The 60,948-nt window shown below is 49.5% G+C and overlaps 1 protein-coding gene across 1 annotated transcript; it reads left to right on the forward strand.

Annotated features, from left to right (window-relative positions):
- The first annotated feature begins 30,985 nt into the window (after positions 1-30,985).
- Positions 30,986-60,408, forward strand: CAMK1G (calcium/calmodulin dependent protein kinase IG). Its single transcript, XM_059673767.1, has 13 exons — positions 30,986-31,081; positions 42,580-42,700; positions 46,413-46,541; positions 49,691-49,765; positions 52,138-52,276; positions 52,950-53,073; positions 54,332-54,407; positions 55,730-55,842; positions 56,591-56,669; positions 58,316-58,403; positions 58,636-59,057; positions 59,923-60,037; positions 60,189-60,408. The coding sequence occupies exons 2-12, from the start codon at positions 42,609-42,611 to the stop codon at positions 60,011-60,013; spliced, it is 1,428 nt and encodes a 475-aa protein (XP_059529750.1). The 5' UTR covers positions 30,986-31,081; positions 42,580-42,608; the 3' UTR covers positions 60,014-60,037; positions 60,189-60,408.
- Positions 60,409-60,948: the final 540 nt, after the last annotated feature.

Consider the following 60,948-nt stretch of genomic DNA (forward strand, 5'->3'; position numbering starts at 1 on the left):
GAGAGACATAAGTAAAATCAGAGTGTCTAGGAAAAATTAAAGGGAAGATATCCTAAAACTTCCAGGAAATCTCCACTAATGAAGCAAAGGAAAAAAAAGCCTCTATTATTCTGTGAGCAACAAACCAAACTGGGTTGGGGGTCTCAGACAATTCGCTCATATGATCGCAAAGACAGACAGACACTCCCAGATTGGACAGGGCTCCCCTAAAGGCTCCCAGATTGGAGATGGTGCAGGTTGGGCTGAGGGACCCACCCCCAGTGCACAAATCTTTGTGAGTCGGGCCCCTACTTATAAGATAAAGTAGTTTTTGTGGTATCTCATGCCCACACTCCATGATGAAAATGTCTCATCCTTCAAAATTCTGATTCTTGAGGGGGCCAACACTCCTGGGAGCTCAGCCTTGAGGCCAAAGTGTCTCAGCTGCTCTGAGTATGTCTCCCATCTACTGCAGTCCCGTAAAGTTACTCCAAAGCAATGGGGAGGTTTCTGGAAGCATTAATCTACGCTCACTAAACTGGCTTTCATTCCTTGCTCTCTGATGGTGGATCCTTCAGTGATGCTTCAAAGAAGGAAGAGGGGCCCTAGCTGGTTTTGCTCAGTGGATAGAGCATTGGCCTGCAGACTGAAGGGTCCCAGGTTGGGTTCGATTCTGGTCAAGGGCATGTACCTCAGTTGCAGGTTCCTGGCCCTGGTCTGGGGCATGCCGGAGGCAACCAATCGATATGTCTCTCTCACATCGGTGTTTCTCTCTATCTCTCCCTCGCCCCTCCACTCTCTCTATAAATCAATGGAAAAAATGTCCTCAGTGAGAATTAAAATAAAAAAGAAGAAGAAGGAAGAAGGAACTGGGATTGGAGCCTCCAGTTAGGAGTCATTTTCTTGCCCTTAGGATGACAGTCAAGAAAAGTGATTAGAACCGATCAGGGACGTGGGGATTCAAGGCAGATTTTGGATGGCAGGGTAAGTCCTAGTAGTTCCATCCAGTCATCATTGCTCCTGTCCAAGACTGCAGGTGCACTTTGAAACACCTGTGCAGCTATTGTCTCAAGACATAGCACAGTCTCCTCTGTCCACCCTTGCTTTAACCTTCACCACTGGCTTCCCTAGATGTTGTCACCTGCTCTTCCCTCCTGGACTCCTCCTTTCTGACTAGCCCCATCAAACTGATAACCTGTTTCAATAGTCTGCATGGACTTGGGGTTCAGCTGCTTCCCAAGATGACCCTCTCAGTCCCATGTTCCTCACCTGTAGGCTGGAAATGCCCTCATCTTCATACTCTTCCCAAATCTCCCAGGACCCGCAGATTCCCATTTGCCTGGAACAGAGATTAGGTCCACCATAACTCCACAGGAGGCCACTCAGGCCTGCTCTCCCAGAGCTGAGCTGAACCATAGCTCTCCTCCTCCACTTTCCATAGCAAAGTCACCCTGGCCGTGTCCTACAAGGCCTGCTAGGTCCATGATATACTGACATCAGACCACATGAGAATAAAAGTAACTTTTCTTTTTTTAAAAAAATAGCCCTAGCTGGTTTGGGTCAGTGGATAGAGCGTCAGTCTGCGGATTGAAGGGTCCCAGGTTCGATTCCGGTCAAGGGCACATGCCAGGGGGTGAGAGCTCGATCCCTAGTAGGGGGCATGCAGGAGGCAGATTCTCTCTCATCACTGATGTTTCTATCTCTCTCTCTCCCTTCTTCTCAGAAATTATATATATATAATTTTTTTTAAGTAGTGCAGCTATGAACCAAGCAATACCAAGGATTTCTGGGAACCCAAGAGCTAAGAAGAGGGAAGGAAGAATTCTTTCTTAGAGCCTTCAGAGGGAGCACAGCCCTGCTGCCACTTTAATTTCTGACTTCTAGCTTCCAAAACAATGAAAGAATAAATGCCTGTTGTTTTAAGCCACCTAGATTGTAGTAATTTTTTATGGCCACCCTAGGAAACTAAGACACACACGGTGGAGGTAAAAAGGCAACATGCTACCAAAAAGCAAATCACGAAAGAAGAAATGCAAATACAATAAAATATGTAAACAGTGTTCAACCTCAGGGGTAATGAAAGAAGTGTCACTTAAAACAATGGTGTGCCCTTTTACTCTTCAGATGGCAAAGATTAAAAAGAATTATAACGCCTGCTGTGGGCAAGGAGGTGGGAAACGGACATCTATATGCTGCTACTGGGAATAGGGGGGGGACAAATCTTCTGGAGCGTAATATGGTAATGCACATCAGACGCTGTAAATCTCATCATATTCAAGGAAATAATTAGGTGAGGGTGCAGAGATCTATGCATAACACCATTTTCATTCAAGCATTCTTTATTTAGCAAAACAAAAAAGGAAATTTAAAGTTCAAACAATAGGGGATTGTTAAATAATTTATGTTATGTTCCCACAATAAAATTATGAAGCCATTAAAAATGATGTTGCTATATATGTCTATATATATTTTTTAATATACCCTTATTTATATCTTTTTTTATATACAGGGTTTGGCAAAAGTAGGTCTACAGTTGTAAGTACATGAAACACACTTGTATTATTATTTACTAATCTTTGTATTATTTTCCATCCAAACAACTGTAAACCTATTTTTGGCCATATATGTATATATGTATGTGCGTGTGTATATAGATAGATAGATAGATAGATAGATAGATAGATAGATAGATAGATAGATTTTTTTTTAACCAGTCATCTTTTCCTGGATGTTAATTCTCAGTTGATATATAAAAGGAGACAGGAGTGCCAGGCAAAGAAGATTCATGGTTAGGGATGCAGAGTATGCCCTCCATGCTGGGGCCTCTTTGGTGGTATTTGTGGGGTCACTTGTATTTGAGTTCCTTGTAAGAAAGGCAGTAGCTGAAAACACAAAACTGCCAGCCCACAGAAACCCACAATGCTCCTTTCTTCACATTGACAAATGTTTTGTAATACTGGTAGCAACCTCCTTGAAATGCTCTGACATGCCCTTAGGGACGAAAGCCTGCTCAGTATCCCGTGTGGCATCGCCCTTATTTTTACATGTGTGAGTTTCTTCTCCGTCACTGGTATGACTGATGCCATCTTGGAGCCCCGAGTGTGTGTTGATTGAGAAAGGGAGAAGGAGTGAGAGAGATAGAGAGAGAGAGAGAGAGAGAGAGAGAGAGAGAGAAAGAGAGAGAGAGATCTAGGATATATACTATGTTAATTGGATGCTAACCTTATACATCATTTGGTTTTTTAATTTTCTAATTTTTCTAAATAAAAGCAAATAATTTTTAAAATAAATATATATTTTAAAGGAATGAAGTGGATTTGAGCGCTTCTCTTCCACATCTGGGAGGAGAGGCCCTGGGCGCTGCCGCCCCAGGACCTTCTGTTCAGCATGGGCCCGGGTCACCAGGGAGGCCAGCGGTGCAGCGCGAGCCAAGCCTACAGGGCGTGCCTCCCCTTGCTTCTTAACTCTGCTTGGAAGACCAGAGCACACCCTCCTGTTTTGTTTGGTTTTTTACCTCCAATTCAATCAGTTCTTCCTTCAGCTCCCATTTTTGGGGTTTTCTGCTCCTCTTTACGGCTCCACCCTAACTTTTAACCAGGTCTAGTAACAGAATCGGTGCTTTCTTCCCCCTTCACATCGTAGCCCAGCTGCCTGTGCAAATGCCCATTTCCCCGAGACAGCGCGAGCCCTTCACTGACCGGCATCTGGTCCACCTGCCTCTCAGCGCCGGCGCTGTGCCTGACCCACAAATGCAGATGGAAGCACATCACACACTTCCTAGCACTGAAAAGGGCTTGGCAATCACTCAACACTCCTAGGCTATACAGAAGGAAAGGAAAGGCGCAGGAAACTGAAATGACCTGCTGGTGGCAAAATCAGAGCTCCTAGACCACAGTCTTCCTACACGTGAACTTTCTATAGATATAACCGTCCTTCAGGCCTGAGCCTCAGGACCCCCAGTAGTTTCCACAGAACCTTCAGGAAGTCTGGCACCCTCACTAGAGTCCTCCCGAGTGTTCCTTCCCAGGTGTCTATCCTCCAGTCCCTTCCCATGGGAACAGGCTTTCATCAGCTGCCCTGTGCAGCCTCCTTCCCCCGCCGTCCCTTCAGCCCCGGCCGGTCCTATCCGGTCCCTCTCCAACCTTTTCATCCGGTCCCTCTCCAATCTTCCGCCCTCTGACCACATTTCTCAGCTCCTGTCCACATTTCCTCACCTCAGTCTCCACCCCAAGTCAACTCCTGGGCCAGCCTCCCTTGTCCAGCAGCCCAGAGTAAGTGGGTTGTGCCAAGCTGTCCCTTCGGGCCTCACATTTTTCTTCCAAACCCAGGTTCACCCCCAAATACCTTTCATCTAGATCTGCTGCAGGCTCGGCTTCCCCATGCATCACAGCTCAGAGGGTCTCTGCCCCACCCCTTTCCTGAGGGGGGCCACTGTCCACCTGGGAAGAACCTTCCTCGCCTGCCCTGCCCTCGCTGTGGCAAGGCCGTCCCACTGCCAGCCCCGGCCTGTCGCCCCCAGAGGGCCCGCTCCATTTCCTCATGTTCTTCTGCTGAGACGTGGGCCCTTCATTTCTCAGAAAGCTCACCGGGCTCTATGGGGGTAACAAGGCCTCTGTTAGCGCTCACTGTGGTCAGTCTCAGCCCCTGGTAGGAGAAAGGAGTGGTGGGGACAGGGCTTAGGAGCAGGGCCATGGCACGTGGGGACATGGGTGTAGAGGACACTGGTTTTTCCACTGAGCTCCACAGAAGCCAAGTTCCCCGGCATCCCCGCAAGTACCTTGTGGCCTCACCTCTCCAGGGACTGGCATCTTCAGCAGTTTCTCGGTTCTGCTAACACATACTGGGTGTGCAGGAGCCTGAAGCCTTGCCTCCTGCGGTGCCGCTAAACTCTGGCCCCTCTTTCCTAACAATTCAATCCCAAGTTGTTCAGAGGGAAGCCTGAGCACAGGCAGCCAACAGCCGGACCCAGAGGGTGGGATTTCGCATTCCCCACAGAAGGGAAGAATCGCAGTGCGCATGACAGTTTTCCTCTCTCAGGGCCCTTTAGCTAAAGATTCCTGTTCCTGTGGAAGTGGCACAGGCAGGGAGTGAGATATTACCTGTATCACTATAGTCACCAAGTCTAAACTACACAAGATGACCTTGAAATAATCTTGAGAGTCACCAATATCTGATGTCACTTCTCCACCCAAACCAGCCATCCTGCTTCCCCCCAAGTGAGAGCAGGCACATCCAAGAAAAGATTTGGCTCCTAAGCTGACAGGTAGTGGCACGGGGCTAGATTTATTTCGAAATCCCTAATTAAGCTCCAGAGTCAACTAGTCATCAAGGTGTTTAATTGGCAGCATGTGACCATTAGGAGCTAATTAAGTTGTTCTGTCGTACTTTAATTAATGTCTCTCATTCGGCCACTGTATGACTGGTGCAGGTTTAAAGAAAAGAGAAGACTTAGCCAATTTGGCTCAGTGGATAGAGCGTCAGCCTGCGGACTGAAAGGTCCTAGGTTCAATTCTGGTCAAGAGCACATGCCTGGGTTGTGGCCTTGATCCTCAGTGTGGGGTGTGCGGGAGGCAGCCAAGCAATGATTCTCTCTCATCACTGATGTTTCTTTCTCTCTCTCCCTCTCCCTTCCTCTCTGAAATCAATAAAAATGTTTAAAAAAAACTTTTATAGAAAAGAGAAGGGCCCGATGGCCAGCCCATAGACCAGGGGTGGGCAAACTTTTTGACTCGAGGGCCACAATGGGTTCTTAAACTGGACCGGAGGGCCGGAACAAAAGCATGGATGGAGTGTTTGTGTGAACTAATATAAATTCAAAGTAAACATCATTACATAAAAGGGTACGGTCTTTTTTTTTTTTTAGTTTTATTCATTTCAAACAGGCCGGATCCGGCCCGCGGGCCGTAGTTTGCCCACGGTTGCCATAGACTATGTCCAGAGCTGCTGCTGGTAAAAAGTGGCCTTAGCACGGCAGGAACCCCAAGCTCTTCTGAGAGCTTTTCAGATGGCAAGAGTCTCCTTGCCCGGACTGAGCACTCTCAGGTGGTCCTCATATATTCTGGGTACCCCTGGTCTGAATGTCCTGTACCCATAGCTACTATAGCTGCTTCTCCCCATGTTCTTATCCATAAGCCCTCAGTAGATGAGCTACCAGGTGCTTATCGACAAGCACAAATACCCATGATGACAACCTGACACAACTTCACGCTTACATCAAAATAACTTTACTTATAAAAACACCTTCAGCCCAGCTGGTGTGGCTCAGTGGTGGAGTGTGGACCCATGAACCAGGAGGTCACAGTTGGATTCCTGGTCAGGGTGCATGCCCGGATTGAGGTCTTGATCCCCAGTAGGGGGCATGCAAGAGGCAGCTGGTCAATGATTCTCTCTCATCATTGATGTTTCTATCTCTCCCTCTCCCTTCCTCTCTGGAATCAATAAAAATATATTTTTAGAAAAAACACTTCAGTTTTGTCAGAAACAAGTGGATTTGAAATCCTGTGAAACAATACATAGCAGAAGGCTTTGGGGATGAGGTGAGACGTAGGCCCAAGCACTGAGATATGGTTAGAGTGAGGTAGGCTAAGCAGAGGACCAAAAAGCTTCCCCAGCATGAAAAAATAGCAGTAACAATAGTAATAATAATAACAGCAACAACAGCCTAGTGAATATATAGGATGTAGCATACCCAGCTCTCCGCATTTTGTAAGCGTTATTTAATTTAATCCTCAGAGGAAGTAAATTTTCCCCTTTTTTTCAAATGAGGAGACGAAGGCAAAGAAGGTTAATAATTTCCCCCAAGATACACCATCAGAAGCAGAGTGGGACTATCAGCCTAGGTTGTCAGCCTCCAAGCCCACGCTCCCTCCCACTGGATTCCCCACTTTGATCTAGATTCCCTCCCACTTCCTGTGATCAGATGCTGCCATGTCCCTGGTGTGGCTATATTCATGTAAATAACCATTTCCTAAATATACTCAATGAAAAATCAATTACAGAGCAAAGAGGCTGAGGTTTGGATAAACATCCTAATTGTTCCCTCTGGGGCTGCTGGCTGAGCAATCCCTACAGAAAGAAGAATGAGTTAAGATTTCTTAAGAGCTCTGCCTCAGGCGCTGAATGTGCATCCTCTTCCCCCTTGACCCTAGTGGCCTGAGCCCCTGTGGCCAAGCCCCCACAACACCCCAGGGAAGTTCCTGGTCTCTTATACCACTCCCAGTGGGGCTAAGTGGGAACACCATGCTCAAAGTAGACCTCTAAAATTTGACTCCCAAGGGTGCTTCCCAGGAGCCTTACTCAAAGATGAGTATCTGGCTGCCTTCCTGATTTGATGACTCCTCCAGGAAGGCCACCCTGCTTACTCCCCTGGATGCTCCTCATTAGTTCTATGTTTCTATACTTAAAATCTGGCCATTAGACTTTCTTTTGAGTCAGGACACCAAAAAGATGTATTCCATCAAACCTTGTCAATCATTAGCACCTAACTGTGAGTTAGTTTTCAGAACTTTTCAACCAAACAAGTAATAAAAATTGAGCATTGGCTAGAGAAGATGGAAAGTCCAGGTTTGAGGCATAGTAAGGGAAGGCTGCCGCCAGAAAAGTGGCCTTTGATAAGAAAGACCCTGAAAGGATGGCATTCTAAACTGAATTTGCAGAGGTTCCCCCCCACCAGCCCCCACCCCCACCTATTATCAGTCATTTATGGTGAGCCAGGCAGGGTATGTGGTTGGTGATGCTTGAAGAAATAAGGTACGGTTCCTTCCCTGGGACTCACAAACAATTACCACAGCATGCAGTTAGCGCTGTAGGAACACGGGCGCACACCTTTCAGCACTGGAATAAAGCGGTCCAAGGTCTGGCCATCTGACTATCTGGAAGCAGTGGGATAACTGAAGGAGCCCTAGCAGGAAGTCAAGAGACCTGGCTTCGGTGCATACTTGCTGTGTGGCCTTGCATGAGTCCCTTCCCCTTCCCCTCTCCCTTCCCCTCCTCCTTCTCCTCCCCTTCCCCTCCCCCTTCTTAACTTTGTGCCAGCACTGTGCTAAGTTTTGGGGATGAATATGGTGATACTACTAGCCAGGGGTGGGCAAACCTTTTGACTCAAGGGCCACAATGGGTTCTTAAACTGGACCGGAGGGCCGGAACAAAAGCATGGATGGAGTGTTTGTGTGAACTAATATAAATTCAAAGTAAACATCATTACATAAAAGGGTACGGTCTTTTTTTTTTTAGTTTCATTCATTTCAAACAGGCCGGATCCGGCCCGCGGGCCATAGTTTGCCCATGGCTGTACTAGACCAAAGTCCCTGTGCCCAATGCTTCAAAAGGCCAAACCTTAAAACATCAGGGTTTGGAGTAAGGAAAGTTTTATTGGTCAAGATGGCACCAATCAAGAAGATAGGAGACCCAATGATGCTTCAAATCCATCTTGCTCGCTGGACTAGGTCAAGGGTTTTAAGGGGTTGAGGAAGAGGTATGCAGAAGTGCTGGTGGGGCAAGTTTTAGTTGTAGTGAGGCAGGAAAGGTAGAATAGGGAACAAAGGCCTCAAGCTCTACCCTCCCCTTTTCCGTCCTGAGCTGGTTCTGTAGTCACAGTGATAACATTATATAGGGTGTCCCAAAATTCATGCAAGATTTGGAATTCAATTCCATTGCAAATCTTGTGTGAATTTTGGGACACCCTATAGCTACTATCCCTGCTGTCATAGGTTTTACAGTCTAATGGAGGCAACAGACATGAAAGAAATAACTTCACAGACAATTTGCCTATAAAATGATGATGTTTGTCTAGACAGGAGGTTTTCCATCTTAGAATCAACTGGGAAGTTTTAGGGGAGCTATCTGGGCGTTATCTCCAAAAATTACAATTCACACTGGTGGGGCTCGGGCACAGATATTTTTACAAGTTCTCGCAAGTGATTCTAATGTGTAATCAGAGCTTAGAACCAGTGAATGTCTCTTTATGCTCAGACATTCTATTAGTCTTTTATATTCTACTAGAGGCCCAGTGCATGAAATTCATGTACTTGGGGGTCCCTCAGCCCAGCCTGTGCCCTCTTGTAGTCCAGAAGCCCTCGGGGATGTTCGACTGCCGAGGAGGCGGGGGAGGCTCCTGCCACCGCCACTGCGCTTGCCAGCCATGAGCCTGGCTTCTGCATTGAGTGTCTGCCCCCTAGTGGTTAGTGAGCATCATAGCAACAGGTCATTCCACCGTTCAGTCGATTTGCATATTAGCATTTTATTATATAGGATAATCTAGGACATTTATGTGTGCATATATGTATATTTCTGTTTATATATATATAAGAGAAAGACAAAGATACACAGGGAGACTGAGAAAGAGAGAGAGAAACCAAGTCCAAGTGGAATGTGAAAAAGCAAAACATTGGAGATCAGTGGGAAAATAATATAGATCAATACTTCCCAAACTTGGCGTGAGGAATGTTCAGTTGGAAGAGGCTACTGGCCTACTCAACATTCTTTCTTCCATTCCTCTTTAGTTATAAACCTTTGATTTAAGTCAGGACAGAAATGTGCCCAGCTCTTGGCCTGCATTTCCCAGCCTCCATGGCAGCTAAATGTGATCAATGAGATGCAAACAGCAGTCATGGATGGGACTTCCAGAAACTCTCCTTAAGAAAGATATTCACTAACGGGGAGCATACTTTATGCCCTTCACCCCTTCTTCCAATTTTCTGCTTGGAACAGAGTGCGATGGCCAGATTTCATTAGCCATCTGGAACTGTGTAGTGACCTTGACGATGCACGTAAGGAGCTACAGACATTAGGAGAAAGAGATAAAAAAGGAGCCTGGGCCTCAGATCATATCATGGCGTCACAATCGCCTGGACTGCTTATTTCTGATTTTCCTTCATCTGAAAAAAAGCTAAAACCCCACGTTGTTTAAACAACACACTGCAGACTCTTTGACTCTGATACGGACATTCTATGGACAAAAAAAAATCCCCCTTTCAAATAATACTGCATATCACAGGGTAATTCTCCACCTGGTCTGTCAGGACTCCCATTGCACACTTGCCCATAATGAAGGTTCATAAGAGAAAAACCTGCTCACTTTGTTTAACTTGGCATTCAGAACCTGGCTCTTCCCCGCCCACCCCCCCGCCCCCACCCCCGCCACACACACACACACACACACACACACACACACACCCTTCCCACAACAATATATAGTCAAGCACAGACACACAGAGGATCTTGCAATATTGCACAAAACTAATATTGTCCAGTGCCTTACTTGAAAACCTCTGACATTGAGGTCTGCGGGGTGGGGGTGGTCGGCCCGGGGTAGGTTTGGCGTGTGCTGGGGAAGGAAGGGGAAGATCCGATGGAAACGGCTCAGCACAGTACCTTTCTCATTGCGCCAGCCGGGGACTCAATGGGCGGTTGTCTCATGAGTGCGCTTGGGACCGACATGTTCGTGGCAGCGGCAATTCTCCCAAACCTTCACTGATTCCAAATAGTAAACAGCTAGCAACGTCAAAGAACAGAAAAATCCTCTCCAACTAGAGGCCCTGGACTTGCAACGTGACTGAAGGAAACGCCACTTAAGGGGGAGCTAGAAGAACCGGAAGTATGCGACCAAAGGACTGTGGGATGGTGGAGGACGCCTGGGTGCCCACCGCTACCGTGAGCCTGTTACTGCGCATGTGCATGGCCAGCCCTCTAGTCCTCAGTCTGGCAGTATTTGGAAGTGACTTCTGGCGGGAAATTATTTTGATTGAGGTTTGCTGTTCCCTTGCAGCGAGGAAGGTCAGAATGAAAGGTTTCGTTTGTTACTTGGTTTGAAGCGAGGAAAATGGGATAGTGACGAAGAAGAAACTTTGGAGATCGTGAAGGGCAGTTTGTCCAGACTGTTGAGAGAGCTCAGAATTAGAGTTTAATTGGGATCGAAATCCTGCTGATAGCACCTGATGCCTGAAATCTGAGCACTCTACTTTCAGGTTTTCCAGTGCACGTTTTTGGAGACGGCCTGTTAAAACATCCCTGGTTGGAAAGTGTTTGTATAGAAGCCCATAAGTATTAAGTATTTGCTGTGTTTACCATGGTTAGCTCTCTGTAAGGAATATGGAATACTGTTAAATGCCTCATGTTCTCAAGAAGCTTGAATTTAAAAATAAAAATAAAGAAGAAATATAAATATTAAAAAGTAAAAAAAAAAAAAAGCTTGAGTTTTAGGGGTGAAATCAGGCAAGCAGGCGAGTGGTTAGGGGCAATCAGGCAGGCAGGTATGCAGTTAGGAGCCAGTGGTCCCAGATTGTGAGAGGGTGCAGGCTGGGCTGAGGGACCCGCCCACCCATGCACAAATTTCATGTACCAGGCCTCTACTTTATTAATAAGAATAATGAAGCTTATTATATATGGTTATGATTAGTATACTGAGCACTTAATCACATAGCAGACACTGAGCTGTAAACTGTACATAGTGAGTGATCCTTATCAATTCTTACAATGATCCTATGAGGTAAGAATTATGATCATTCCCATTTTACAGATGAGGAAAATGAGGTCGAAACACATCTTTCAAAGTTGAACAGACAGTAGGTGGCAAAGCCTGATCATGACGCCAAAATCCACATTTTTAAAAAATATATATTTTATTGATTTTTTACAGAGAAGAAGGGAGAGGAATAGAGAGTTAAAAACATTGATGAGAGAGAAACATCGATCAGCTGCCTCCTGCACACCCCCTACTGGGGATGTGCCCGCAACCAAGGTACATACCCTTGACCAGAATCGAACCTGGGACCCTTCAGTACATAGGCCAACGCTCTATCCACTGAGCCAAACCAGTCAGGGCCAAAATCCACACTTTTGACCTCAAGTGTCATGCCCAGTTAAAATGAATCTCACAGAGTTCAAACAGCTTGGGAAGGTGTCAACTGCTAAGTCTCAGGTCCATCTGATTCATTCATTTCCTACTCTGTTGCAGGAAGGAATTAAGGCACTGCCTGACAACTACAATATTCATGTTTATCTAGAATTCTCCAAGTATGTATTCGCCTTGCTTCTTTGCCAGCTTTATAAAGTGGACAGAATTGATTTTATTATACCAATTATTTTATTTTAATTCTAGAATTACCACCCCCCTTTTTTTGCAAAGGCGGAAACTAAAACTGCCCATAATCCTTTCTGAGACTTGCCCCGCACCATCAGCATTCTCCAAACCCCTGAGGAGAGCGCATCTGACAGCTGTGAAAACTAAGCAGAGGTGGCTGACCCAACACCAGGGCCCCAACGCACACAGGGCTCGCACAGCTGAGCTGGGGGGAGGGAAGTGTTAATACATGCTCTCGAGCTTTTGGCTATCACCAAAAGTGAGGGCTCCTAGCTGATATGGCCCACCAGGATGGGACCTGTCTGTCCACAGTCTTCCTCGTGGCCCGGGAGCAGAGGAAGGGGCATGCCTGCAGGTCCTGCAGAAGGAGGGGTGTGTGGGGCTCACCCCTCACTGCCACTCCCTGACTACGGGTACTTACTTTGTTGCTCAGAAAGGAAGGTTCTTCATTGGACTGTGCCAAAGGCCTGTTTTTATTAATTATGCCCCCAGGCAATGGTGTGTGTGGCGGGATGGACCAGAGTCATTTAAACCCAATATAACCTGCAAAAAATACAAACAGAAATGTGATTCCGAGAGAGCCAGGGCTGTGGAGGAGCATGCTAACACTGATAAAGGGGACAAGTGGTGGACCAGCGGGAGGCGGGCCTCCACTCGGAGCCTCCTCTGGGTTTGCTGCTGGGACTCCCAGAATTCCCCTGTCTACCCAAGCCACTGCTCCCAGGATGGGTGCATCAGGGGGAGAAGCAAACAGTCCCATACGGGTGCTTTTCTTCTTCTAAGGGATTAGAGGAGAAGAAGCAGCTTTTGTTTTCCTTTTTCCCAGTTGGCTAAACATGACATCCGACCTACAGACTTGAAAAACAGCCACTAGCAGTTGAGCGATTAGACAGGACAACAGCCTGGGGCATTCTCTCCTGGAATGGGGGAAGCCCAAGCTGTCTTTTCTTCTAACATTTGTGACAATCATCAGAAAAGAGCAGCTGTCAACCTCGCCTCCTGCCCCAGCGGGGCTGCCAGGCCACCGCATCTCTATCTCGTGGGTTTATTACTCTTTCAACGCAATACCAGCCTCTGTTTCGTTGTGCCTTTCTAGCTAACCAGCTCCGGATTCTGCAAACATGTTTAATTAAGCTCCCAAAGCCACAAGCCTCTTGTTGATCCTCTCCCACCAGGCCAGACACCAGCCAGAACTCCAATAAATACAAGGCTCTGCCTAACTGTCCATCTGTCCCATTGGGGGTAGTGATGCGAGGGCAGGAAGAAATGTCCACTTCTTCAGAGGTTTGCTGCTCTCCATGCCCAGGGGCGGGGGGGGTGGGTGCGTGGGGGAGCAGCTGCTATCCTGTGGAGAAACATGAATTAGAGTGCTGGAGGGAAAGGTAAGAGAAAGATGTTATTCAGACTTTTACATGTAAGTCACTCCTGCTCCCAGCCATTCAAACTTATTGGGAAGGAAATCTCCCCGCCACAAAGGGGCTGCCCTTCTCCAGGATTCTGTGAACTCCTGGAGACAAGGTCCCACCCTGGGGAGTGTGTGTGTGTGTGTGTGTGTGTGTGTGTGTGTGTGTGTGTGAGAGAGAGAGAGAGAGAGGGGGGGGGGGGCGGCAGGGGGTAAAACCAGGAGAGGAAGGTGGGAATATCCAGAGATAGGCCTGGGGAAGAAATGCATGTGTGTGTGTGTTCTACAACTGTTTTAACAGCTGTGTGCACATCTGTCTCACCCAATAAACTGTGAGTCCTAGCAGGCAAGGGACTGCTATCTGGCACAGTGCTAGGCACGTAGTAGACATATACATTTTGAAGGAGGGACATAGGAAGGCAGGAAGGTGGGAAGGCAGTAAGAGGAAGGAAAGAAGGAAAGAAGGAAGGAAAGAAGGGAGGAAAGAAGGAAGGAAGGAAGGAAGGAAGGAAGGAAGGAAGGAAGGAAGGAAGGAAGGAAGGGCTGGTGGGTAGATGAGGATGGGTGGAAAGATGGATGAGTGGCTGGGTGGGTCGCTGGGTGGCTGGGTGACTGGGTGAGTGGGTGGATGGATGGGTGAGTGGGCAGGTAGATGAGTGAATGGATTATAAGGATTTGGATGATGGACTCTACTCACTATTACACGGACCCCATGGCTCCAGAAAACCAAACCATGGTGTCCCTTCCTCAGGCTGTTCTTTCATTGGCCGAGTCTCTTTCCTGGGAGGGTCCCCAGAGGGTGTGGTCAGAGACAGCTTACACAAAGTCTGCATAGCACAGCATCAAAGCAATGCCAGCAGGAAGAAAAAACCCCAATCTGTCTGGTTGTTTTGAAAACAAGATGCTCAACAACTCACTGCTTGGATTGTAGAGGCTATTTTATTTATTCGTCTATTTATTTTTACTGAATTGTGTCCACAGGGCACCAAGCACTCAGAATAAGCAAATCTGCAAAAATTAAATCTACCATCTGGACTTTTCTAAACATCTGGATAGTTTGCATCGTGTTGACCCCAACTGGATAGCTTATGGCCATGTAGTTATATTCCAGAGCAGCAGTAGGGCCAAGAAGGAGGTATAAGGAAGGATGTTCGCATGATCATGCGTTCGAGAATGCCCAGAAATGTTCTAATTTCAAATACTCCGGCCCATTGTCAGACTATGTCCCAATCTTTAATTTGAAAAATATGGTTATTCTAGACACATGAATAAAAGAGAGAGTACATGGGATACGGGAGAGAAAGAGAAAGAAGACAGGGAAGGAAAGACAGCAAGTGAGGAAGGACCTGCTTGGGCACCTCTCTGAGCAGTGAGTTGGGGGCAGCTGCAGACAGCACCCTGTGCCACGGGGTATTCCTCAGAGAGTACTTTGCCCAGAGCTACCACTGAAGGCTTGCTCTGGCTATTCTCAGCATCCCAAGCCCACGACCCAGGTGGAAACAGCCAGAGCACCAGCTCTCCGGGGTTTATCTTACACCGTTTTAATAATTCCCCCACTTTTCCTCACTCCAGCAATGTGGGCAGAGAAAAGAGAGTGAAGCTCCCATTCCACAGAGAAGAAAACTGAGGCTCAGAAGAGAACAGAAGCTTTCCGGTGATGAGCTAAAGGAAGAGCTCTGTGCGTCCAGGGTACCTTTTCCAGAGGGAGGAGTACAGAGAAGCCCTAGCTGAAGTTCTTTTCTGCTGCCCAAGTAGGCATCAGAAAGGAGGCAGGATGACAGGGGAAGCCTGGACAAGATTGGCATCACTTGATGCATGAAAAATGGTGACGGGATTAAGCGCTCGCGAGTGCGCGCGCACGCGCACGCGCACACACACGCATTCTTAGGCACAGAAAACAGCACAGTGATTACCAGAGGGAAAGCGGGGGTGGGGGGAGGTAGGAGAGGGTCAAGGGAGGGTTAAATGGTGATGGAAGGAGACTTGACTTTAGATAGTGAACACCCAATACAATATACAGATGATGTATTACAGAATTGTACACCTGAAAGCTTAAATTTTTTGTTAAACAATGTCACCCCAATAAATTCAATTAAAAAGAGGCAGCATGACAGGGGAAGCCTGGAAAAGACTGGCATCACTTTAGACATGAACCAGTCTCCTCTCTCTCTCTCTCTCTATCTCTCTCTCTCTCTCTCACACACACACACACAAACACACACACACATGCACACATACACATACATATGCCATATGTCTGTAGGTTTGTTTTATTTTAAACCCATTAAGGGAAAAATATTCTCTCTCCAGAACCCCCCTCCCGCCTGCCAGCCTTGCATCCCGTCCTAGCTGTTCCGGGCTCACTGTAGTGTGTTTTTGTTTTCTGACTGGGTGATTGATTACAGACGAGCAAATTAACTCCCACTGCTTTTAAGATTCATTTTCTCTCTTAAAGAGAAGGTGATGCGTGTGAGCATTGCTTCTCTCTCCCACCTGCCTTGGCCGGCAGCTGCAGTCAAGGTGGCTTTAGAAGGGAATTCTTGAAGGCAGGCACGCACAGGCGGCCCACAGCAGCCCACCCTGCTGTGACCCAGCCCTGCACCCACCCTCCATCGCCTCCTCCTAGCCCCAGGGAATCTCTCTGGTTACTCCAGGCTATTTTTAGCCATCTCTGTGTCAATACATTGAATCCAGCTGCCTAGCACAAGGTAGATAATGTTGAATGAATGGGTGAACACATAAATGATGAATGATTTATAAACACTGAGGTCTCAATGTAATGAAATCTCCCTCTCTCTCTCTTTCTCTCTCTCTCTCTCTCTCTCTCTCTCTCTCCCCCCCCCCCCGCCCTGTGGACCTTGCCATTCAAAGTGCAGTCCCCTGACCAGAAGCCTCGGCAATCACCTGGGGGGCGGGGTTCCCAGGTGACCTACATGACCTATACCCAGACCTAGAAACTTTGAGAAATGCTGCTATGTGGTCTAAGGAGGCAGGACGGTAGACAAGATGATCTCTTACATGTATCTCACTCAGTGATATCAGACTAATATGGTTATGGAAGGCTTAGCTCGGGGGCATTGCAGATAGAGTGCTGGCCTAGCGGAGGGGAGATGCAATTTCAACTCTTCCTTCCTTTGGTTCTAGCCCTTCCTGCTGTCAGCTCCTTTGGGGTTCCCAGCTGACAGATCCAGAGCACAGCATGGCTTTGCTCTAACTAATTGCCAACAGTTGGCTGTAGCTCCATTCGTTATTCAAAAAGGCTCATTAATCTCCTAATGCCAGTGTAGCCACGAGTGCTAATGGTGCTCTCACCTCCCTACACCCAGAGCCCCATGGACATCCTGGCTCCTCTGCCAGCAAAGCAATAGGAACAGCCTTCTTCTTGGTGACCAGGCACAGGGAGCCAGGCTGACTTGGAACCTGGTTAAGCCTTGTTTATGAATCCCAGGGGGACGGCTATCCGAGGCCCTTTGGGTGAGCTGAATTGCATTCGTTCAGCCAAATAATAGAATCCGTCCGTTTTTCTCTCAGGTACAGGGATGGGCTCTACCTTGGAAAACCTTGCAGGGTGTTTGGAAACATGGATGAGGCACCTTCTAGAAAGCTAGTGATGAAGCCTGAAGAACTTGAGAGCTTTGGCCAAGGTTTGAGTCAGAGGCTCAAACTAGTATTTATCCTTTGGCTCCAAGAATGTGACTTTAATGTTCTCCTGCCTTTCTCCTCTAAGTTCTGCTTCTGTGTCTTATCCTTCCAGAACTATACATTCTTTTAAGATAGATAGATAGATAGATAGATAGATAGATAGATAGATAGATAGATGAAAGATAGATAGATAGATTTTTAGAGAGGAAGGGAGAGAGACATAGAAACATCAATGATGAGAGAAAATCATTGATCAGCTGCCTCCTGCATGCCCCCTACTGGGGACTGAGTCCAAAACCTGGGCATGTGCCCTGACCTAGAATTAAACCGTGAGCTCCTGGTTTATAGGTTGACGCTCAACCACTGGGCCACACCAGCCAAGCAGACTATATATTCTTAAAGGAAAGGATCTGCTGTGCCTTTCACACTCTGGCCACCAGGGCCCGGCCCTGCCAGCCCATCAGCCATCGACCACCTAGACCAGTGATGGCAAACCTATGACACACGAACTCATTTTTTGGGTTGATTTTTCTTTGTTAAATGGCATTTAAATATATAAAATAAATATCAAAAATATAAGTCTTTGTTTTACTATGGTTGCAAATATCAAAAAATTTCTATATGTGACACGGCACCAGAGTTAAGTTAGGGTTTTTCAAAATGCTGACACGCCGAGCTCAAAAGGTTCGCCATCACTGACCTAGACTCACAACTAAGCACAGGATAAAGGAGAGAGCATGAGGGAAAGAGAAAGAGGAAGGAAAGACAGGGAAGGAAAGAGAGCAAGTGAGGAAGGGAGCTGGTTGGAGGTGCCTCTCTCAACAGTGAGAATATGGTGAATATTAAGAATAAGATGATTGTCCTGGCCTGTATGGCTCAGTTGTTGGGTTTGTCCCGTGTACCAAAAGGTGGCTGGTTTGATTCCTGTTAGGGTACATGCCCGGGTTGTGGGCTCAACCCCCTGTAGGGGCCACGCAGGAGGCAGCCAATTGATGTTATGCTCTCATGTCGATGTTTCTCTCTTCTCCCTTCCTCTCTCTCTAAAAATCAATAAACTATTCTTTAAAAAATAAAAGGAATTAAGATGCCTAATGAAGACTGATGTCACTGCCTCCAGTGGCTATGGGGCTGGTCCAGGTGGGTAAGCCACCCACTAGGGCTAAAGTGTTTGGCACAGCTGATGGCTTTATTCTCTTTCTTCTTCTAACATTTTAATATGACATTTTTCAGATATAAAAGTTGAAAGAATTATATGGGAGATGCTAATTGTTGACTATAGGTGGTGGGTGTGTAACGGTCCATCTTTGTTGCTATCTCCAATGGGCCAGACTGACTCCCATCCATTCCATCAGTATTGCCAAAGCAGATGTGAGAGAGCATCCTTCTCACCAAAGTAGTTGTTAGTGCAATACTGCCCTCTGCTGGCCATGAGTCCTCATTTCCCCAGGAGCTCTGGTTGGTAAAGGGATCGGAAAGAGCTGGTCAGATTGTTCCCACCCGGCCCTTGCCTGGTCCCTCCTGTGTCTGCCCTTCACCGAGGCCCCCACTTAGTGCTGGTGGGACTCACCCAGGCACAGCGGTGGGCACCAGGACTGAACCAGCTAAGCTCAGACAATTGAGCAGTGTGTTAGGTCAGCCAATGTCTTTGTCTTCATATTTCTACAGCCATTTACTGAGGATCTGCTGGCGTGAGGCGCAGTGGGCAGTGCAAAGCTGTGTCTCCGTCCCTGAGTAAATGACTTGACCACTCGGAGCCTCATTTTCCTCCTCGGAGAAATGGGGATCATCAGACTCTCTCTTCCCTGGGATAAAGCAAAGAAAAATTGCAACAAACCTGGTGTTTTAGACACACCTGTAAAGAACTAGAAAGCAACTGTCTTCCTAAATCAACAGCGACCCCATGTGCAAGTGGTTTGTTGATATCAGGAAATACCCTGGGCCTTGTTCTGTTTGAGGTCAGTCTGAGGCAGCTGGTGCTTAAATAACACTACCAATGGGAAGGGGGTAAAGCAGAAGGGATCATCCAAACAGTGGCCACCTGGAGGGGAGAAGTCCCTGGGCCACTGGAAGCCTGGGGAGCAGGGTCTCCCCTGGGCCTTGGACCTGTTTTATTCAGGAGAGGTTAGAACGGTGGTTCTCAAACTTGAGCCATGTCAGCATCGCCTGAGGGAGTGGTTAAAACCAAGATCACTGGCCCCAGCATCAGCCTCTGATTCTGTGTGTCTGCAGTGGAACCTGATCATGTGCATCTCTAACAAGTTCTCAGGTAAACTGACCACATTGAGAACTACTGGGCCGGGTTGTGCTATGGTACTAGCTCCTGAACCTCAGTGGATTCGCAATAAAAGGTTATTTCTTGTCATGCTGCCTATGGAGTGAGAGTCAGTGCAGGTCACTGGAGGACCCACGCCAACAGATGCCCTGCCATCTTATAGCTGCAGCTTCTGGAACATCTGACCTCCTTGGTTAACAAAGGAAAAGAACTGAAGTGTCATGGTTGGGTTTTTAACCATCTCAGCCCAGAAGTGACAACACAGATCACATCCACCTATTTCATTGACCGGAACTACTCACCTGCCTTGCCCATGTTCCAGGTAGATGTCTGCTATGGCCCTAGAGGAAGTGGTGAACTGGATGTTGGTGAACACAAATACTGTCAATTATGCCACCGAGCATCTCTCTTTTCACTCTCAGGAACATGTGCAATCAATCAAAACAGGTTAGTGGAGACACAGTTTTGTCCTTATAAATGTTGGCCATAGAGTAAAGATAATGATGATGATGATGACGACGACCACCACCACCACGGAGTGTTTACTACGTGCCAGGAACTGTTCCTACTGCTTTCTGTGTATTAAATCAGCCACACAACAACCCTATGTGATAAGTATCATTTATATCCTTGTTTTATAAATGAGGCAAAGTGTGGTTCCGTAGTTTTCCCAGGTCACACAGCTAGTGAGACAGCTGGGATTGTAGCCCAGCAGGTCTGACAATAGAGTCCGTGTTTTTAGTCACTCCTCTGCTCCATCACTGTGCAGTTGATCTATTTCTGAAGAGAGCGTAGGGGAAACCATCGTGGGAAGGGCTGGTTTCTGGATAAGAAAATAGTTCAAATCTAAATGATCGGAATATAAACAGTTCTACAGAGAGAGCACCCTCGTACAAGTAGCTCTATTGATGATATCCAAAGGAGTTGGCTCAGCCGAGTAGGTGAAAATGGATCCAGTTCTGGGGTGTATTTAAGGGTACTCAATGAGGGCCCCCCCCAAACTAGAAGGCCATGCAGGTAGTGTCTGCTCACCCAAAAGAACACAATCTTCCTGGTAATTGGTCAGGCATCAGGAGGATGAGACAAGACATTTCTCGATTTTTCTCATAGGATTGCTTCCCATATCATACGGGTCCTCCTTTAATGAAGACCCAGAAATCTCCTTACTCTCACTTCCTCCCTCCTCCCCCCAACCCCTCCCCTTGGCCCTACTTCATCCAGAAAAACACATCAAGCTGCATGTTCCCACCCCGAGGGAACATCTTCTCTCCCTCTACCTTGGTGGTCGAGTGGCAGGTTCTTGCTTAATATCACAGGAAGAGGCTTTAAGTCTTAGTGTGGCTGCGGTGCAGTCCCACTTAGTAGTGACTAAAACAGTTCCTCAGGGCGGATCATCCATATGCAAAATAAGCTTTTCTCCCAGCGATGGTGATATGCTATGGTAGTAAAACTGTCCCTTTTTTCTGTCTTACCAAAGACCCCCACTCCACAAAAAATTGGGAAAGGAGGAGCTAGGAAAATATGTAGCTGGGAGAGGGAAGGAAAATCCCACCTGGACACACTGGATTTGATGAGTTTGTTTAAAGGGCCAGTAGAGGGCAGTAGTCTAATGTCTGAGAGAGCTTCGAATCAGGAACTTCAGCCTGCCCGCTCTGGTCACTCCATGGCATCTCTGGGAAAGCGTTATGTCCTCAAGAGGATCTGTTTAACCCAAATGGTTCTTGTCAGTGCATCAGAGGGAGCCAGTCTTTGGCCTCAAAAAGTTAGATATCTTTGCTGGGACTTACAATCCTCCTGCTTCCTGTTTTTCTTCATAAAAGCTCAAAATCTCCTTGTCAATGATTTAGAAACACTACGTTTTCTGGGCAATCTGAAAATACTGGCTATTTTGTTTAGACAGCTATCAAGGATATGTGGCCAGTTATTCCATCTTTCTCTCTATGTCCCTCTCTCCTACACACACACACACACACACACACACACACACACACTCACTCAGCATTCACAGTTTCTGCTGGCAGCTCAATCCCACATCTGCACCGTGGGATCCGGCTGAGAAGACAGATGATTGGGAATTAACTGAGTGATCAAATAAGTTTTTCTGCATTGAAGGCCTGTATTGTAAAGGCTCTCCAACCTGTTTAGGAGTGTGCTTAGCATTAATTACCAATTGAGTGGTGACTAAAGCAAGTCTTTCCAGCCGAGTGTCCAGGTGGTAACAGGCATGGAAACATATCTTTTCTTTCTTGCAAGAGTACCTGTCAGATGGACCAGCAGTGGGAATTGTGCTTTGAAAAACAGGCACTAACAGCTCACTTCTCAGCTGATTCCGACATGTCACGCACGTTGTGTACACCGCTCCTAGAGGGCACCAATGGGCTCTGCCTCTGATAGATCCTCCCTTCCCCCAACTGGTGGGCGGGGTGTGACGTAACCTGCAGCCCAGAAATACCTGAGTGACTAATCATGTACCTTATATGGACTGTACATTGGACCACCAATCCACACCTGCCAAATACCCTAAGCCCTTGTCCTATATGGACAATGCAGTAAGCCACCAATCAGTGTGCGCCGAGTACACGCAGCCCCCCACCCCTTCCCATTCCGCCCCTCAAAAGGCGTGCCCACCCCTGCACGTGTTGCTGTCTTCCCCTTGTAAGGCAGCCCGGCAGGTGCTTCTCCTCTAATAAAGCCTGTGGTCCTGGTTTTAGGCCTCTGTCTGATCTTTCAGCCTCCAGACTGAAGAAATTGGGATTGAGGATGTCACACTGTTAGCAAATCCATGTCTTGAGAGGCCAGCAAAGGCAGACTTAGGATCTCCCACAGTTCTCGTTCCAGCCGTGTGCAGGGGAGGATGGCTGACCCTGAGACTTCCTTACTGCACCCTGTCCAGCTGCATAGGATCCTACCCCGAGCCAGCCCGACCACCCCGATGGAGGTGTATTAGTTTGTTAGAGCTGCTGTAACAAAGCGTCACAAACTAGGTGGCTTAAACAACAGAAATGTATTGTCTCCCAGTCCTGGAGGCTCCATGACCCAAATCAAGTGTTGGTGGAATTGGTTCCTTCTGGGAGCACCGAGGGAGGATCTGTCCCAGGCCCCTCTCCTCCTGGTGTGCCCGCACTCCTCGGCATTCCTGGGCTTGTAGAAGCATCACCCTGATCTCCCCCTTTATCTCACATGGTGGTCTCCCTGTGAGCTTATCTGCTTCCATTTTTCCTCTTTTTATAAGGACACCACTCGCATTGGATTAGAACCCTTCCTGATGACCTCATCTGATCTATTGCATCTGCAATTACCCTGTTTCCAAATAAAATCTCATTCTGAAGTCCTGGGGGTTAGCTGGAGTTGTAAATGGGTTTTATAGATGAAAAAATACAGGCTGGGTGTCCTAAGCAAAAGGAGAGCACGGACATGAGAAAGTCCATGAAGCATGACACAGCAAGACCCTCCAACCATGCAGCATAGATGTGATCCTGCTGGCAATGGGAAGCCATGGGCCGATTCAACGAGCACGCATGCCCGGATGTGCATTGCCGGTCAGGCACGCTGCCAGGGCTAGTGAATGGGAAGGCAAGAGGGACAGAACTAGAGGAAATGAGCTCCTAAAGCATGTCCAGAATGACTTGCTTTAAAGGCCGATACTTCCACAGTGCCCTGGGATTGTGAAAGGAGCAGGGACTGCCTTTGGCGCTGCTCTTGCCTGGGCCCCTGGAATCTGCTATGCCCTCGTCCAGGAGATAACTAAACGAGATGTCTCCTTCCCTTCTCTCTGCCGCACCCCATCTTGCAGGCCTGCCTCCCAAACATGACCCTGTCAATATGCTAATGCGTGGAAAACTTTAATAATTGAAATGTAGAACCCAGGGTCAATCGATAATTTTCCAGTGCTCCCTAGTGCGCTGGTCTCCCCCCCCCCCCCCGCCCCCCCTCCCATACACACACTGCAAGAAGATAATCCATGTCGTCTTTGCAATCCTTTATTCTGGTTGCTTTCCCCAAGGTTTTAGAAAGCCTGGGCAGACCATTTTCTCTCTGCTTCCTCCCACCTGTTGGGAGGCAGGCGGGGGCGGGGGCCTTGTAGAAATGCTGAAAGTTGAGATAAAAACAATCCATAACACAGAGTGTTAAGGCCAGGCTGCTCCCCACCCGCCTGCTGAGGACTTGCCTCCGGTATAAAGTGCAGGCACCGGCCTTGGGTTTGGAGCACATTGTGCCTGTTCCAAGGCGCTGCCCAGAGAGGGGGCCAGGCCATTGTTCTCTGCCCACAGACCTTGCCCCGGAGGCTTGGTGCCTGCATTCTCTCCTTCAGCTCGCTGCTTTCAGTCCATCCCTGAAGGTCATATTGGAACTATAGCACTGGGAACAGTCAGGCAAGAGATCTGTTGTCTCCATCAAGCAATTGTTTCCTTTCTCAGGAGTGAATTACTTCTGCTGATTTCTACTTATCGTCAGTTCTGTTATGTAAATGTTCCAAGTCAGCAACAAGAGCAGACAAGAACATGGAGATGGTGAGCCGCTAGCAGCCTCAGGAGCCCTCCTCCTGAAGGCCTAGGAGGGGGGTGGGGAGAAGTGGGGAGTTGAGGTCCTAGGACCTAGGGCCTACAGTGGTTCTCAACCTTCCTAATACCGCGACCCTTTAATACAGTTCCTCATGTTGTGGTGACCCCCAATTTCATTGTTACAAATTGAACATAATTAAAGCATAGTGATTAATCACAAAAACAATACGTAATTATATATGTGTTTTCCGATGGTCTTAGGCGACCCCTGTGGAAGGGTCGCAACCCACAGGTTGAGAACCGCAGCCTCCCATGCCCATTACTAAGGAAAAGTTAGTCTTTCCCTGGACCCACTATGACTAAGCCCATAACCAGGGCCTACGTTGGACTTTGCTGGCACTAGGGTGCTCAGGGGGCTCAGGTCGGCTCCTCTTCCTGGAAAAGACGGTTACCTCAGGAGGGGAGAGGACCTGTCATCTCTGTATCTTGGGATTTTAAAATGAGACCTCACTGTACATAGAAGTCCCCTGTCCCAGACATCTGGTTTACAGGAGTGCGCGCGCGCGCGCGCGCACACACACACACACACACACACACACACACACACACACACACACCAGTGCTGACACTGCCCTTTCCCTAGCCCCGTCTGCTGCCCTCACCAGCTCTCCTGAGCTGCCTTACTCTCTGTATAGGCCCCAGCAGTGTCTCAAACTGAGTCATGGCCCCAACGGGCCCTCTTCCTGAGTGTTTATCACTTTCCAAGCACTTTCTAACCGTTATCTCATTTAATTCTTATGACCCTCTTGTTGAGAAATGTGTCCTTTATGCCCTATTTATGCCTGAGAAACAGACTCAGAAATGAGAAGAAAATTGCCCAGGATCATCCCGCTAGTAACAGGACTCCAGTTCAATCCAGACTCTGCGCCTGAGTCTGACTCTTAGCTTCTTCACTGTAACTCTCAAGGAGGAGTGTGCATATTACAGAAAGTTAGGGTCTGTCTGGGAAAACACCCCTGAAGGTCAGCTATTCACTCAGTAGACAAATTCTTCAGGAGATGAGTCCTTCCGGGATGCCTGCTCTGTGCCTGCTCTGGGCTGGGCACGTGGGCACAGAGAAGATTAGCAGGCGGTCCCTGTGGTCCCATGAGGTCCTTTCCCCAGAGGGCGGTGGGCTCAGTAATCATCCCTGGACATTTTCCAGAAGGTTGACATCGTGGGGATGACTGCTCTGAGACCTGCCGCTTCTAAGGGAATGGGGAGCAGAGGGAAACAGGGAGCAGGGGAAGGAGTGTCACCTCAGTGCCTGGCACAGTGTCCCCACCAATAGCAGACGCCTGACAAGCACTTTTTGGTTCTAATAATATTATAGAAAAGGAACAGCCGTCTCCACCCACATCAGGAATATGGAGAACTATGAGGCAAGGCATTTGGAAGGAGGGTTATTCAGAAACAGACCTGCCAAGGAAAAGATCAGCCAGGGGGGTGGACACAGGCACCAGGTCTGGGCAGAACGCTGTCACTAGAGGGCAGTGGCAGCTCGCTCTTGGGAATGAGGGAGCCCCGATAGGCCATCATTCCGGAGAAGCCAAGAGCAGTCCTGCTGCTTTATAACTCTGTCCATGCGGGGAGGACCTGGAGGTGGGCACGTGACCTCAGCTGGGAATAAATGCAACATTACCTTCATGTTTCATTTGACCCGACAGCAGACTCGAGAGGCAGGCCAACATCGTTAACCCAGTTTGACAGGTAAAAACAGAAAGATCCTTGTATTTTAGACGCATCCCAGGTTGCTTGGCTAATAAAGATGCTGTGAGGACAATTGCTAGGTCCCCTAAACCCCAGTCCAGGGCCAAATCCAATGCCTGTTTGTACATGCTGATGTGGGCTAAATGCTTTAGGGAAATTCTCACCCTCATAGTTTTTCCTTTATAGCCATTCCCTGTGTTGTTTGTTCATTCCCTGCGGGGTTAGGAAGTAACAGAAAAAGGAGATTCAAATCAAATTGGACCATCAGTTACTTTGTAAGTAACCTTGATAAAAAGCTTGGATGAGGCAAGTGATACTCCTGACTGCCCACCCACTGCCCTTGAACCCCATTCCTGCTGTCCTTCAAGGTCACACTCTGGTGACCTTGGAGAGTCATGATGCGTTCCTCCAGCTATGGATACAGAAATAGATGCAGAGAGTGATGGACTCTGTGGAGAAAGGTACGGCAGCCTCTGAGGACCGGAGCAGGTTCCCACTTCAGAACTGACGAGGCCATCAGCCAAAACTCCCAAGTCCGCACTGCTTCCCACCCCGCATTGCTTCTTGTTGCTGGGCTCATTTGGAAATGTGGCTCAGGCAACAGTGATGGAATTCTTTTAGTACATGGGCATACAGCAAAGACAGGAAGAGGGGATCAGGTGAAAATCTACTCACCTTGTAGACATCTTACCTGCAAGATCCAATGCTACCCCCACCCCACCCAGGAGAGAGCTAGAGGTAGCCAATGTTTGCTAAACCTTGGCAGAGGCGGGGGCGGGGGCAGGAGGAAGACGGGGCGGGGGAGGATCTGAGGAAAGGATGCATAGGATGAAGGAATCATAGGACAGAGCAGGAAGAGAAGGTCCCGGTGGAATGGGCTGATATCTTCCTCCCTAGGAGGTGGGGCCATTGGGAAGCTGCCAGAGATCCTGACTGAATGGCCCACCTGACACCCAAGTCTCTGCAGAGTCTAAAGAAACTGGAAGATGCAACACAAATCAGGAGAAATGGGCTGTTACCTATTCTTCTGGATGCTGCATATGTATAGGGGGCGGCCCATGCTGAGCCCATTATTAACGCTCTGAACTCCTCCTCCTTCTGCTATCCATGGTGTCAAAATCAGGACACACCAGTAAGTTCTCCTTTTAGGTTTGAGTCAGCCCTTTAATCTTGGAGATCTTTGGGGACCCTGCTCTCTGCCTGGTGAGAGGGTAGTATCCAGGCAATAGGGGCGTGGTTTCTACCTTAGAGAGCTTGTCACTCTCAGGCAACCCTGACAGGTATCAGACCAATTTCCACCCCAGGGGAGCAGGGTGGCACCGTTGCAGCGATGGGCTTTGGGAGAACAGAGAGGGTCATCCATCTGCCTGTGGACCCAGGAAAGGATACTCAGGGGAGAAGAATGCTTCCAGGCCCAGCTCAGATAAAAAGATGAGCACATCGCAAGCTGCAGGAACAATGTACACCAAGACACAGCAGTGTCTATTCTTGGAAGTACTAGAAATCTGGTGCCTTATTTTTAAAACAAATACATGCTAAAGTAGCAAGTTATACATTGATTCATGCCTGTGTGCCAGCCTGTCTCTATTGTCCCGTAATTTTGATTCCCTCCCTCCTACCGCCACCGCCTGTGCCTACTCCATCCTGTTATCCAACTTCAAATTGGAATGTGTTATGAAATAAGTGCTATTTGTTTTTTGGTGGCCCCTCTCTCTAGCCTTCCTGTCATCCTTTCAAGGCTGTGCACAATTCCTTCCTTCCCCAGCTCCCCAGTTTCAGTTGGGGCTTCTTTCCCCCATGCTCTCACTGTCCAACCACAGTGCAATTCTCTCTGTCTCTCTAAGAAGTGTGGCCTCTTTCTACCCCAGGACCTTTACACATGCTGTTCTTTTGTTTCTCTGACTTTTCTTGAACCTAATTCTTTTTCCTTATTATTCCATTTGAAAGTCACTTCCTCAGGAATAGGAAGGTCCCCACAGCATGCACTTTCATAATGCCCTCTTCATAGCACTTATCACAGTTATAATTATCTGTATTTGTTTAAATCTGACATCACTGCTAGAACATAAGAGTCATTAGAGCAAGACTGTGCCTATCTTGTTTATTACTGTATGTTCCGAGCCTAGCATATTGCCTAGGACAGGGTAGGTGCTTAATAACTATGTGCTGTATGCATGCATGAATGAATGAATGAATGAATGAAGATCACTTTCCCTTCCCTTTTCAACCCTGTCACCTCATTACATCTTGTTATTTGCTACCAAAAAAAAACTCAATCTCAATATCTAATTAAATATAAAAGACAATGCAGACCAAAGTGAGGTGAGAAAGAACTGCTGTGTCCCCATGAGCACACACCCCTCTTCTCTTGCTTACATCAAACCATAAGAGGGCCCCTTATTTTGTGTATTTCAGGGATAAGCATGACCACGTGGGAGCAGCGGAGATGAGAACCTGAGAGTACACTTGGCCACCTCTCCTGTGCCAGCGTCACCTGGGTAAGCTCTGACCCACCAGTCATTTGGGGTGAGAGAAGGATGCTGCCTGTAAGGCACCGGCACCTCCTTCAGGTCATACCCTTCTCTCTACTCCTGCTCCCCCCCCTCCCCCAGCTCAGGGACTGCAGAGCCTTCCTGCCCTGGGACTTGCAGTCTCCACCTCCCAACCTCAGGCACACAGGGGTTTCCCACCAGCACCCTCGCTTAGGAACCTACAGTGAGTGACTGTCTACTGACTTCGCAGCCATGTCCAAAGCCCCCTGCCAGGCTGCTCAGGCACCCTGCCCGCCAGCCTCACCCCACCGCATGGCAGGCCCTCTTGTCATTGCCAGCATGCATCCTGTGTGCTCCAACCTCTGTGCTTCTCCTAATCCCACCCACCCACCGCACCTCCCAATCTGGCCCTACTCATCCCTAAGGCCCATGGCAGTCTTCCATGAAAACTTTCCTGATGTCTCCAGCCCATAGCAGGCCGACTGTATGGCCCCATCCTTGGTGACCACGTGAGCTAATAGCACCCCACTTAACTAGTGATGGATCTTTGAAAGTTTTCTGTATTTCAGTCTTATCTTGTCTACAAGGCACGGAGTGTTTAATAAATATTTGGTTGAATGGGTAATTGCGGAAAACATAGAGATAAGGCCCTTAAAAGACTCTGAACCAGACAACACTGTAAGCATGGGTATGTGCATGTGTGCATGTGTGTATATGTATGCTGTACATATGTCATCATACCAAAAGCTCTCTCCCACCTCCTTGAGAAACATTCCCGAATGCCCCTTCCGTTCTCTGGTCACCTGTGCCAATACTCAAGCAATGGATGCTCTGCCCCCACTCCGGCCTCTGAGGTCTGGCATGTGGCCTGGTCAGTACCCACCAGGACATCGGCCTTCCGAGCTCAGCCTAAAGAGGCAGCGCTTTCTCCTATGGCGCCCGACATCTACAGGACCTGTTTCTGTTTCCCTGGCTGAGAATGCATCCCTGGCCTGTGGCTCGCCAAGGCCAGCAGTGTGCAGGCGGGTTGGAGCGAAGGGAACGAGGACAGGGGATTCTGGTGAGCTGGTGTTGACAGGCAGTTCCTTGCCCGATTCAAACTAGTACCAGGCACATGACAAAGCACAGAATGGACTGACTTGTGTGGTTGGACAGTAGAAGTTCTGTGAGTATAGAGCGGCCATTGGCAAACTACGGCCCGCGGGCCGGATCCGGCCCGTTTGAAATGAATAAAACTAAAAAAAAAAAGACCGTACCCTTTTATGTAATGATGTTTACTTTGAATTTATATTAGTTCACACAAACACTCCATCCATGCTTTTGTTCCGGCCCTCCGGTCCAGTTTAAGAACCCATTGTGGCCCTCGAGTCAAAAAGTTTGCCCACCCCTGGGCTAGAGTCTGGGTCTGGGTCTGGTTTCATATCCCCAATACCTAGTCAGTGCTTGATAAATATTTAAGGAACGTGTGTGTATGTGTGTGCTGGAGAAGACGTCAGAGGCAGAATTAGCACCCTGCAGATAAACTTTCTAACATTTGTTGATGCCCATAGGCATTGCTGGACCACCTCGGGCTGTAATTAAACTCTGCTGTCCAGTGTTCAAACAGGAGGAGGACAGCTGCTGGTTGGGATGCTATACCCAGAGAATCTAAGCATGGAAAGGCAAACTAGAATTCAAGGCAGAAAAAAATATTAAGAACCAAGGAGAGTTTGGGGAATATCCTTATTCAAAAAACACATAAATGATGTAAAATAAAAAGGCACAAGTCCGAAGCTCATTCAAAGGAGCAATTGAAAGTGCCTAACAGCTGAGTATATCTGAAGGGCAATGGAAGGGACAACGTGGCCAAAGGAAGCACTTGCGTGTCTGGGAAGATGGCAGCCAGGTGGCCCAGCTGGGAGGAATGGGAGGAGGGTGGGTTTGAAGGAGACTATAGCACATTCAGCTTTGTTTGTGGATGGCTGTGGACATTTTGATGTTGAGATTAAGGTGGATGACCCAGATGCGGGTATTGATTTGGGACATTCACCTGAAGACCCTGCATTCACATTAAGGGGAGAGTAGAGAAGTAAGAGGATGGAAGTTCAAGGACTCTCCACTAAGAAGCAGCAAAGAGAAGCTGAGAAGGAGGCGGGGAAGCCTGGTCAAGGGCAGGACGAGGAGGTGAGTGTGAGGGAGCAGAGTTTCCAAAGGAGGGGAATGGTCTCCTAGGGTCTAATGAGTTAGCACCGAGAAGAGAGTGGTAGGTTTGGGGATCAGAATGCTGTGCTTCTAGAAACAGAGGAAAGGAGACACAGAGACAATGGAACCATTCAACATAGGGTCCCCCTGCAGGACATCCCAGGACTTCTCTGTAAGAGGTGTCAAGCCAGACAAATACTGAGGGCTCGTGTCTCTACATTTCAGCCAATGTCGAAGCCCTTCTGCTCAGGTAGGTGTTTTTAGACAACACACCCCAGCAGCTGAGTGGTTAAGAGGGAAACTGAGGCAGGCAGACCTAGAAAGCTTCTTGGATTTTCTGTTGTCTCCCCATCCATGGCAATGGAAATCTCTAATCTGATGTTCTGATGATGCTTTTATTTTTCCTCTCTCTCTTTCCATCACACTCATCAATGCAAACACAATTACACAGGCATGTGGGGGGAGAGAGAGAGAGAGAGAGAGAGAGAGAGAGAGAGAGAGAGAGAGAGAATAAAAGAGCCTCTTTGCAAAAGCATTTTTCTGGACCAGACTAAATGCTGCTCAGAGGGAGGGAGAACAGGGGAAAGGAAGGAGAGATAGAAGCCACCTAGCTACTTTTCCTCCCCTTTAAGGCTGCCTGGTTACGGTCCTGGGAAAGAAAACCCCTGCATTCCTCCCCTTTAATTCGGCTTATTGTTAACCCACCCGGAGCAGCAAATCCTCACAGACCTGTAGGAGCTGGAGTGGGAGCACCAGGAGCACGACTTCTTTCTGAGTCCCTGGGTAAGAGGAGCCTGCTTCTTTTCTTGATCTTAGGAGGTTCCTTGCTTAGTGGGGGGCAGGTGGCTCCTAGAGAGTGGGTTTGAAGAGCCACTTCCATGAGCAACTTGGGCGTTGATTTCAGCCTCAGGTCCAGTGTTGCCTGATTCCTGTGGTGCCCAGGGTAAGTTGTGGCTGCCTTGGAAAAGAAGTCTGAATGAGATCCGGGTGGGACCCCGGTGGGGGGCCTCTGGACACCACTTCAGGGCTGGCTGGAGTGGGAGAACCGTTTGCACTCTGGGCAGGAAAAGGGGAGCCCCGTGTCTGTCTATGTCCCTCCTCTCCTCAATGCCTGCTGCAGGCTGCATTCCGGGGGACAACCCTCAGGGCTCTGTGCCTGGGGGGGGGGCAGTCCATCTGCAGGGTGTCGGGACCCCCAGCATGCGGCACCCCTGCCTCCTGCACAGCCTTCATCTCTTAACCTCTCTGACCCCAGCTGTCAAGCCGGGCAATGCCCAGTCTGCCTACCTGTCTGGGTTGTGGTGAGGATTAGAGCAACCAGTGGGTTAAAAGGAGGTTTGTGAACAGCCTGTGGCTCTGCAAAGCCAAGGAAGGGAAGCCAGCCTCGGCCCCCCTGGTAGGGTCCAGGGACCGGCTCCAGCTCGCGTCCTTGGCGGCATAGGATGCAGAACTCAGCCACCCGGGGCGGGCGGGCAGGAGGAATTGCTCTCCTTCACCTTCCCCCGGGGCAGGGGGCGGGGTGCACCCACCTCCCTCCTGTCTTTGAACTTCCCCAGTTGAGTCCTCAGGTAAAGATGCTAAAAGGAGGTCTGGATTCACCCCCACCACCCCCATCCCCGCTGTGGCCCCTTCGCTGCACGTAACTTTGACGCACAAACCTTAACCCTGAGGCTCCCGGAGGGAGGCGCTGCCAGGGCTGGCGCTGGTCTGGCTGCCGTGCATGGCTGGCCGGCTGCTTGCTCTGGAGCCAGATAAATTGATGATGAGAAAAATCGCTGAGGAGAGTCCAGAGGGTCAAGCAGGTTCCGTCTTGGGTAAGGAGATGATCTTTCCCAGGCCAGAGGCTGGAGACAGAGCCTGGCCCGGCAGGGCTACTGACCCAAGCTTAACCAGGGCCAAAGAGGAGACCCAACAGGCCATCACACAGAGTGCTTAGTAATACCGGGTGTGGGACCCCACTTCACGGTGGATGGTGTGCTTTCTCTTAATTATCTTTAGGGCGAGTCCAGCGGGCTGGTGAAAGAAGTATGATTTCTCCTTTTATAGAGGAGATCACTGAGACTCAGAGAGGTTAAGCGGTTTGCCTGGGTTGCAAAGCTTGATGAGAGTAGCATTTGAGCCTAGATCTTCTGATATAATCAGTGACCTTTCCATGATGCTGCAGATAGCTAGGTGTGGGGGAGGAGGGTATGGAGGGGAGAGGGGAGAGGGGGGGCACTCTTTAGGAAAGGGGGCAAAACTTTGGGGAAGAAGCTTCAGGTTAGAGACCAGGTTTGGGCCAGATCAGACGCTGGTTCCACAGTAGATGCCTCGGGCCCCAGCCTCAGTGCTAAGAACTCTGAGTTTTCTGGGGATGCAGCCTTTCCCAGATCATCCAAGCCCTGTGGGGTGGGGGGTGGGGGGTGGGGGGGGCGGTGAGAACCATCAGGTTTGGGAGTGCAAGCAAGCATCCTAAGAATGAGGGTGGTGTGAGACCCAACAGTCACCACCAGGAAAGAGGCAACAGGTTGGGTGGTAGGGGGACTAGGCAAGGGTTGCTGTTGCCTCTGACGGACTGTCATTTACCATCTGCTTGATTTGGGGCATTTTGCTGAATGTGTCTACCCATCAGGATTCCAGCTATGGGGTTAATGACACCTACCATGCAAGGCTGCCCTGTGCATTCAAGATAATGCTGAAGTGCCTAGCGCAGTGCCCCACCCAGGCGATCCGCGCGCAGGACTGGAGCAGTTGTGGGTGGGACTGACAAGAATCCCTCTCTAAGAGGAGAGCGCCTCCCTCGCCCCCTCTCTCCCGCACGCACGCACGCACATGGCCATAAATAAATTGCCACATGGAGTGCCTGCGAGGGCTGGGGCCCCGCCGCAGCCTGCCCGAGCCTGGAGTGAATGAGCTGCAGGATGAATGAGAGAGGTGGAGCGGCTGCGTGTGGCACTACAACTGCAGGAGCGCCTGCCTGCACGGTCAATGTCAGGGGCTGGGGCTGGGGCTAGGCGGCTGCCAAAAGGAACGCAAGTCCGTGCGGGCCAGCGGGGCCGCAGGGGCTGTGATGATTGTCAAACCGGTGTCCTCGGAGGGAAGGCTGGTAACACAGAGCTTCTTGCCCCAGCGGATGTGAGCTCAGCCTGTGCTGCCTCTGCGCCCCTTCCCCAGGGGGAGATCCCTTCTCTCACCTTCCAGAAGGCGGAAGGTGCAGGAGAAGGCCTGGCTGGGGCGGTGTACAGTCAATAGCCCCACGGCTGTTCAAAGGAGGCGCCTCTTGCATGGGAGTTAAGCTCAAAGGCAGCGTGTGGCAGACACAGGCAAAACTACTACCCTTGAAAACTCCTTAGAAAGGGGCCGGGGTGGAGATGAGCATATTGCCCATAAAAAAAAATTAAAAAAAAATTCCAACACCAGCAGTGTTTCCTACAGTGTTGCAACAGATCGCTGTTTTCTTGGTTGAGTACCAGATGAAGTAGTCGGTTTGCATTTCAGGGCCGTGAGGTATGAGAATGTATATAGCTTGAAACACTTCGGAATCACAGTGAGAAGAGATGCTGCTCACGCTGTGAGAGGCATGTGGGAGCCAAGACCAGCTGAGGGAATAGCATTCTCAGCTCCTGTCCTCGCTCGCCCCTATTTAAAATTTTATTTGTTTCCCTCTCTCTCTCCGTGTGCTTGGTGTGGGCCCACGGCCTAGCCCGTGAGAGGGTGCGGGTGCTTTCAAGCCCGCTGATGGACTGCGCATCGTAGGAAAGCCAAGAAATAGACAGAGGTCCTTATTCCCTTCTGCAGACGAGGACACGGAGACCCACTGTGGTTAGAAGCACATTAAGAACAAGTAGCTACCCCGGTCATTGTGACTCAGTTGCTTGGGCATCATCCTGGAGACCAAGGCGTTGCCAGTTTGATTCCCAATCAGGGCACATGCCCAGGTTTCAGGCTCAATCCCCAGTGGGGGTCATGCAGGAGGCAGCCAATCAATGTCTCACTCTCACCTCTCTCTCTCTCTCTCTCCCCCCCCCTCCCTTCCTTATAATAATAAGTAGCACCCCCTGCTCTCTCCAGTGACTCCTATGTGTCACTCAGTGAAGCCGGGGGAATGTTCCTGGCTTCCTAGATGCGAGGCACACAGTGCACCTTAAGCAACACATGGATTCTGGCTTGTCACCGCAGCGGAAGGAATCTGGTTACACTTAAATGTGGGTTTGAGCCTGAAATAAACTGCAGGAGGCAATTGAGAAAGGTCCTTCCTCAGTGATTTTGCAAACAGAAACTGGCAAGCAGAGTTGGCCTTTGAGATGGCAGGGTTCGTGGGAGGGCTGGGGATGGAGTCCGTGCTGCTGTGAAGTGCTGTCCAGCCAGAAGGCCCCAGGAGGCTGTAGGGTCCGGGATCTGAGCTCTGGCCAGCTGACCAGCCACTGGAGTGGCATCCCATGAATGGGAAGCAGGTGCTGACAGCTCACACACACCCAGCCACGTGCCTGTGACTCGGTGAGGGGACAGGTCTTTGAGGGATGACAGCAGGCTACTGGAAAAGCCACATACTGCTCAAACAAATGGAGGATCATGGAGCAGTAGAGATGGCCTAGTCCCCGTTTTCCAAAGTCAGCTCTGAGCAATTCTAAATTCCCCTGGAGGCTAGTAGGTATTGCAAAAGGAAAGACTTTTGCAGCCTAGTAAATTTGGGGGGTGCCAGGATAAATAGCATGAAGCAAGTATCTGTAATAGTCCCCAGAACCTTTTTAATAAGCTAATGTGCATCATTAAAGACACCTGCTGAAGAGGCAGAACATCCACTTTGCTCAGAATCTCCTGGGACTAATAACATTCTAAAAAGCAAACTTCAGGGAAACTTAATCCACTCCTATCTCTTCACCAAGAGGAGCGGTGGAAGCCCAGAGATGTGCAGTGATCTGCCTGGGGCTGCACAGCTCCTCGGTGCCAAGTCAAGACTGCAGCCGGAACTTGAGTTCTGCCTAGTGCAGTGATGGCGAACCTATGACACGCGTGTCAGAGGTGACACGCGAACTCATTTTTTTGGTTGATTTTTCTTTGTTAAATGACATTTAAATATATAAAATAAACATCAAAAATATGTCTTTGTTTTACTATGGTTGCAAATATCAAAAAATTTCTATATGTGACACGGCACCAGAGTTAAGTTAGGGTTTTTCAAAATGCTGACACGCCGAGCTCAAAAGGTTCGCCATCACTGGTCTAGTGCCTCTCAATCCAGAGCATGATGGAAAGTCCAGGAAATGGTGGGGCCTGGGCAAGAAAACAGCCCAGATTTAGCCTTACAGGCCCTTTATAGCCAGAGTGCCCCAGCCTGGAGGCAGACAGCACATTCTTTGTTTTGTTTCGTTTCGTTTTGTTTTTGTTAATCCTTACCAGAAGATATTTTTCCCATTGATTTTTAGATGGAGGGGAGGGTGAGAGGGGGAGAGAGAAACAGAGAGAGATAGAAACATTAATGTGAGAGAGACACATAGATTGGTTGGCTCCCCCACACACCCGGACCAGGGCCGGGATCGAACCTGCAATCCAGGCATGTGCCCTTGACCGGGAGCTGAACCCACACAGAGCGTGTGTGGGCTGACACTCTGATTACGGAGCCATGCCAGCCAGGGCCGACAGCACATTCTTATGACAGATGATCCAACTGATAACCTCCCCCTTAAGACCTGCAGGCCTTTCTGAGTCATGATACAAAGAAATGGAAAACTGTGGAAACACAAGGCAGTCTTAGGGTGGCCTGACTCCTCTGAGGTGAGTGAAAGGGCCATATGGTCCCTCAGGAAGGCTCCGGGGCCTGCTCACCATGCCCCCGGAGAGCACCAGGGAAGGCAGGCTGCCTCTTCCTGTAGGTGGAGCTGAGCGCCGTGACCTGTGGGTGGAAGGCTGCAGAGTTGCTGCTCAAAGATCCTCTCCTTCCTTGTCCCCATCTCTTAGTGTGTTGTGACCAGTCTGGGAACTGGACTGTGGATCTGGTAACACATTGCATTGAGTTAAATTAAATTGAATGCCTCTGGATTAAAACCGGATGCCCCCAAGACTCTGGGATATCTTATCCGGAGGGGTGACACTCATAAGCAATGAGCTCAGCTGATTGATTTAATAAGCAGAGTCCTAAGTGGCTGTGACTCAAAATAGGAAACTTTTGATAAGGAGGTTACATGGAACAAGGCAGGCAGGAGTGAGGGTCCAGAGAGAGGCTCCAGGGCCATGTGGGGCCCCAGGTGGCCTGGCACCTTCAGAGGATGGTGATGACAATGAGGCAGCCACCAAAGATAAGCTTATCTGCCTTACAGTTCTCTCTGGGAGCCTGGGAAGGAGAGAAGGGCAGGGGTGACCCACGGAAAACGCGTGTAAAGGACGCCTGCCTCCTGGGCTCCCAGCCCAGGATCTCTCACCAGCACCTCACACATACCGGGCTGGATGGCACAGCCTGTTCCCAGAAGCTCAGAAAGGCCTGCTCAGAGGCAGTGTCCACCCCCAAGATCGTGCGTCCTGCCCTTCAGGAAGAACTTTTCCCTCTGGAGCCTCCTCCCAGCTGTGGAATCTTCCCCCCAGAAATCAAGAAGACCATCCAAAACATACGACTGAGTACTAAGTAGCTGGAGCCAGGCGCTGAGCTAGGCCCAAGGGAGACAGGGAAATGGACCAGGTCTTGGTCCGTATGGAGTTGATTTCTAGTGAGGCTATGAGCTCAAACAAACAAACAGGAGAATTTCCTATTGCCAGACGTGTTACAGAAGACCGGCTCAGGCTGACACTATAGAGGAACTTTGGGGGGGCGGGGGAGATGACTCTAGATAGAATGGTCAGGGGGGTGGGCCTCTTCAAGTGGCCCAGGGGGTTCTGCTGACCAAGAACTGGACCTAGAGCCCAGCTGTCTGTCCCAGAAGTGATGATGATGGCAAAGAAGGCAAGTCAATTCTGCCCTCTCTGCTGCTATGCCTTAGGCAGGGTCTCATGGCGAGAGCTTAGAGAGGAGGTCCCACCGCCTGCCCTTCCCAGGGTGCAGGGCTCCCTGCTGCTGTTCCTCACTGGAGCAATATCAAGACTACATCCCCGCCCCCTTCAACATCTGTCTGAAGTCCAATTCCTGTGCAAAGCAACCCCTGATCAAGCCCCCCTCCCCACCCCAGCTCCACCCCCGGGATCTGCTCCTCACTCCACTCATGTAACAAATATGGGCCAGACCCTGAGTATGTCCCAGTCTCAGTACCAGGCGCTAGAGATTCCAAAATGAGGAATGCATGGCCTCTGCCCTTTAAGCGCTCGCATGCTGGTGAGGGAAACCCACATGTAAGCAGTCAGCTACAGTCAACCTCTGAACCATTTTGGCCCTGACCCAACGTGCTCATTCATTTGCCAACTCCCATCCACTGGTCTGTGTTCTTAGGCATTTATTTATATGCCTCTTCTTGGTCTTTTCAACTTGTTTCTAAATACTTCCCAGGGTAACCTCATGTCATAAAAAATGTCTATATTTAGTCCAGTGGGTATACAGAAGGTACTCCATAAATGCATGTCGAATGAAGGGGTGTTACCTCCACAACCCAAAGATGGTCCCATGTAATGAGGTCATTTCCTTTGCCAGGACCATTCTGCAGAACATTCTGAAGGGCCTGGCCCTGTTGGGGAGTGAGGGGCCCGAACCAGCCCCGAATGCCAGCGTCCGCGTCTCCTGAGCTGCACGGGGAAATCAGCTCTAAATCTCAGAGAAGCCTCCAGTGGCTGTTGTGGTGCTTCGGAGCCCAATAGAAATTATTGCAGAAACAGAGAGGTGGGGAGCACTTTGGAAACAAATGAGAGCAATAGTGGAGCTTCGACCTTTTCAGAATTTGTTTTATTTCCCTCTGAAAGGCCTTGAGGTTTCTCTGCGGCTAAGCAGGGGCGGGAATGAAGCAGGGGTTCAGGTCTGGCCCGGACTTTTTCATGTAGCTCTAAATTGTTAGCATTGAGTGTATGGGAGGAGGGGTGGGCGGGAAAGATGTTTTCTTTATAGCCTAACTTAGGCTAAGCATACTATGTTTTAAGAAGCTATTTAAAAGAGATGGGAAAGAAGGAACAGCGAGTACCGATCTGCTAATGAGGTGGTAATGCCTCCTGGAGAGCAAGCAGACAGTCATTCCATGGGGGATACACCAGGGGGAGTGACGACCGCCCACCTGAAGGCCTCAAGTGGAAAGAAGGCTTTTGATTGGCTCCCTACCTGGAAAAACTGTCTGTCTGCAGCCCTGTTCTTTGGAAGGGGAAAGAGACAGAGAAAGACACACACACACACTGGCCCTGTTGATCCGGTTCCTTTTAACGCCCACCCTATGTTCCCACATGTTTCCAGACTTCTCAGCTACAGTATGTCTACACGGTAGGAAGCGTTTGGCCCAAGCCCAGATGCCAACCGCTCTGATAAGTGGAAGCTGCTAGATCTGGGGCTAAGAATCTACAGAATCATATCTGGCTAAAGATAGCCCTCTTGTAATATTTCATCTTCCTCAAAGTAGTCTCTGCCAATCAGGGTCCCTTTGTCTCCACCTTGCGGACTGCCCTCAAAGTCCAGGGTGAGGCCTCCCCTGGCCAGTGCTGTGGACCCTCTGGGCTGCCACAAGCCAAAAGGAGCAAGTCAACAAATGAGCCCAAAGTTGCCAGCACGAGCCACCAGATCTACACTTGGCTGTTTCAAATGTGTTTTTTCATAATTATATAGCCAGGTTGCAAATTTACACACTATATTAAAATGTGCAAAGAAATTATAGATTCTTTATTTCTTATAAAATCTTATGCCCAGCCGGTGTGGTTCAGTGGTTGAGCATCAACCTATGAACCAGGATGTCACAGTTTGATTCTCGTCAGGGCACATGCCCAGGTTCGGTCCCCAGTGTGGGGCATGCAGGAGGCAGCCAATCAATGATTCTCTCTCATCGTTGATGTTTCTGTCTCTCTCTCTCTCTCTCCCTCTCTCTTCCTCTCTAAAATCAATAAGAATATATTTTAAAGAAAATAAATCCTACCTCGCCAGGCAGCAAAAAGGAAATAGGAAACTTCACATTTGAACTTGTCCATTATAACATCTCAGATTTAATAAAGAGTCTCATGTAGCCCTTTATAAAGTGTCTCTCAGGAAAACACAGCCTTGGATGGCCTTTCCTCCTCCTGTTCTAGTTCAAGGTGGCATTTCCGTTATTCGGCACTCGATCTAGTTTTAGTATGGGAGAGGGGGGCATCCGACTTGCCAGGGACCTCAAATCCCAGCTGTCTAGGATCTTGTCAGAAGCTGACTAGTGGCCTCTGAGGTGTGACTGGTCTCATCTGGCCCATGGAATGTCATGCTGACACCCTCCCCTGAAGGCCCTGATCCCAGCCATTTGCTGTCACCTGAGACTCCCTGATTATAGTCAGTCTCTTCATCCAGACCCCAGGTGACATCCCCTTTAGCAGCAATATATCCCCTCACCAGGGCCATGGGCAGAGGGGAGCTGATAAATGTTTTGTTTGTTTGCTTCTTTGTGTTTTGATAATGCTTAACATCTAGTTCTTGGAGGGTGAGGGGAAGAGTGGGGGAAAACCCTGATTGTAGCATTTGCCTGTTTCCATGGTGCAAATACTCCCAGGATGGCTAACAACATGAGGCTACTAAGCATGGGGCCGAGAACAGACATGCACAGCCAGCTGTCATGAGGTGGTACAAGCTGGCCCTGGGCTACTTCTGCAGATCATTCGACTCCATCTTGCTCAGCTTCTCCCTCTAGGTCTGCCCCATAAGTACGTTCTGACCTCTCAGATGTGGCTGCAGCCAGGGTTGCCCCTAGGCTTACGGTCTCCCACCAGTGGGGCCCTGGGAAGCCCACCCATCTGTTCCTGGTTGGATGTTAGCAAAGATGTGCTTCTGACAACTACACCCGCTGTCTCCCCATCTCCTTCCCAGGATCCACTCGGGCCCAAAGTAGCAGTCTTTCCACGCCTTGTCCTCTCTGGCAAGGACCTCACTTGTGTCACAATCTTCTTATTCCCAGGGTCTAAGCCTCACAGTTATGTCTAATGGCACAAGGGGTTTCCTTCTATGCTATAGAACCTATTTTATGGCATAAGTCCTCCAAATGGGGCTGACCAGGAATGAAAAACCATCAACTTAATATCCCCCACATAATATCTCTGTTACAACTGTTTAATACAGGTGAGACAATATGCTAATATTCTTCACCATAACCAGAAGGGGTGTTGTCCCCATTTTACAGATGAGTTAATGGTCTCAACAAGGTCATTAACCTGCTGAAGGCAATTTAACTAGTAACTAGTGGAGATAGGATTTAAACTCAGGTTGACCTCCAAACCTATGCTCTTTATCTAATGCTAAACTGTGTAGGCACAAACTTTATCTTTCTTCTACAGTTATTAGAAGGCCCCATGGATTTTACTGGCATTTTTTTTATTGAGGAAGGGGGGACATTGCCTGAGACACACAGCCACTAGACATACTTTCCTCTTTCTCTGTCAGGCCCAAGAAGTTTGTGGGAGAAGAGTGCTGGCAGAAATGTGTCTCACCCACCACCCACAGAAACTCAGGACCGCTTTGTGCAGCTGTACTAGGATAGCTAGGGCAGAGCACCCAAAGGAACAGAGTCCCGACCCCGCTCCCCCAATCACACCCCAAGAACATGAATCTCTCTAGTAATGATGACCTCAGAAAGGGTACCATCATCCCAGAATGTTCCTACCAGAAGCATAAGAGTCAATCTAGACTCCTCTTACCCCACCATAGACACATCACCTGGTATCGTAGAAAACTGGACCCCCGGAATATATCCCAGGTCCACCCACTTCCCTCCTTCCCTACCACCATGGTCCCAGCCACTCTCATCGCTCTCGTAGGTTTCTGCCCGTGCCTATTCTCCATGGGCCAATCCCTGCCCCATCCACTCCATTCTCCATAGAGCAGCTAGAGTGAGCTCTTCAAAACCTCAGCGGTCTAATTTAGCTCTCCTGCTAAAAACCCTTCAATATCTCCCAGTCTCACTGAGAAGAAATTCCAATATCTAATGAAATCTGTAAGGCCTTCTAAGGTCTGCCCTATGCCCGCCTCTCCCTGCCACCACTGCGCCATGCCATGCAGAGTTTCGTCTGCTCCAGCTACACGTCTCTTCAGTCCTTGGGGCTCTTTCCCCCCTGAGGACTTTCACATTCCAGTCCTTCTACCAAAACGCCCCTTCCCACACTCCGTGTTTGACTGGCTTCTTCACAAACTTCTGATCTCACCTGAAATATGACCTGCTCCCAGAGGCCTCCCCTGACCTTGCTCTAAAGAAGACCTGCTCTGTTGGTCTCTATTCCAAGCCCGGGGTTTTGTTCTTCTGTGGTTTCCCACACTGTGCACACGTTAGTCCACTTGCTCGTTGCCCGTCTCAAGCCTGCCAGCCCCAGGGAAGCTGTGTTTTTCATCAGGACATAGCCAGCTCCTGACGCGGCATAGGTGTCGACCGTTGAATGCCTGTGGTAACTCCAGAACTCTGATATTAAAGTTAGGACCTGATTCAGTTCAGATTCTAATGAATAGCTATTTCCCAGCACTGTGCGAGATACTGTGGGAGTTGCAGAGGGAACACAGTGCTCATTCATCGAGCATCCATGTGTTTCACCCATAACAGGCAGGAATAGGAAGGGTTGTGGATGTGGGAATGGGGATGGTTGTGGATGTGGGAATGGGAATGGTTGTGGATGTGGGAATGGGAATGGTTGTGGATGTGGGAATGGGGATAGTTGGGGATGTGGGAATGGGGATGGTTGGGGATGTGGGAATAGGAATGGTTGGGGGTTGGGGGAGGTAGCAGAGTTGGGATAATAGAAAAGGAAGTTGGGCTGACTCAGCAATGTGAATAAATACCTTGGGGATCACCTGGTAACACAGGAAATGCCTTAGCTCAGCCCAGGTGGATAAAGCCAAGTTCATCTAGGCATATACACAAAATAAGAGTTCCCACCACAGACTAGAGTAGACACTCAGAGCCCAGCCAGCGTGGCTCAGCGGTTGAGTGTCAACCTGTGAACCAGGAGGTCATGGTTTGATTCCAGGTCAGGGCATATGCCCAGGTGGTGGGCTCCATCCCCAATGGGGGAGGGGGGACAGGTGAACAGGAGGCAGCCGATCTATGATTCTCTCTCATCCTTGATGTTTCTATCTCCCTCTCCCTTCCTCTCTGAAATCAATAACAATATAAATTCTTTTTACAACTTCTCCCATTTTATTTGAGAAACAAGCTGAGCTGACCCTTTCTTCCCCTCCTCAAACAAAGCATCCCCGGAAGCTTCAACTCTGGAGGCGATGGGCCGGAAGGAAGAAGATGACTGCAGCTCCTGGAAGAAACAGACGACCAATATCCGGAAAACCTTCATCTTCATGGAGGTGCTGGGATCGTGAGTGCGGGGCTGGGGGACGAGGGAGTGGCTGGGGCACCTCCTGGTGGGGGGGGGGGGAGCCTGGGAAGGAGTAGTTCCAGGCCAGCAGGGACTGATCAATCGGGACATCATCTCAGCAGCTCCAAGGGACCGAGGGAGGTGGAGTAGGGGCCTGTGGCGGAGAGGAGGGAAGGTCCCTTGGGATAATACAGAGGGGGTTTCGTACACTGGAGCCCCCAGGGAAAAGGCCCCTCCCCAGCTTCTGTCTCCTGCCCTGCTCCCAGGGACCCTGCCTATGTCCATAGCTGCCACAGCCCTTGGGTCCTCATCCTGGTCGGAGGAAAGAGACTTTCTGGAGCACTTCTGGGGGTTCAGTGACCCTAGCACCTCCCTGGGCCTCCTCACCCAGCTCCTTCATCTCCCCAGCAGTGAAAGGGCAACCCCACTGTCTGCTGGAGATGGAAGAAAACGTGCTTTGCAGGCTAAGCGCGGATGGGTTCACACACCTGGATCAGCTCCGCACCCCGCCATCGTCTCTGCTCCCTGGCTAAGTGCTGTGTTGGGAAAATAAAGTCACGCTGCAGCCCACACTCCCGCCAGCCCCCGGGGTGTCTATGCCTCTGCCCCTTGACAATGATTACACGGCTGGTGGAGCAGAGCCGGCTCAGCTGCAGCTGACGCTCCGCTTGGCCCAGGCTGGGAGCACCTCCGGGCCACCAGCCCCATCGCCTCAGAACCCCAGCTGGTCAGCTAATTAGTCTGGGCTAATTGGCCCCGGGGCCTGGGGCAGTGAGGGGCAGTGAGTGCGCTGTCCATGTAAGCAAGCCCTGCCTTTGGCCAGCCTGGCCTAAGTTTAGCTCCCTCTGCCTTGGCTAGGAGGCAGTGACCTCGGACAGCGAGGGCTGGCCACACTCACCGTAGACACAGGAGCTGGCTGGGTCCTGAGAGCAGGCCTCTGGCCCTCCCGCCCAGGCCAGGGCTGGGCTCTGTGCACACAGAAGGGTCTCAGCGGCGGTGCCGGTCATCAAAGCATGGGCCCTCCATGAAGGGCCTTTGCCAAGACGGGGGTGGCTGGAGAGGGGACTTTTGGCAGAAGAGAGAAGAACAAGACTCGTGAGTGAATCTGGAACGGTTTGCTGAGCAGCCCAAAAATCAAGAGGAGGGAGAAGGATGCCTGGGTGGACAGAGCTTACTCACCGTCTGCCCAGGCTTGGGCGGTAGGACTATCAGAAGACAGTCACGCTGCCACGTGGCGCTGGGAGACCTGCCGCAGCAGCTTCTAAACCCAGCACATCAGAGCCACTGGAGCTTAACCCTAACTGATAACTGCGAAAATGCTTAAGGAAAGGGGACATAATCATTCAGTTCAACATCAACATACCCCCCTCCTACGTTCAACAGTTGTTAACACTTCACTATATTTCTTTTACACACACACACACACACACACACACACACTTGTAGTCTGGTTGCAAGCATCATCACACATCGCTTCCGAATCCTTCTGCCTGTATCTCCTAAGAATAAAGGCATTTTCTTCCACATCCACAATATCATGTTCACCCTCAAAAAATAATTTGCTATTATCTTAGCCCACGCAATTTTTTGAAAAGAAAAGAAAAAAAAATACAGATTCCTGGACCCAGCGATTTGGGAAGACAGAAACCCAGCAGCCAGGAATCTATATTTTAAGTGTTTCCAGTGGCTCTCACGGATCCAGCCCCCACACTGATTTGGGGCAACCGGGAGGACAAGACAGGGTCAAGTCACTGCTTAGCAGCTAGGGCTGAGGAGAAGCTAAGGGCAAGCACCTCTAGGTGCTCAGGAGGGGGACAGGCAGCCTGGGCTGCAGACCCCATGACTGACCCAGGGGAGGCGCTGTGGGGAGGGGAGCAGGAAGCAGAGCAGACTCCCCCATAGGGGATGCACCAGAATCCCAGGCCAAAGGCCTCTTCTCTCCAGTCTTCGGCTCCTCTGCAACAACCCAGCAGGGAGAACAGGCTTTTGCTAAATCTGCCCAGACACCACCCACAATTCCAGGGTCCTGGGACAACTGTAGGGACCCTGGGCACAGCTAGTCTGTAGCAGGAGGTCTGTCACCCAAGATCCAGACCGCCTCCTTTCACTGCCCAGGAAAACATTTTTTCTCCTTGGCCCCTGCCCCCACCTCTGGCAGCACCCGGGCTCCCAGCAGGAGTGGAGAGCTAGAGCAGGAAATGCAAACCAGAACGCTTGAAGCCATTACTCCTGGCTCCGAAGGCGCTGCCTGTCTTGCCTCTTGACCCGAACAACCTTGACTGCTCGAAACTAGCTCTCTGCTCCCCAATCTGACAGCCTGACAGATGGCACAATTAAGTCTCCCAATCCCTCTCCTCTGTCACACACGCATGCATGTGCACACACACACAAACACACACACTCACACACACACAAACACTCTCACACACACACAAACACGCACACACATACTCACACACACAAACACACACACACAGTAGAAAGCAGCCAGAGGCAGAAGAGCAATAACATCACTTCAGATTGCCACGACAGGTGCCACGGACACACACCTTGATGTAAATGACACCCCAGGAAGGCCTCAATTTGATCTCATTGCACAAGAGGACCCAGAGCGGGTGTCAGCTCTGAAATTGGGCGATCATTCATGTGTGGTTGTAGAGGTAAAGGTGAAAGAAGCACTCAGGTTAGACCCTACAAAGTCACGGCTGTGAAGGCCACGTTTCTCACCTCTCTCCTTTTATGAATAAGGAAAGTGGCATCTCACCCCTATCTGCTGCTCCCCACCTCCATGCTCTTTCTCATGCTTCTTCCCCACCCCCAGCTGAAACATCATTTTCAAATGTTTCTCTCCCTGCACTCCCCTACTGGACTAACTCTCATTCATTCCTTTAAACTTGAGCCAGGGTGTTCTTAAGTCAGACAGCCATGAATTATGTCCTCCTCGGCTATCCCAAATGGTCATTGTACACATTAGGAAAAATCACCCTTTTCTCTAGCCTCCTGTCTGCTGGGGGGGGGATGTTGTAATAATTATTATATAAAGCATACAGTGGCCCCAAGGTGAATGGCATCTGCTGGAACTGGCAGCATGTAGCCAGCCCAACCATAGTAGGGGCCAGGTCTGAAGTCTCCGTTTTCGGTGATCTCATAACACCTCCTGCTTATCTGCAAGTGTCTGTCTCTCACCCTAGATTCTAAGCTAGAGAGAGAAAGATAGAAATATCAGTGTTGAGAGAGAATCATTGATTAGCTGCCTCTGCAGGCCCCCTACTAGGGATTGAGCCCACAACCCAGGCATGTGCCCTGACCAGGAATTAAACCGTGACCTCCTGGTTCATAGGTCGATGCTCAACCACTGAGCCATACCGGCTGGGCAGCAGTGACCTCTCTTTAATGAGTTTCCCAAGTGAAGAAATCTCTCCAGAGCAAAGCAGAGTCTCTGGGAGTCCTTCCCAAATTATAGATCCAGGAAATAGCACCGTATAGTCCCTGAGTCTGTAATAGAATCTTTTCTTTCCCACTCGGTGGATGAAAGAGAGGGCACAATGGCATGTCAGATAGGTTCTGCCATCAACAGTTCATCAGGTGCCCATAATGACAATGGAAACTAATGACCTGCCACACCTTCCCCCATTCACACTTCAGTTTTGCCTCCAACAATGCTCTCTAGCCAGCCAGTACTAACTTTTATTTCCCCGTGTTTTCTACTCAGAGGAGCTTTTTCGGAAGTTTTCCTGGTGAAGCAAAGGGTGACTGGGAAGCTCTTCGCCCTGAAGTGCATCAAGAAGTCACCGGCATTCCGGGACAGCAGCCTCGAGAATGAGATCGCCGTGCTGAAAAAGTGAGTGGGTCTTAGGGTTGGCTGAGTACAACTGGGGGGTCACAACATTTCCTTCACAAATTACCTTCAAGAAGGTCTGGGGCTGGGTTGCTCCCAAAAGGCATCGCTCCCTTTGATTGAGCTAATGGGTCAGTTTGATTAACCAGCTAAGTTTAGCCAAAAATCTGTCTTGGCTGAATTTTTTCTCCCAGCCAATTGTCTAGTGAACCAACAGGTAGCAGAGCTGGTTTGTGCACACAGACCAAAGGTTAATTATCTCAACGGAATAAAAATCAATTGAAGGCCAACCCTAGGAAGAACTGACCAGTAAAGCAGCAGTGTAAAACTTGGAAATTAACCTCAATTTGTTCCAAATCTAATGTAGGGTTAATTCCCTAAGCATCATGATGGAGGCTACACTAATAAATCATAATGTTTACAAGCAGGACTATTGCCACAAACCCTTGTGGGATTCCTTTGGGGTGCAAAAAGTGTAGTAGGCATCAGGACCACAAGGATGAAGCCAACAAAATTCCTTACCCTCAGGAGCTCACATTTTCTGAGCAGAGACAGAGGGATCATAACAAACTCTATTCCCGTTAGATGTGACTCACACTAGCAGAAGGCAGAGTTTGAAGGAGACAGGGATTCATTTTGCCTGCATGTGTTTTTTTTGTGAGTAAGGACTATTAGGTACATTTTCAAAGAAGAGGAATCTTGAAGGATGAGTAGAATTTAATGGAGGCAGGAGGGGCAATGCAGAAAGGGAATTCAGACTGAGAATAACATAAGCTGTAATGTAGAATCATGGAGCTGCAAGGGGTGTTGGGGAAGAGTAAGTATTGGAAGCCCCTGAACTAGTTATTAAAGGACAGGAGATGAAACCAAATAGTCAAGTGGGACCCGATTATAAAGGGTCTTGGCTGTCATGAGAAAGACTGTTGACTTTATTCTGTGGGCAAAGAAAAGTCACCAAGTGATTTTAAGTAAGAAGTCACATAATCAGATTTCTATTTAGAAACCCTGTCTTAAGCATGGAATGGAGAATGCCAGCCTAGAGGATGGGAGATCAATTATACGACTTTCTCAAGCGAAGAGGATACAAGCAAAGTAGTGGCAGGATCATGTAATGGCCAGAATGCCAAGGTTAGGAGGCATTTCAGAGAGAGAAGTGATTGAGTTGGGGTTGACCGGTAAGAATATAAAAGAAAAAAGTATTAAAAATGACTCTGAGATTGAGTGATTAAGTGGACAGTTACATCATCCTTGGGATAGAAAGCAAAAAGGACGTCTAGGCTTGGAGGAAATAGAAAGAGATTGATTGGAGCACGATGAATATATGTATCCACTTATCTCTACATGAAGGTATCTGGTAGGATGTTAGAGTTATAGGTCTGGGCTTCAGGGAGATTAAAGCAGAGAGAGCCAGGCTGGTGTGGCTCAGTGGTTGAGTATTGACCCGTGAACCAGGAGGTTAGGGTTTGATTCTTGGTCACAGCCCATGCCTGGGTTGCAGGCTTGATCCCCAGGAGGAGGTGTGCAGGAGGCAGCCGATCAATGATTCTCTCTCATCATTGATGTTTCTCTCTCTTCCTCTCTCTGAAATCAATAAAAATATTTGTTTAAAGCAGAGAGGGACTCTAGACTCATTGAAAGCAAGGTGGTTTTTGATATTATTGTATTGTATCATCAGTCCCTAACAGCACAGATACATAAACAACCATAAATACTTGTTCAGTGAATGAATCATCAACAAATTGATGTTAGTTTTGTCAGCTTGTATGTATAATTGAATCCATCAGATCACCGCTGCAAGAAGTCTATATTTTTAGAAATGTCTAAAAGATGATAGGTATTATTAAGTACTAGAAGTCCAGTGCACAAAAATTGTGCACAGGTAGGATCCCTAGGCCAATTGGGGCCTCCCTTCATTCTGCGCCACCCCCTGGTGGTCAGCACAGGTCATAGAGAGCGATAGAACTCCCGGTCTCCTGGTCAAACTCATGTAGGGACACTTTGCATATTAGCCTTTTATATATATAGATGTGTTTACTATTCCCCAGGCACTGTGCTAAGCATTTGACATGCATTTTTTAATACTTATGTAACCCTATAAGACAGATCTTTGAAGATGAGGAAAGTGAGGCTAAGAAGAGTTGAATAAGCCAGTCAAAGTTACTCAATTAATAAATGCCTGAGCTAGATCTGAACTCTGACCCAACTGACTTAGAGTCTAAGTTCTTAATCCCTGTGTTGCACAACCATGAGTCATACTTCCTAGAAATGTTCTTCCTGGACAGCGATGCACTGAATTGCTGATTGGAAAGCCAAGCCTCTAGTCTAGATAATACGATTGTTCTGCTTGCTCCCACCTGTGAATAATCCCAGCAAAGGTCATCGGGGCAAGATTTCCCTACCTCAGCTCTATTGACATTTTCGACCAGATCATTCTTTGTTGTGTTAGGGCTGCCCTGTGCATTGGAGGATGTTTAGCAGCGTTTCTGCTTCTAACCACTGAATGCCTGCAACATCTCTCCCGTCACCAGTCATAATAATCATAAATGTCTTTAGCTATCGCCAGATGTCCTCTGAGGGACAAAACAGCCCCTGATTGAGAATCATTGGTCTAAGACATCCCATAGAAATGAACCCCCAAATGAGCATCTACCTTCTCACAATATCCTGGAACAAAAAGTTTGCAACACTTTCTCCACGGTTACCCATGAGGAGGCCTCGCTAACCTAAGTCCCTCCTGTTGTAGTAGCCTTTCTTCATGCAATGTTTCTGAAAGAGACCTGGATACCCATGTTGTAGACTAGCCTAGTGGTCAATGCTCCCTTACCCTTCCTCAGGTCTTTTTAACTTTCTCTTTTAATAAGTTAGAATAGATCCTTAAAGTAACAAATGAAATGAAATGTTTGTTCCCTAAAGGCAGGATGATCAATTATCCATTCAAAAATATCGATTGAGCACCACTCTGGGAATCTTTTTCCTGGGATTTCTTTGTGATGGCCTATGTGTTAGGAAGGCTTCATACGGACTCTCTTTTCCTAAATATTGTCATCAAACGTCTCCAACAGAAATAAGAGTCTCTAGTTGGGCTGGATCAGCATCCTTTGTCTAGATGACCTTAACTCATATGCCTTTCACCATGACCTTACTTTCCCCAGGATCAAGCATGAAAACATTGTGACCCTGGAAGACATCTATGAGAGCGCCACTCACTACTACCTGGTCATGCAGCTGTAAGTAAAGGTCACCTGATTTCCCCCCAGATGCCCATGGAACCTCAGAGGCCTGGAGGAGGCTGGTTGGTGGTGAGGGAAGGATGGTGATTAAATGTCAAGAATTAGCTCAAGAGGGTCTGGAATGCCAAGAGCCCTTTTAGGATCAGTATGCCTCTGGGTGTGGACCTGTTCTTTATGGATCCGGGGATAAAGCTAGGGTTGATTACTGAGTTGGTACATACCAGCACAGCCTTACTAGCTGTTAAAAATATTTCCTACCAGTCAGCAAGTAGCTGTGACCCTAACCTATCCATCCTCCCTCCTGGCCCAGTCCCTTCCCTCGACCTCCCCACAACACTACAATTGAAGGGGTAATGCCTGGCAAAGCTGGGGCCTCCAAAACCCTTCTCTGGCCCCATGGCTAGCGTCCATTTTGACCAGTCATGTTGAGCAAACTGGATATTAAATGTTTTAACATCACTCCAGGGTAAAATTACTATGGGAGTAGAAGCCACAGGTAGATAGATTTTAATTCAATATAAAGAAAGACTTGCTCGAAAGGGAGTCACCCAAAGTTATAAACAGGCTGTGACTGTGAGTGCGTTCATGTGTAGGACTGAAATGTTGCCTCATTAGGAAGGTCTCCCTATCACTGTCATATCCAAATAAGAGTTCTGCCTGAGGGTGGCTGCTGTAGGGTTGGTCAGTGCTCCCAAAGACTCAGTATTGAGCTCAGAGACATTCTACTTATAAAGTACACGCACACTCACACACACACACACTCATCACTGCAATTTCAGCATAACTGGATGCAATGTTTTTGGCTGACAGGCTAATTCCTCAGAAACTCTAATGAACTAACTCTGGCCTCAGCAGCCTATTAACCCCTGGGCTCACCTGAGGCCCAGTGAATAGCAATAGCAAGCAGTCAAGGGAGTACGGTTGGGGGAGGGCCCAGAGCATCGTAACAAGTGAGCAGGGACCATGTGGCACCTCAGTGAAGCCAGGATTATCACACAGTCATTCAGATGGCTAAGGAAGGCATGAGGGTGGGAAGATTCAGAAGTCACTGAAGAACCACCACGCCTCCCAGAGCACCAGCCCCAGGACCCAGGATACCCTGAGTCAGGAGTTCTTAGTTATGGACAAAGTAACTTTCTCTCATGGGCTTCCAGCTCCCATAACAGAGTCCAGAGCGTCAGGACAGAAGCAGAAGGAGTAGGATGTCGTGCATTTTTATTGGAGGAATTCTACATCTTTAGTATTGCACGGTCCTCATATGGATGCATAGCCACATCTTATGTCATGAGCAGTAGAAGGGGATTGGAGCCCCTGACTCGTGGTTGAAGTAGTCTGGGATATTTATCCCAGAGAAGGACTTAGAAAAGTATTCCAGTGCACATACCTGAAAAGATTCACGTGATAGGATGCTGTTTTTGTTCTGTGTGGCCCTCATGGACCCAATGGTGGCATTAATGTCTGCCGGTAGAAACTATAGGGTGTCGGTTCATCATAGAGCTAGAAATATTGAGGTGACAAAAGATGAGACCGTCTGTCTTAAAAGGTAGTGAGTTCTCTGCCACCGATGTGTCCAATACTCACTAGAAAACTTCTAGGCAAAAATAGTCTAGAGCAGGGGTGGGCAAACTTTTTGACTCGAGGGCCACAGTGGGTTCTTAAACTGGACCGGAGGGCCGGAACAAAAGCATGGATGGAGTGTTTGTGTGAACTAATATAAATTCAAAGTAAACATCATTACATAAAAGGGTACAGTCTTTTTTTTTTCAATAGTTTTATTCATTTCAAACGGGCTGAATCCGGCCCGCGGGCCGTAGTTTGCCCACGGCTGGTCTAGATGGTACTCAAGAGATGGGGGTCAGACTTGATCTTAAAACTCCCCTAAATCCTAAGATGCCATATACCATGTGAGCCTCAAACTACCCCTACAACTCCACCCCATACTTTCACCTTTAGGTGGCCCAATTTGACAAAATGAGGAAAGAATTCCCGACATAAGCACAGAATTCTCATTTGCACACCTTCTCTTTGCCTGATTTCAGTTTCACTTCTCTCTTTCATCATTTCTTCTTCCCTGTGTCCTAGGCCTGAAGAGAAGGCAGATAAGAAATAATTCCCAGAAAGGAATTATTGGCTTCTTGGGAAGGATGTTTCCAGGGAGAGGTTAATGGTTGGCCCAAAGAAATGACTCCCTAGCGATATCATTCCAGGCACCTGAAGGAGGCATTCTGAGACTGGAGTGGCAGGTCCTCCTTGCACAGCCAGGGGTACCTGTCTGTTTCGCCACAGCTGTGTCCCCATGACTACAGAGCAAACCCATTCAGATGACCTGAAATAAGAGCTGGATTCCTGCCTTTGCCCTGTGCCCACAGTGTTTCCGGTGGGGAGCTCTTTGACCGGATCCTGGAGCGGGGTGTATACACAGAGAAGGATGCCAGCCTGGTGATCCAGCAGGTCTTATCAGCCGTGAAATACCTCCACGAGAATGGCATCGTCCACAGAGACTTAAAGGTGCCAGGGCGGGCCCTCGTTTGGGGGGGGTGGGGGGTGGGAAGGAGGAGAGACAGAGAAATGATCCTTTAGGAAGGTGCCAGGGTCATGGGCAGTCTGAGCTCTGTAAAATGGAGAGGGCTGGACTGGCTCACTCCTAAGGCCCTTTCTGCCCTTAGATTGAACAAATCTTGGATGAATGAGCAATCATTGTCAATTTGTACCTCAGCCTTTTCTGCACCTTTCACCAGTCCTTACCTTATTTGGCTACCGAGATAATCCACAGTTTCTGGGACCCAGCCACGGTCGTACTCAAATGTAACAAATACTTACTGAGGGTCAACATTGCACCAGGCATGTGCCAAACTTTTGGAGAGGTCAGAGATAGTTAGCCAAAGGTTAATTCCTTCAAAAAAACAGTCAGGGTACTCGGGAATGAGGGGAGAGAGGGATTCGTACCTAGAAGGCTGTAAAGCTAAGCAGAGTCAAGGCCATAAGCAAAATACAAAATGATGGGGTACAGGAGTTGAGGGTGCGGGTAGGAGGCAGGAAAGAATGGGGGAGAAATGAGTCTGGCCTTGAAGGCAGGGGCCCCGGGTGCAGCTTCCTAAGAAATTATATACCAGGGAGGAGAAGAGATGTGTGTTTCAGATTATGACATCCTGTACTACATGCCATTTCTCCTCACCCACAGCCTGAAAACCTGCTGTACCTCACCCCTGAAGAGAATTCTAAGATCATGATCACAGACTTTGGTCTGTCCAAGATGGAACAGAGTGGTGTCATGTCCACTGCCTGTGGGACCCCAGGCTATGTTGGTGAGTCTGGGAACAGGAGGGAGGATGACCAATTGGCTACATTTGACCACATAGATGTGACTCACTGAGAGGGACGTGAGTCGCAGTTGTGAGGAGTCAGGGTTCAATTTCAGGGATGATCCAAGTAGAACAATCACTTATGAGGTTCAGGGCCAGCCAATCCATTGATCTCTAAACTACCCCTGCTGCCCCCAAGCCTACACAGCCTACCCCAACTTCTGCCTTTGTCTTTCAGGCTATACAAGGGAGAGAGACACAGTCACAAACTCAGAAACATTTAGACAGCGAAGGGCTGTCCACTAGCCGCCTTTCTTTTCTCCCACTTGAAAGGAAACCACAGCCTCCCAGTTGTTGGTATCCTGGGGGCATAGTGCTGAGTTTGTATCTAAGGAACTCCCAAATCACGCCCTAGGAAACTGGCAGAAGTGGGGCCTCCTCCCTAAGCAGGAGGCTTCCAGAGCTCCCCAAAAAGTAACAGCAGGCAAGATACCAGGTGAGAGCAATCCTGAGATTCCTGGGGGAGAAAGTCCAGACTCAGAGCAGCCACTCCTGCCCCTTCCCTCTGAGCCGGTCCTCAACTGCTTGGGGTTAGGAAGTGGGAAGTACAACCCTGACTCAACGGAGAGAATGGGCACTCACCCTAAAAGAGAGGTTGGTACTTACCATTAGGTATTTAGTCCCACTGGGCACAAAGCCCTGGTGTCTGTGATCAATACAGACGACAGATAAATGCCCCAGAGCTCCCAATCAGTGGAAGACATGGCTCATTCCCCGTGGAGCTCACGGTCCGATCAAGCAGACTAAGCCCAGACCTCAGAAGGCACCACAGACTGATGGGACAGGTACAGCCGGCCCTCGGGGAGCTCCTCACTTGACAGAGGAGACTCAGTCTCTACCTTCATGGAGATCCTGATCTAGTCAGAGTGAGACAGTCCCTAACATGCAGGTTTTTCCATAGCCCCTGCCCTGGGGATCCCCAATCTGAGTGGGGAGACACAGGACCTGCCTTCAGAAAGCACTCAGTCCAATGGGTGACACATAGCCCTGAGATCTTCAGCCTGAACAGAGTCATAGGCCCTGTCCTGGGGACCTCCTAGTTGATGGAAGAAGATTAGTCTGATGGGAAAGACACAGTCCCTGCCCTAGGGGAGTTTGCAGCCGCTATAAATCCTCTTCTCTAAGCCTCTTCCTGACCTTCAGCCCCCAACCCACAGCCCTCTCGTCGTGCCCCAGCCTTGACTCTGCCTTTGGTTTGCAGCTCCGGAAGTGTTGGCCCAGAAACCCTACAGCAAAGCTGTGGATTGCTGGTCCATTGGCGTCATCACTTACATATTGTGAGTAGAAGCTGTCATTGGCTCAGTTCCTGGGAATTCTCAGATCCTGCTCACCCCCTCTTCTCCTGTCCTCTGTCTCAGCTCCTCAAGTAGCATCCACCTCCAAAGCATGTGCATATACATGTGCACACACACACAAGCACACACATACACAGAAATATACATATGCACATACATACTTGTGCACACAGCTCCACCTGCCCTGGTGTCTACCAGGTAATAAAAACAGCTCAATAGGAACGCACTGTTCAGCCACCTGGTAGTCCGTCTTCCTGCCCCCTTTACTGCATGTGCTGAGTCCTGCTCTGTGGAATGAGCAGTGAAAAGGGGAGAGGCCAAACGAAGCTCAGAAGCCACGTGGGCACAATGTTCACATCTAAGATTTTCCTCCTGGTGATGTCAGCCCAAGGCCAAGCGGTGGCCTGGATGAACCTGGTCATTGCTCCTCCCCACACATTCCCAGCCTCTCCTTTCCAAACCTGCTCGCCACCCCTCCCGCTCCAGCCCTCCTCACTTGTAGTGAACTTTGCTCTTAGAAAAATAACCTACTGTTTGTTAGTTATTTACCACTTAATGTGGATTCAGTTCTCTATTTCCTTGGCTTATGATGAATAATGACTCTCATTCATTCACTCAACAAATATTCACTGTCTGCCTGCCCTGTGCCAATCACTGGTTTAGGTACTAAATACTAATAAAAAACAAAACAGCCTTTAAAATCCCTCATGAAGCTTACACTCAAGGATGAACATTCTACCATCCTTCTTAAAGATATTTTATATCGCCCTAGCCGGTTTGGCTCAGTGGATAGAGAGTCAGCCTGTGCACCGAAGGGTCCTGGGTTCAATTCCAGTCAAGGACACATACCTTGGTTGCAGGCTCCTCCCAGGCCTGGGCCTTGGCCATGGCTCATGCAGGAGGCAACCAATTGATGTGTTTCTCTCACATCAATGTGTCTCTCTGTCTTCCCCTGTCTCTTCCACTCTCTCTAAGAATCAATGCAAAAATATCCTCGGGTGAGGATTTTTAAAAAATGGAGGGGAAAAAAAAGAAAGATATTTTATATCATCTGTGAGTCAGGGGAGGTACAGAGAGAGGTGGCAAGGGTTTGAGGGAAGAATGTCCAAAGGGGCCTTCCAGGCTGCCTGTTCCAAGCTTTGGCTGCTGCAAAAACACTTGATGGGACCTGCACCATTCCTGAGTCAGAGGCAGACCCCCGTCCTGGTCACACTGCTGGGGGGACCCTTGTTGCCTGCCTGTGTGCCGGTGGGAGGCTGGCCTGCGGGGAGAGGCAGCAGCGTGGCCCTCCTGTTCCACTGCAGGTTGTGTGGGTATCCTCCTTTCTACGAAGAAACTGAGTCTAAGCTTTTTGAGAAGATCAAAGAAGGCTACTATGAGTTTGAGTCTCCATTCTGGGATGACATTTCTGAGTCAGGTAAGGCCGGTGGGTGTGAATGACAAGATAACAGGCCCAAGGCAGAGGCTTCTGAGAGAAAAGAACTTAACAGAGGATGACAGCGAGCTCTTGAAAGTCCCTGGGGAATCTTACGGAAAACAGGCTGCCAGGGAGGGTGGAGAAATCTTTATCTGGTTCAAAAGCCAAATATATTCTGCGCATCTAAGGTTCATGCTTTCGCTTTCCCCGGAGACAGAACCACAGTCGGCCTGGGAAAAGCAGGGAGGTAGTCCATGTGAGGGGGCAGGAGGCACAGCCAGGAGAGTCTTCCAGCAGGACTGGCAAAACCAAGGCCAAGTTTTGCCTTTTACACACCGAGACCAAGGCCGTGCCATGTCCCTGTGTGTGAAAGGCTGTCATTGCATGTTGTTGGACCCATTACGTAGAGATCAGAGCTGGGAAAAGCCAGCGCTCACATGCGTGCCCACGTGTGGGTGCGGGCCCCTGAATGGTGTAAACACACACGCTGGGGCCTCGTGATGAGAGGCAGACGTGCACTGCTACGTGGGTGAGGCTGAGGAGAGCCTCTCTTTGGTGCTTTTTGGTGGGTTGTTGTTAGGTGGTTTGGAATTTTTTTTTTTTTAAATCTCTTTTTAAGACTCTTAAAATTGCCTCTTTGGAAGATTAGCTAAAAGATGCATTCACTGCCACCCACCAGCCGGAAGTGAATTTCCATCAGTCATGAAACCTGCTCCTTAGCCGCTGTGTCTTTGATTGCTCCTCTTAGCCAAGGACTTCATTTGCCACTTGCTGGAGAAAGACCCGAGTGAGCGGTACACCTGTGAGAAGGCCCTGAGGCACCCCTGGTGAGTGAGGACTGGGGTGGGCTCAATCTCTAACCCGTGGCTCCCCAGATTCCACGCTGACCGGTCCACATGGAGTGTGTCCCTGGAGTCTGCTTGCCCTGAGCTGTCCACTGTTGTGGCATCCGGGGAGCACAGGCGTGTTCATCGGGTCCAGCCAGAGACGCACACAGCATTTCATTAAGTGGGCTCAGACCCCAGGGTGGCGGCTGGGCCATCTAGTCAAGTGCTGAGGGCAGCAGCTAGGCTCTGTGTCAGCACTGGAGGGCAACACTCAGCCCTAGTTACCCAAGAGGCAGCTCTGTCTATCCCTCGGAGCATCATTGAACTCTACTCTGCGGTCAAAACCTGTTCCATATGAGGTGATCTGAGAACGATCACAGTTCATGAAGGAGGTCAATAACGTCTTGGAACACCTCCTTTTCTTCTTGCTACACCCCTGCTCAAGAATTTACAACAGCTCCCTGTTTCCTACCGCAGCAATCCCAGAATCCTTTGTCTTTCCAGGTTTTCCCTAATCTGGCCTGACCTCCCACTTTACTTCCCGGGATTCCCAACACGCCTTCTCTGTTCCGGAAAGGCCTATGAGCTATACTTCTGCCCCTGCCTTCCCCAGCCCCATATACCAAGCTCTTTCTGAATTGCACCTTGGGTTATACCAGTGGTCGGCAAACTGCGGCTCGCGAGCCACATGCGGCTTTTTGGCCCCTTGAGTGTGGCTCTTCTACAAAATACCGACTTCTGCGCATGGGCCACGAAGTTTCAATCGCACTGTACATGCACGCCCGCATGTAGTATTTTGTGGAAGAGCCACACTCAAGGGGCCAAAGAGCCACATGTGGCTCGCGAGCCGCAGTTTGCCGACGACTGGACCATTTTCCCCACCTGGAAGGTGCTGCCTCTGGCCTTGCATGTAGCACCCTTCAGGATCCAGAGTGGTCTCAGCCCTTCCCTGAAGCCATGGTTCCTCGGTCCCTGGTGTGAAGCGAGCCCCCAGGGATCAGGACCACATCTGTTCCTTCGCTGGGTTTCTTAGTACCCAGCAAGGACTGTGCACATGGCAAGTGTCTGAGGAACACTGAGAGATGCATGAATAGAGGCTGAGGGCACAGGAAAAGGGCCGCCTATATTGGGTGGCCTCACTGGGGAAGGTTTCCAGCAGGGAGTGGGTTCTGAGCAAACTTTTGAGCTAATGGATGGTGACAACCCAAGTGCCTCTGATCCAGGGGTCAGTAAACATTTTATATAAAAAGCCAGATAGCGAATAGTTTAGGCTTTGCTGGCCATGCCACCTCTGTGGCAGCTCGTCAATCTGCTTTAATAGCACGGAAGCAGCCATAGCCCATCCCTGAATGAAGGGACATGTCCATGTCCCAGTAAGACTTTTTTTACAAAAGCGGCAATAGGTAGATTTGACCTACACACTCGAGTTTGCTGATCCTACTCCACCTAAAGCAAGTTTTGGTTTTGCCAAACCACAGACCCCTGCAGACTTTCCCAGGGAACAGAGGAGCTCAGATTCCAGCCTTCCCTGCTGTGGGCCACCCTCTCCTTGGGCTCCTCTTGGTTTAACCTGGACCTACATGCACAGTCTCCTGGCTGAGTTCCCTTAGGCGTCCACTATCCAGGTATCCCCTCTGCATCCACAGGATTAACGGGAACACAGCCCTCCACCGGGACATCTATCCATCAGTCAGCCTTCAGATCCAGAAGAACTTTGCCAAGAGCAAGTGGAGGGTAAGCGGTCCTCCCAGGAGGCCGCAGGCTGCTCTGGGCCCCTGGAGGCTGGGCTGGGGCAGGGCTAGTGGAGGGCTTTCCTTGAGGGTTCCCAGCAGATACTGGCACTCCCTGGACCCTCTCTGAACTGAGAAGTGGGCATTTTGGTTTCAAGAGGCCACAGGGCAGAGGGAAAGTGAGCCCTGCGGCCCTCCGAGACGGGAGATGGCCAAGGCCAGTCTTGTCTCCTTAGCAAGCCTTCAACGCCGCCACCGTGGTGCACCACATGAGGAAGCTGCACATGAACCTGCACAGTCCCGGCGTCCGCCCCGAGATGGAGAACAGGCCTCCCGTCACGAAAGCCTCAGAAGCTTCGAGACCCAGCTCCCCTGAGATCACCATTATTGACGCCCCCGCCCTGGACCAGAGCGTGGCCCTCCCGGCCCTGACCCGGCTGCCCTGCCAGCATAGCCTCCGGCCCACAGCTCCCGGTGGCAGGTCCCTCAACTGCCTGATCAACGGCTCCCTCCGCATCAGCAGCAGCCTGGTGCCCATGCAGCACGGGCCCCTGGCGGTGGGGCCCTGTGGCTGCTGCGCCAGCTGCTTGAGCATCGGGAGCAAAGGGAAGTCCTCCTACTGCTCTGAGCCCTCACTCTTCAAAAAGGCCAACAAAAAGTACGTGTTTTATTTTTTTTTAAATATGGTTTTATTGGTGCGTAGAGAGAGAGGAAGGGAGAGGGATAGAGAGATAGAAACATCGATGAGAGAGAAACATCATTGATCGGCTGCCTCCTGCACGCCCTCTACTGGGGGTTGAGCCTGCAAACCGGACATGTGCCCTTGCAGGGTATCGAACCAGTGACCTCTTGGTTCCTGGGTCAATGCTCAACCACTGAGCCACACCAGCCAGGCAAAAAGTATGTATTTTCACCCAAAGACAGAGGTCTTGCCCTACTCAGCCTGGGTCTGAAAGAATTCAGGCAACGAGCTAAAATAAATTGACGAAAGGATCTCTCCCACTCAAGGCAGCTCCGTAGGGTGGGAAGAGATCTCAAGGGAAATGCTGTCCTTCCCACCCACTAGCTGTGTGGCCATTAACAAATCAATGTCTCAGCCTCTATTTTGCTCATCTGTAAAATGGGTTCATTGAATTATATTTACCTGCTCAGCCTGCCTCACAGAGGCACTATAAAAGTTTGGTGAAGCAACAGGAATTATAAATGCCTGCAGAAACCTGGGTGTATGTGAATGAATGAGCATTACATTCCTTGAGTTTCTAGGGCCTCAGTGTTTTGGGGGGAGAAAGGGGGCTTGCTTGTCATTTGTCTTTTCTGCAAGTGCTTGTACTTTCTGAACCGCCGAGAGCAAGCATGTCAAACTCAAAGGCTAACACAGGCCAAATAAAGGAGGCATGCGGGCCAGGAGTTTGAAATGCTTGGCCTAAGGAAGGGCTGAGTGGATGCCACAGGCACTGAAAACTATCTGGGCTCTTCTTCCCGCATCAATGACATCATAGCCTGCTGCCCCACTTCCTCTCCAGGAACTTCAAGTCCGAGGTCCTGGTGCCAGTCAAAGCCAGCGGCAGCTCCCACTGCCGGGCGGGGCAGACTGGAGTCTGTCACATTATGTGATCCCTGTGTCACTGCAGCTTTCAGGTGAGGGGACTAGAGGCAGGAGGGCTGGGCGGGGAGCCTGGTGGGGGAGCTTCTATCCCAGGAGGAAAGCCCCATCCCAGAGTCTGAATAATGGGGTCTGAGGGGTGCCAGCAGGGCACCCCCACTCCACCCTGCACCCTTTCCTCTGCAGGAGAGATGGCCAACTCTTCTCTGCCCTTCCGAACCTGGGTCTACTCTGCAGCAGGAGGAGGGGAGCAAGCGGGGCAAGGCGTGGCAGGAGCAATTTCCGGTCAGAAGCAGCCAACTGCTTCCGCCTGGGGCAGCCCCTCACCGCAGGCCCAGGCGTGAGCCTCCGGGCGACAAGGCCTCTGAAGCTGTGGGCAGGAGGAACGGCACCCGCCGGCTTCCAGGCCACCCTGGCCTGCTGCTCTGTGCCCCGCTCCCCACGTGCCGTGGCTCTGTGCAGTGTGCGTAGGTAGCTCTTGCCCAGGTCTGTGTTGTCTGTCTTGAAAAGCTTAACAGGCTGGCCAGGCTGTGTCACCCTCAGAGCAAAGCCATAAGGAGCATCTACCCAGACTCCCCACTCAGCACTCACTCGCTCCTGCCTCTCAGGCCTCCATCCCTGTGGCCAGAATGGGCTCACCAGTGTAGTCGCCTGCCCATCCCATCCGCATGAATGACGGGCAGCTGGGTGGTCTGCCTGTGTGCTCTCCAGGGAATTTCTAACTCCAGGATTGGCTCCTCACTGTGCCAAGACCCCCAGCCTACCCCAGCCCACTTCTGAGCCACCTCCCTCCCCACCCCAGTCCAAAGGCAATGCCACACCCTCCAAGATGATACAGGAAGAAAACCATGACTAAGTACTGTAAGGAGCAATATCCTGGCCAGATGCCCTCCGCACACACACCCAATTAAGTAAAAACTGGAAGTTGACTGTTTTCATTGCAGCC

The sequence above is a fragment of the Myotis daubentonii genome, chromosome 18 (assembly GCF_963259705.1).
Source record: "Myotis daubentonii chromosome 18, mMyoDau2.1, whole genome shotgun sequence".
Lineage (NCBI taxonomy): Eukaryota > Metazoa > Chordata > Mammalia > Chiroptera > Vespertilionidae > Myotis > Myotis daubentonii.

What these genes read in the sequence shown, in the direction of transcription:
- CAMK1G (XM_059673767.1), top strand. Translation starts at nt 42,609, where the DNA reads ATGGGCCGGAAGGAAGAAGATGACTGCAGCTCCTGGAAGAAACAGACG. An exon ending in TCGTCCACAGAGACTTAAAG is followed by an intron (nt 52,277 to 52,949) that starts GTGCCAGGGCGG and finishes CCTCACCCACAG; the next exon opens with CCTGAAAACCTGCTGTACCT. An exon ending in GGCGTCATCACTTACATATT is followed by an intron (nt 54,408 to 55,729) that starts GTGAGTAGAAGC and finishes GTTCCACTGCAG; the next exon opens with GTTGTGTGGGTATCCTCCTT.